General features: G+C 47.0%; 1 protein-coding gene across 1 annotated transcript; it reads right to left on the bottom strand.

Annotated features, from left to right (window-relative positions):
• Nucleotides 1–20,354: 20,354 nt before the first annotated feature.
• mmp2 (matrix metallopeptidase 2) lies at nucleotides 20,355–63,519 on the bottom strand. Its single transcript, XM_072518273.1, has 13 exons — nucleotides 63,165–63,519; nucleotides 61,718–61,944; nucleotides 61,026–61,174; nucleotides 57,508–57,636; nucleotides 56,523–56,696; nucleotides 48,866–49,039; nucleotides 45,790–45,963; nucleotides 38,900–39,055; nucleotides 37,779–37,905; nucleotides 29,407–29,543; nucleotides 22,489–22,648; nucleotides 22,159–22,268; nucleotides 20,355–21,223 (listed from the first exon to the last, which is right to left on the bottom strand). Exons 1-13 carry the CDS (start codon nucleotides 63,315–63,317, stop codon nucleotides 21,120–21,122), a joined length of 1,974 nt encoding a protein of 657 aa, XP_072374374.1. The 5' UTR covers nucleotides 63,318–63,519; the 3' UTR covers nucleotides 20,355–21,119.
• Between the last annotated feature and the right edge of the window lie 8,570 nt (nucleotides 63,520–72,089).

The raw sequence follows: 72,089 nt of genomic DNA, 5'->3' as shown, positions 1-72,089 counted from the left end.
AGTTTTAAAGTACTGGTGGACAAGGATAAAGGTGCTAAATTGGGGGAAGGCTAATTATAACAATATTAGGCGGGAACTGAAGAACATAGGTTGGGGGCGGATGTTTGAGGGCAAATCAACATCTGACATGTGGGAGGCTTTCAAGTGTCAGTTGAAAGGAATTCAGGACCGGCATGTTCCTGTAAGGAAGAAGGATAAATACGGCAATTTTCGGGAACCTTGGATAACGAGAGATATTGTAGGCCTCGTCAGGGCTAAAAGGCTGGGAACAGACGAAGCCTGTGTGGAATATAAGGAAAGTAGGAAGGAACTTAAGCAAGGAGTCAGGAGGGCTAGAAGGGGTCACGAAAAGTCATTGGCAAATAGGGTTAAGGAAAATCCCAAGGCTTTTTACACGTACATAAAAAGCAAGAGGGTAGCCAGGGAAAGGGTTGGCCCACTGAAGGATAGGCAAGGGAATCTATGTGTGGAGCCAGAGGAAATGGGTGAGGTACTAAATGAATACTTTGCATCAGTATTCACCAAAGAGAAGAAATTGGTAGATATTGAGTCTGGAGAAGGGTGTGTAGATAGCCTGGGTCACATTGAGATCCAAAAAGACGAGGTGTTGTGTGTCTTAAAAATATTAAGGTAGATAAGTCCCCAGGGCCTGATGGGATCTACCCCAGAATACTGAAGGAGGCTGGAGAGGAAATTGCTGAGGCCTTGGCAGAAATCTTTGGATCCTCACTGTCTTCAGGGGATGTCCCGGAGGACTGGAGAATAGCCAATGTTGTTCCTCTGTTTAAGAAGGGTAGCAAGGATAATCCAGGGAACTACAGGCCGGTGAGCCTTACTTCAGTGGTAGGAAATTACTGGAGAGAATTCATCAAGACAGGATCTACTCCCATTTGGAAGCAAATGGACGTATTAGTGAGAGGCAGCATGGTTTTGTGAAGGGGAGGTCGTGTCTCACTAACTTGATAGAGTTTTTCGAGGAGGTCACTAAGATGATTGATGCAGGTAGGGCAATGGATGTTGTCTATATGGACTTCAGTAAGGCCTTTGACAAGGTCCCTCATGGTAGACTAGTACAAAAGGTGAAGTCACACAGGATCAGGGGTGAGCTGGCAAGGTGGATACAGAACTGGCTAGGTCATAGAATTTTGAGAGTAGCAATGGAAGGATGCTTTTCCAATTGGAGGGCTGTGACCAGTGGTGTTCCACAGGGATCAGTGCTGGGACCTTTGCTGTTTGTAGTATATATAAATGATTTGGAGGAAAATGTAACTGGTCTGATTAGTAAGTTTGCAGACGACACAAAGGTTGGTGGAATTGCGGATAGTGATGAGGACTGTCAGAAGATACAGCAGGATTTAAATTGTTTGGAGACTTGGGCGGAGAGATGGCAGATGGAGTTTAATCCGGACAAATGTGAGGTAATGCATTTTGGAAGGCCTAATGCAGGTAGGGAATATACAGTGAATGGTAGAACCCTCAAGAGTATTGAAAGTCAAAGAGATCTAGGAGTACAGGTCCACAGGTCACTGAAAGGGGCAACACAGGTGGAGAAGGTAGTCAAGAAGGCATACGGCATGCTTGCCTTCATTGGCCGGGGCATTGAGTCTATGAATTTGCAAGTCATGTTGCAGCTGTATAGAACCTTAGTTAGGCCACACTTGGAGTATAGTGTTCAATTATGGTCGCCACACTACCAGAAGGATGTGGAGGCTTTAGAGAGGGTGCAGAGGAGATTTACAAGAATGTTGCCTGGTATGGAGGGCATTAGCTATGAGGAGCGGTTGAATAAACTCGGTTTGTTCTCACTGGAACGAAGGAGGTTGAGGGGCGACCTGATAGAGGTCTACAAAATTATGAGGGGCATAGACAGAGTGGATAGTCAGAGGCTTTTCCCCGGGATAGAGGGGTCAGTTACTAGAGGGCATAGGTTTAAGGTGAGAGGGGCAAGGTTTAGATTAGATGTACGAGGCAAATTTTTTACGCTGAGGGTAGTGGGTGCCTGGAACACGCTACCGGAGGAGGTGGTGGAAGCAGGGCCGATAGTGACATTTAAGGGGCATCTTGACAAATACATGAATAGGATGGGAATAGAGGGATACGGACCCAGGAAGTGTAGAAGATTGTAGTTTAGTCGGGCAGCATGGTCGGCACGGGCTTGGAGGGCCGAAGGGCCTGTTCCTGTGCTGTACATTTCTTTGTTCTTTGTTCTTTGTTCTTGAAATATTGAACATATAACTATACTAATTTTACTTCATTAAAATCAGTGGTAACTGTGAGTCTGCTGAACTAATGCTTTTTTGATTATTGTTGTCACTTAGACCCTTGGGCAGATGCGCTAGTGGGCTTTGAAACACAGGGATCATATACTGCATTGTGACCTGAGAGTGTATCATTATTGTGCTGGTAAGCTTGTTCTATATGATCAGAATAAAGCATAATGGCATTGCCAGGATCATCAGCTTTTTTATAACTTTCTTCCGAAAACAATTAAATAAGAGAGCACTAACAAGTTAGTCATACTAAACCTTTTGAATAATCAGATCAAAATCTCACATTTATTCCAATTAATAATTTCAGCACTTTTCTTGGATTAACTTGTTTCTTGTCTGAGCAGAAATATTGGAAAACACTTTCTGTTTTACGAAAATGACCACAGATCCTTTTGCAACTAGAATGACATTGGCTATGCTAACTGTTGCAGAGCCTTCTATTGGCCTGTTTCAAACAAGCCATTATTAAGCATGGTACTCGATTCTTCAGTTGGATTACATGTATGTCCCTTGTAAAGTCAAACTTAAATGCTTTGTGAACATGCTTTAGGAAATTTTAGATTGGCCCATTGAAGAGTTGTCTTTTAGCAAAGTGGCAATAAAGAGATCTGTAAGGTCATCACCATTCTACTGTCACTGACCCAGAATTGGCCACTGGCTACGCAGTTTCTGATTTACCACGATTTAGTTGTGGCAAATTCTCATCTATCTTCCAATAAATGTTTGGCACCAATTCACCACTGGAGAACCAAGGTACACACCGGCATAACTTACGGCATTCGTTACAAATATTCAATTGCAGGAAATTGCAGCCTTATGCAATTCAACTTTTAACTATAATGGATACTTAGTGTAGTAAAAGCAATTATTGGCGACCACCAGCTAGCTAACGAATAACAAAGGGTTTAGTAACAGACAAATTATACACAGAACACAATAATTGATGTGTTCATTCTTACTATTCGGATCACAACTGGCTGCAAAAGTCTGCGCTCTGCACCAAGATCCTCATGCTCTTTTCCCATTTGCTGATCGTGTCACATGACCCTTCAGATGTGTGCCCCCTTAAAGGGGCAAGCTACTGCATCTTTCCCCCTTTAAGATCCTTACTGCAGAATATATTTATAACTTATACAACTCTCAAAACATAAACTGTTCAAAATTGTTTATTAGTGTTAATTGGAAACTCAGTCTGTCGGGGACTATATCTTTCTCTGGGGTCAACGTAGTTCAACTGGTTGAGCTTCTGCTGTAAAAGTAGATTTGGTTGGACCTGCTTCACTGGACCTCTCTCTTGCTAGCAGCACCTCACTTTCCACTGTTTCCTCACTTCCATTGGTTGCAACACTGTGGCTTGCCATTGGCGGATCAATCGTTTTGCCCATTGGACCAACAACAACACTACTTGCTGGCAGTTGTATCAGGCAGTAGGACTGGACCCTGGCACCTGTTTCCTCAAATAATCCATGTGTTTCTTCAAAAGCTTGTCCTGCATTTTCACTTCGAAAGACAGTCGCTCCCTCTTGGCCACTACGACTCCTCGGACCCAACTTGGTCCACTTCCGGAATTTTTCACAAAAACTGGATCGCTCCTTTCACGTTTGCAGAAGCATGGTTCTTTTTCTTACAACTTTGCCTTGTCTCCACCCTCCCTGTCAAATTTGGAACTACCAGACGCAACCTGGTTCTCAGGCGACAACCCATCAGCAACTCAGCAGGAGCTACACCAGTAGTGGTTTGCGGGGTGGTTCTGTCGGCTAACAGGAACTGTGCTAACTTGGTTCCTAGTGATGCAGGGGATTGCTTCTTCAGACCAGCCTAGAAGATCTGAACTGTGCATTTAGCCAACCCATTCAATGAGGGGTGATATAACACAGTGTGAATATGTTTGTGACGAATATGTCCATTAAACATCATGAACTGCTGGAATTCCACACTTGTGAACCACATTCCATTGTCCGAGACAAGTACTTCAGGTACACCCTGGGTGGCAAAACATTGGCGCAGTTTCTCAAATGTGGCATATGATGGTAGCACAGTGGATAGCACGGTTGCTTCACAGCTCCAGGGTCCCAGGTTCGATTCCGGCTTGGGTCACTGTCTGTGTGGAGTCTGCATCTTCTCCCTGTGTTTGTGTGGGTTTCCTCCGGGTGCTCCCGTTTCCTCCCACAAGTCCCGAAAGGCATGCTGTTAGGTGAATTGGACATTCTGAATTCTCCCTCAGTGTACCTGAAAAGGCACCGGAATGTGGCGACTAGGGGGTTTTCACAGTAATTTCATTGCAGTGATAATGTAAGATTATTAAATTAAATGAAGTTGTTGACTTCATTTCAAATACCTCCATCCATTTTGAATGGGCGTCCAATAGCAAAAGGAATAAAACGCCCATGAGTGGGCCAACATAATCTAGATGAATTCTCACCCAAGGCCGGCCCTGCCATTCTCATGGGTGTGAGGGGGCCGCAATTGGCAACTTCTGATATAACTGACATTGCACACATTGTTTTGCAACATTTTCTATATCAACATCGATACCAAGCCACCCCATGTAGCTTCACGCGAGTATTTTCATCTTGGACATGCCTAAATGGGTGCAACTCTTCAAGAAGTGATCTCTTCCTGGTATGGGAACGGCCGGCCACTCTCATTCCTCAAAGGATGACACCAACCTCACAATCAAGCTCACCTTTCCTGAGCTGATGAGGCTTCATTTCCTCCAAAGGTTTCTCATTCCGCCATCCAAGGAGCATCATTTGTTTAATCTTTGATAATAATGTGTCTCTATTAATCCAGTACTTAACTTGCTGTGCTGTTACAGCTCAGGAGCCCAGAAGGTCTAAGACCATTAAATCTTGTCCGGTATGAGAGGAGGTGAAGTTCTTTCTGGTCGCTGGAGTCTACTTAAGGCATGTGCATTTGCTATCCTTGGTTGATGTTGGAAAGTATATTCCTAGGTTGATAACAACACCTAATGCTGTACCCTAGTAGAAGCAATTGGTAGAATTGCTTTGTCTTATGGTCTGTGATGATGCTGAAATGCCTTTCGTATTTGCACTGATGAAATTATCTTCTTAGAGGGGTTGAAATGTACTAATAAGCATGAAGACTGGAGTGCCTACATAACTTGTTTAAAAGCCTCTTCCTGCAGTGTTCTCCATACCATCCCTGGTGCTTCTTGAACAGCAAATGCAACGGTGCTTGCAATGTCGATATATTTGGGAGGAAACGCCCATAGTAATTGGTATATGTAAAACCCATGGCCAACTTGGCTTACAGATTGGGGATGGGGTACCTACCTCGTTTGGTAGTCTGGTTTACCGTTAGCGTGTACTCTCATAGATGCGGATGGTCTTGTCTATTTTAACTACTAACACAATGGGTGCTGCCAGTCTGCAAATTGTACAGGCCTGGTGATGCCCAAATCTTCCAATTGCTTTAATTCAGTTTCTACCTTCCCTACGAATGTGATGGGCATGGATCTTGCTCTAAAAACATCTCAGGGTGGCCTCTACGTCCACACAGATATTTGCCTGCAATCCATTGATCTTTTCCAATTCCTCTTAGAACAGGTCTTTGTGTTTTTTTATGTGTTTGTGCAGGCCCTCCTCCTTCAATTAAAACATTTCCAGCCAATTCTACTGGGAACCAGTCACAACCCGTTAAACTTGGTTCTTCACTCGAAACGACTATCAACGGTAGCGGTGCAGACTGCTGTCGAGAACACACTGAAGTCATGGTGTTATATTTTTATGGCTTCTCCGGTAGCCAGTTTAGCTGCAGTATTCTTTAACCACGGGGGTTGAATCCCCTCTTGGAGATACCGGTAGATCTGTTTACTTACGACAGTAACTGACGCCCCTGTGTCCACTTCAATCTTCAGTGGCTGGCCATTCACTAACAAAACCTCTGTGATGCAGCTATCTTGCCCACTTTCACATTATTCAGCGACAAAACATTCTGTTCACTGATGTGTTGGGTACTCTGCTACACAGACGAACCAACACGGTTGCGAATGGTACAACTCAGCTTTATTGCTAACATTTATTTACAGTGGTAAACTGGTTACTGAGGTTCGATCATAACCCTAGAATCTGTGGACCTATTCCTAATACTATCTTGGAGTGGCACACAGCACATGGTGGATGTCTGAGTGGCTTGCTATGAGCTCTGTGCCCTGAGCTGTCTCCTGCTGGAATGCTCAGGAAGTGTGGTGTTCCCTGTTTTGTACTGTGTATGCTCTTGCCTGTGATTGGCTGTGGTGTTGTGTGTGTTGATTGGTCCGTTGATCTGTCCATCAGTATGTATGTACTATGATGTTTACCTGAATATCATGACATCCCCCCTTTTGTACAAGAACATGTGCCTATGTAGTTATAAATAGAGATGTGTACTGAGTGCAGCTGAATGTGTGTGTGCAATATCTACAGCATGTACATGGGGCTAAACTATATACAAGGTGCGACATAACAACGAGGTTGTACCATAAACAAAGAATGGGGAAATGTTGAACGACAGAAACGAACTCCTGTAACGACAAGGAAGAACAGAAACATATTAACACAGTGGTATTATGAGTTCAATGTACAAACAGGCTCATAAGTCCAGTCTAGTAGGTGGGCGACGAATTCGGGTTGACCGCCTCAAGGGTGGGTCTGGATCCATCGGCTGAGGAATGGGCCTGGCCACGGGCGACGACGGAAGGGGCATGGTGGCAGGAAGCTCCACAAAGTCGATATCAGGAACAACAGGAGGACGCGGTGCCGGTGTAAGTTCCCGTAGCGAGCGTGGAAGTAGGCGAAGAGCCCGGCGATTGCACCTACGAATGGAGCCATCAGGCATGCGAACCAGGAACGAGCGGGGAGCCACGCGTCGGAGAACTTCGGCAGGTGCTGACCAGCCACCTTCTGGTAGGTGGATGCGAACGTCGTCTCCAGGCACCAGGGCGGGAAGATCAGTTGCCTGTGTGTCATATGCCATCTTCTGGCGACGCGCTGCTGTTGCATTCTGTGTAGTACCGGAGCATGGTTGGTTGTGGGTACCAGAATGGATGGCACAGTGGTCCTGAGGGCACGACCCATCAACAGCTGGGCTGGTGAGAGGCCAGTGGCTAGTGGGGCCGGGCGATAGGCCAGCAGGGCGAGGCAGAAATCCGATCCGGCAGCAGCAGCCTTGCAGAGGAGCCGCTTGACGATGTGAACGCCCTTTTCCGCCTTTCCATTGGACTGGGGTTGCAGAGGGCTGGACGTCACGTGTGTGAAGCCATATGAAGCAGTAAAGGATGACCATTCCTGGCTGGCGAAACAGGGCCCATTGTCCGACATGACAGTAATCGGAATGCCGTGGTGAGCGAAGGTGTCTTTGCAGGCCCTTATGACAGCGGACGATGTTAAATCATGCAGGCATATGACCTCTGGATAGTTGGAAAAGTAATCAATGATGATTACAAAGTCCCTGCAAAGCACGTGAAAAAGGTCCACACCCACCTTCGCCCAGGGGGACGTCACCAGCTCATGGGGCTGAAGCATTTCAGGAGGCTGCGCCGGTTGAAACCTTTGGCAGGTGGGGCAGTTGAGCACCATATTGGCAATGTCATCACTGATGCCCGGCCAGTATACCGCCTCTCGGGCCCTCCATCTGCACTTCTCGACCCCCAGATGACCTTCGTGTAGTTGGTCGAGGACCAGCTTGTGCATGCTGTGTGGGATCACAATCCAGTCCAGCTTTAGAAGGACACCATCAATGACGGCCAAGTCATCTCGGACATTGTAGAACTGCGGGCACTGTCCTTTGAGCCACCCACCCGTCATGTGGCGCATCACCCGTTGTAGAAGGGGGTCAGCCGCAGTTTCCCGGTGAATATGGGCCAGACTGGAGTCGTCAGCTGGCAGATTTGCCGATGTGAAGGCCACCTGCGCTTCGACCTGACAGACGAACCCCTCCGAATCGGGCGGTGTGCTCACTGCTCTAGATAGGGCGTCCGCAATGATAAGGTCCTTTCCCGGGGTGTAGACCAGTTGGAAGTTAAACCTCCTGAGTTTGAGCAGGATGCGCTGGAGGCGAGGGGTCATCTCGTTCAGGTCCTTATTTATGATGCTGTCTAGGGGGCGATGGTCAGTCTCAACGGTAAACTGGGGGAGACAATACACGTAGTCATGGAACTTGTCTATTCCGGTCAGCAAACCCAGGCACTCCTTTCCGATCTGCGTGTAGCGCTGTTCTGTGGGGGTCATGGCCCGCGAGGCATAGGCGACCGGGGCCCATGACGCAGTGTCATCCCACTGTAGGAGTACGCTCCAATGCCGGAATGGCTGGCATCAGTCAAAGTTTTAGTGTCACAAGATGTGTCGAAAAACGCCAATACCGGGGCTGTGGTGAGCTTAATTTTGAGCTCCTCCCATTCCTGCTGGTGTGTGGGCAGCCACTGGAACTCTGTGGACTTCTTGACGAGGTGGCGCAGAGCCGTCGTGTGGGAGGGAAGGTTGGGAATGAACTTCCCCAGGAAGTTGACCATGCCTAGGAAGCGTAGCACTGCTTTCTTGTCTGCCGGCTGCGGCATGGCTGTAATGGCGCTGACCTTGTCTGCATCCGGACAGACCCCTGACCGGGAAATGTGGTCCCCCAGGAACTTCAGCTCGGTTTGGCCGAAAGAACACTTGGCTCGGTTGAGGCGCAGGCCGTTTTCCCGTATGCGCGCAAAGACGCGCTGGAGACGATTGATGTGCTCCTGTGATGTGGTGGACCAGATGATGACGTCGTCCACGTAGACTCGCACCCCTTCGATGCCCTCCATCATCTGCTCCATGATCCTGTGAAAGACCTCGGATGCCGAGATGATGCCAAATGGCATTCTGTTATAGCAGAACCTGCCAAAAGGGGTGTTGAAGGTGCACAGCTTTCGGCTGGGCTGATCCAGTTGGATCTGCCAAAACCTCTTCGAGATATCCAGTTTTGTGAAGTTTTCGCTCGTGATCTCTTCCTGTTTGGGTATGGGGTAGTATTCCCTCATTATGTTGTTGAGGTCTTTTGGATCAATGCAGATCCGGAGCTCGCCGGAGGGCTTCTTAACACACACCATGGAGCTGACCCATTGCATGGGCTCTATGACCCGGGATAGCACCCCTTGGTCCTGGAGACCCTGCAGCTGCTGCTTGAGGCGGTCTTTGAGTGGCGCTGGGACCCTGCGAGGTGCGTGAATGACCGGGGTGGTGTCCGGTTTGAGCCAAATTCTGTAGGTGTAGGGCAGTGTTCCCATGCCCTCGAATGTCTCCTGGTTGTGGGCGAGGAGCGATTGGAGCTATGCCCTGAACTCTGCATCCGGGAAGTCAGATGTGCCTTCTGGAGACAGAGCGATGACTCGTTGCACGAGGTGGAGAAACTTGCATGCCTGTGCGCCTAGCAGGGAGTCCTTTGATGACCCGACTATCTTGAATGAGAGTGTGGCCGTGTGTGTGTTGTGTGTCACCTGGAGCTGGCAGGATCCCATAGCCGTGATAACGTTCCCATTGTAGTCGACCATCTTGCAATGGGATGGCCGAATTGGTGGTCTGACCTTCATGGCGTCGAAGGCTGACCATGCTATGAGATTGGCGGAGGCGCCAGTGTCCAGACGGAATGTTAGCGGTGATCGGTTGACCGTTAGGGTGGCACACCATTCATCACCCGGACAGTGTTCACTTGCAACGGCTGGTGGGTCCTGGCTGGAGCCACCAGGTTCCCATCAATGACCGCAACACGGAAGGCGTCCCGGTTGTCTGTGTCACTGGTCTGGGCATCGTCTGGGCATGACTCGTAGTAAGGAGGCTGAATGGTCCGCACGTCCCTGCGAGGTTGTCGGAATTGGGGAACCTTGGCAGGTTGAGCTGCTCGACAGCAGGCAGCGTAGTGGCCCATCTTGCCACAGCGGAGGCATTGTCGGTTTCTTGCGGGACATTGCCGATTTAAATGTGCGGCTCCACAGTTGCCGCACGTTGTGACATCATGGCGTTCGTTGCGCCACCGCGCATGCGCAGTTCGGTCTTGCTGCGAGCGCGCCTGTGCATCACGTCCCTTTGTGTCGACTTCGATTTTGGCGCGCACAAACGCGGGAGGCCTCGAAAAGCGCGCAAAATGGCCGCCCTCATCCGGGCCGCGGGCCAGGAGGAACTCGATCGCCTGGATCCGTTCAGCCTCGTTGGACGCCTGCCTCGCCGATCCGGCCGCGTAGGACCCCTGCGCGCCAATTTGGCCGCCTAAAATTGGGAGTAGCGGCTAGTCGCGTTTTCATGCAGGACACAGGCTTCGATTGCGGAGGCTAGGGTGAGGCCTTTTATTTTTAAGAGCTGCTGGCGTAGGGTGCCCGAGGTGACCCCAAAAACGATCTGGTCCCGAATCATGGAATCGGAGGTGGTGTCATAACCGCAGGGCTGCGCGAGGATACAGAGATGCGTAAGGAAGGATTGAAAGGGCTCATCCTTACTGTCGTGGAAAAAACTAGCCAAAACTTCGAGGTTTCGCAAAGGTCTTTTATTATAACATGAAGTTCGTGGAGGGAGTTAGGGTGACCACCGTCCTTCTAATTGTCCCCACCTTACAAGAGTATAACAGTACTTTATATGGTTTAATAAGCAATATTTAGAAAAAACGAGGCATTCCTTTGATAAGCCCAGACACAGAAAAGCGAGCAGACTTAAACAACAGGCCTTGAATTCCCAGCCTAAGAACAATAATAATTGTCTACTCTCAGCAAAATGTGCAGCTGTGCACTTGTTTACATAGTCTGACCTTCTGCCTATTACATGCAGAACTTCTTGACTGAAATAAAGCTAATATATCCATCATGCTTTGCCAAGTGCCTATTGTTATGAAATATAGTCAAGCAGCCAGTTAAGAAGGAATACAGGTATTAAGGCAACTAATCCGCCAACTAAAGTTCCTTCTACACTTACCCTGCAGGCGCTGCTGGAAGAGATACCTCTCGAAGCTCTCGTTGACCTCGACGTTGAAGTGTCGAGAAGGACCGTCTTGTACTTGGTCTTGTCCTCACCTTCCGCGAATACCAGGGAGTTGTAGACATGGATGGCGTGTTGACCTGCCGTGGAGAGGAGGATGGCGATCTTTCTGGTGTCCGAAGCGCTCTCCTTTTCATTGGCTTCCAGGAAGAGCTGGAAGCGCTGTTTGAACTGCTTCCAATTAACGCCGAGGTTTCCAGCGACTCGTAGCGGCTGCGGTGTGCTGACGGTGTCCATGGCGCAGGATGGCAGATTCCGGAGGATCCGTAGGTAGGTCCCACAGTTACTCCTGGTACTGTGATGTGTTGGGTACTCTGCTACACAGACGAACCAACACGGTTGCGAATGGTACAACTCAGTTTTATTGCTAACATTTATTTACAGTGGTAAACTGGTTACTGAGGTTCGATCAGAACCCTAGAATCTGTGGACCTATTCCTAATACTATCTTGTAGTGGCACTCAGCACATGGTGGATGTCGGAGTAGCTTGCTATGAGCTCTGTGCCCTGAGCTGTCTCATCGTAATCATAGATCATAGAATTTACAGTGCAGAAGGCGGCCATTCGGCCCATCGAGTCTGCACCAGCTCTTAGAAAGAGCACCCACACCCCCACCCTATCCCCATAACCCAGTAACCCCACCCAACACTAAGGGCAATTCTGGACACTAAGGTCAATTTAGCATGGCCAATCCACCTAACCCGCACATCTTTGGACTGTGGGAGGCAACCGGAGCACCGAAGGAAACCCACGCACACACGGGGAGAACGTGCAGACTCCGCACAGACAGTGACCCAAGCCGGGAATCGAACCTGGGACTCTGGAGCTGTGAAGTAATTGTGCTAACCACTATGCTACCGTGCTACCCTCTCCTGCTGGAATGCTCAGGAAGTGTGGTGTTCCCTGTTTTGTACTGTGTATGCTCTTGCCTGTGATTGGCTGTGGTGTTGTGTGTGTGTTGATTGGTCCGTTGATCTGTCCATCAGTATGTATGTGCTATGATGTTTACCTGAATATTATGACATTCACCTGCTGGGCAATCCTCCATACTATGCACTGAGGCTGGATTATTTACTTTGCTGGTACAGGGCAGCCCTACTTGTTTTAACACTTGTGCCTCAAATGAACTCCCACCTGCAAAGCACTTTGCTTCTCTAAATCTACACATTGCTGGGAGTGACTTTCTTCGCACCAATAGCACTCTATTATTTCTAGGCTGCCATTTAAATATTCTATACTTTGTGGCTCCTCCAGCTTCTGCATTATTGTCTCTACTTAAACCAGCACGTTCACTGCTAGCACCTCTGCTGCTTGCAGCTTCCTGCCCTAACTGGTGAACCGCATCGCTTATACACTTTCCCACTCCTGGGCACCCTTCTCAGTGCTCTCTATCCAGCACCCTTTTAAATGTTAACTCTGATTCAGCTAGGGCAGCATGGTGGCGCAGTGGTTAGCACGGCGCCGAGGTGGCAGGTTCGATCCCGGCTCTGGGTCACTGTCGGTGTGGAGTTTGCACATTCTCCCCGTGTTTGCATGGGTTTCGCCCCCACAACCCAAAGATGTGCAGTTTAGGTGGATTGGCCACACTAAATTGCCCCTTAATTGGAAAAAATGAATTGGGTACTCTAATTTTTTAAAAACTGATTCAGCTAATAGCTTTCTCTGTATAGCTGCATGGTTTATGCCACATATCAGTCGGTCCCTTAACATGTCAGTCAACAGGAGACTTCCGGGTGCGGCTATGCAGAGCTAGGTCGCATGTTCGGTAGCTCCCGCTTAAAACGGACTCTTTACAGGGCCCCCATGGAATTTTTCCGACATTTCCCGCTGTGGAAAGAAGACTGCAACATTCCCCTGACAGTGTCCCCCAGGAATGGTATGTCTCTTGGTTATCAGACCCGGCAGAAACAGTAAAAGATTTGGCTTGAACTGCAGGATAGATAAAGCCTCTTCCAGCATGCAGGCGGGGCAGGGCAAGCTTAAAGGCTGCAATCTGACTTGAGGGCCTTTATTAAAGGTGAATTCTAGCAGCAGAGGGAACAACTGTGAAAAGATCTACCAGATCTTGAAGAAGCGGGGACGAGGCTTCCGGTGGCGGCCATGGAGGAGTAGGTCGCGCATTCGGCAGCTCCCGTCTGGAACGGACTTTCAGACCTTTTTCAGGAGTTTCCACAGACCTTTTGGGGCAGATTGGTGAAGCGAACACTGCCAAAAGGATTCCCTCTCGAGACTTCCGGTTGCGGCTATGCGGAGCTAAGTCGCACATTCGGCGGCTCCCGCAAGAACGGACTTTTGGGCTCTTTTCAGGGCCTCCAAGGGCACTTTTCCGACATTTCCCGGTGTGGGAACGAGTTAATAATAGCTCCCCGTCAGTATATGGCTTTAACTAGGAGCGGGGCGACAAAAAAGCTGGTGGTGGACCCGAAGAAGGGAGGGAAGAAAGACAAAATGGCGGCGGGCGGAGACCAGGCAGCGTGGAGACAGTGGGTGGGGGAGGGTATCCAGCGCTGCCTCAGAGAGATTAAAACAAACCTGCTGGAGCCGATGAAGGCTTCTATTGATAAGCTGCTGGAGACACAGACGGCCCAGGGGGTGGCGATCCGAGAGGCTCGACAAAAGATCTCTGACAATGAGGATGTGATCTTAGGCCTGGCGGTAAAGGTGGAGGCGCACGAGGCGCTCCACAAGAAATGGCAGGAGCGGTACGAGGAGATGGAGAATTAGTCGAGGCGGAAGAATCTGCGGATTCTGGGCCTCCCGGAGGGGCTGGAGGGGCCGGACGTGGGGGCCTATGTGTCACCATGTTGAACTCGCTGATGGGAGCAGAGTCCTTCCAGGGGCCCCTGGAGCTGGAAGGGGCCCATAGAGTGTTGGTGAGGAGGCCCAAGGCTAACGAGCCTCCGCGGGCGGTGCTGGTGCGGTTCCATCGGTTCGTCGATCGGGTGTGTGTGCTCAGATGGGCCAAGAAGGAGAGGAGCAGCAGGTGGGAGAACGCGGAGGTTTGGGTATACCAGGACTGGCGTGCAGAGGTGGCGAGGAGGAGGGCCGGGTACAATCGAGCGAAGACGGTGCTGCACAGGAAGGGGGTGAAGTTTGGCATGTTGCAGCCGGCGCGACTGTGGGTTACCTACAAGGACTGGCACCATTAGTTTGAGTCTCTGGAGGAGGCGTGGGCCTTTGTTCAGGCCGAGATGCTGGACACAGACTGAGGGTCGGGATGGGCGATTGGGGACTGCGGTGGGTATGTTATGCCTATTTTTGTTGGGGGGGGGGCCTTTGCATTGTTTTGGGTTTCTTTTTCTCTGTGTTTTTCTCTTTTGGGTTGGGGAGGGTGGATGGGGTGGGTTGGCCACTGTTTTGGTTGGTGGCGGGGCCTCGTAGGTGGAGAGCGCGGGCTTTTTTCCCGTGCCGAAGACTGTGGGGGGGGGGGCGGGGAAGCGAGGATTGTTTCCCGCTCTTTGAAAGGAGGGGGGAGGGGGAGAGCCTGTGGATGGGGAGCGGGAGAGGAGGGTGTGCCACACAATGGGAGGAGTCGAAGGGGAGGCGGGAGTGGCCGGGGTCAGCAGGAGTCAGCTGACTTGCGGAACTGCAATGGGGGGAGTAAGCCAGCTAGGATGGGTCCTAGCTGGCGGGCGGGGGGGGAATCGAGTTGCTGCTGCTAAGGTCAAGGAGGAGCTGGAGCGAGTGGGGGGGTTGAGACGGGGGTATGCCGCTGTGGGGAACGGGCCGGGTGTGGGGTGCGGGCGCGTGGCTGGCCGAGGAGGGGTCATGGCTAGTCGGCATGGGAGGGGGGCGGGTAGCCCCCTGATCCGCCTGATAACCTGGAATGTAAGGGGATGAATGGGCCGGTTAAGCGGGCCCGTGTGTTCGCGCACCTGAAGGGGCTCAAGGCGGATGTGGTTATGCTCCAGGAGACACACCTGAAAGTGGCAGACCAGGTAAGACTGAGGAAAGGGTGGGTAGGTCAGGTGTTTCACTCGGGGCTAGATGCCAAAAATCGAGGGGTGGTGATCTTGGTGGGAAAGAAGGTGTCATTCGAGGCGTCGAGCATTGTGGCAGATAATGGCGGTAGGTACATAATGGTAAGTGGTAAGTTGCAGGGAGAGAGGGTGGTACTGGTCAATGTGTATGCTCCGAACTGGGACGATGCGGGTTTTATGCGGCGTATGTTGGGTCGGATCCCAGACTTGGAAGTGGGGGGCCTGATAATGGGGGGAGACTTTAACACCGTGTTGGATCCGGCTCTGGATCGCTCCAGGTCTAGGACGGGTAGGAAGCCGGCAGCGGCTAGAGTGTTGAGGGGATTTATGGTCCAAATGGGAGGGGTGGACCCTTGGAGGTTTACAAGGCCGGGGGCGAGGGAATTTTCATTCTTCTCACATGCCCATAAGGCTTATTCTCGAATCGACTTTTTCATTTTGAGTAGGGTGCTGATAGCGAGAGTAGAGGATACCGAGTATTCGGCAATAGCCATTTCGGACCACGCCCCACATTGGGTGGACTTGGAGATGGGGGAGGAGAGGGACCAGCGCCCGCTGTGGCGCTTGGAGGTGGGGCTGTTGGCGGACAAGGAGGTGAGCGAGCGGGTCCGAGGAAGTATAGAGAGGTACTTGGAGACCAATAACAACGGGGAGGTCCAACTGGGGATGGTATGGGAGGCACTGAAGGCGGTGGTGAGGGGAGAGGTGATCTCCATTCGGGCCCACAAGGAGCGGAGGGAGAGGGAGAGGCTGGTGGGGGAGATGGGGAGGGTAGACAGGAGGTATGCGGAAGAGCCTGAAGAAGGATTGTTGAGGAAGAGGCGCAGCCTCCAGGCCGAATTCGACCTGGTGACCACCAGGAAGGCGGAGGTGCAGTGGAGGAAGGCCCAGGGGACGGTCTACGAGTATGGGGAAAAGGCAAGCCGGATGCTGGTGCATCAGCTTCGGAAGCGGGATGAGTTAAGGACAGGGGAGGGAGCGTGGTGCGGGTGGGGTTGGCATCAATGGGGTCTTCAGTGACTTCTACGAGGAATTGTACCGATCCGAGCCCCCATGGGAGGAGGGAGGGATGGGCTGTTTCCTGGACCAATTGAGGTTTCCAAAGGTGGAAGAGGGACTGGTGGCGGGACTGGGGGCCCCGATTGGGCTGGAGGAGCTGATCAAAGGGATAGAAAGCATGCAGGCGGGGAGGGCACCGGGGCCGGACGGTTTCCCGGTCGAGTTCTACAAAAAAATATATGGACCTGTTGGGCCCACTGTTAGTTAGGACCTTTAATGAGGCAAGGGAGGGGGGCTTTACCCCCGACGATGTCCCGGGCACTTGTCTCCTTGATCCTGAAGCGGGACAAGGATCCCCTGCAATGTGGGTCTTACAGACCGCTTTCCTTGCTAAATGTAGATGCCAAGGTGCTGGCGAAGGTCTTAGCCACGAGGATTGAGTGCCGCAGATCATCCATGAAGACCAGACGGGGTTTGTGAAGGGGAGACAGTTGAACGCGAATGTGTGGAGGCTTTTGAACGTTATCATGATGCCGGTGAGGGAGGGGGAGGCGGAGATAGTGGTGGCGATGGACGCTGAGAAAGCCTTCGATAGGGTAGAGTGGGGGTACCTGTGGGAGGTGCTGAAGAGGTTCGGGTTTGGGGAGGGGTTTGTCAGGTGGGTTAGGGTGTTGCATGAGGTCCCGATGGCAAGTGTGGCCACAAATAGGAGGAGGTCCGAGTACTTTTGGTTGCACCGAGGGACGGGTCAGGGGTATCCCCTGTCCCCCCTGCTCTTCGCACTGGCGATTGAACCCCTGGCTATGGCACTGAGAGAGTCGAGGAACTGGAGAGGGTTGGTGCGGGGTGGGGAGGAGCATAGTGTATCGCTTTATGCGGACGACCTGCTGCTGTATGTGGCGGACCCGGTGGGAGGAATGCCAGAGGTAATGAGGATCCTTAGGGAATTCCGGGACTTTTCGGGGTACAAGCTCAATATGGGGAAGAGCGAGCTGTTCGTTGTTCAGCTAGGGGACCAGGAGAGGGGGATTGGCGAGCTCCCACTAAAAAGGGCAGAGAGGAGTTTCAGATATTTGGGGATCCAGGTGACCAGGAGCTGGGGGGCCCAGCATAGGCTTAACTTTACAAGGCTGGTGGAGCAAATGGAGGAGGAGTTCAAGAGGTGGGACGCGTTGCCGCAGTCCTTGGCGGGTAGGGTGCAGTCAATCAAAATGACGGTGCTCCCAAGGTTTTTATTCCTGTTCCAGTGCCTCCCCGTGTTTATCCCGAAGGCTTTTTTCAGGCGGGTGAACAGGAGTATAATGGGGTTTGTGTGGGCGCGAGGGACTCCGAGGGTGAGAAGGGTGTTCCTGGAGCGGAGTAGAGATAGAGGGGGGCTGGCGCTGCCCAACCTCTGTGGGTACTACTGGGCCGCCAATGCGACGATGGTGCGCAAGTGGGTGATGGAGGGGGAGGGGGCTGCATGGAAGAGGCTGGAGACGGCGTCCTGTGTGGGTACGAGTCTGGGGGCGCTGGCAATGGCGCCGCTGCCGCTCCCTCCAAGGAGGTATACCACGAGCCCGGTGGTGGTGGTGGTCCTCAAAATTTTGGGGCAGTGGAGGCGGCATAGGGGAGAAGTTGGGGCCTCGGCGTGGACCCCATTTTGGACCACTGGTTTGCCCCAGGAAGAACAGGTGGAGGGTTTTCGGGGTGGCACAGGGCAGGGATACGAAAGTTGGGGGACCTGTTTGTGGACGAGAAGTTCGCGAGCTTGGGTGAGCTGGAGGAGAAGTACGGGCTCCCCCCCAGGGAACACCTTCAAGTACTTACAGGTAAGGGCGTTTGCCAAACGGCAGGTGGTGGAATTCCCGCGGCTACTGCCACACACAGTACAGTACAGGGTGCTCTCGGCGGGGGGGGGGGGGGGGTGGGAGTGGGGAAGATCTCGGAAACGTCCCAGATGATGCAGGAGGAGGAGGAGGCCTCAGTGGTGGAGTTGAAAGGTAAGTGGGAGGAGGAGTTGGGAGAGGAGATCGAAGAGGGGACGTGGGCAGATGCCCTAGGGAGGGTGAACTCTTCCTCGTCATGCGCGAGGCTCAGCCTCATACAGTTTAAGGTGCTGCACAGGGCACACATGACCGGGACAAGGATGAGCCGGTTCTTTGGGGGTGAGGACAGGTGTGTTAGGTGCTCAGGGAGCCCAGCAAATCACACCCATATGTTCTGGGCATTCTCAGCGCTGGAGGAATTTTGGAAGGGCGTAGCGAGGACGGTGTCAAAGGTGGTAGGATCCAGGGTCAAACCGGGCTGGGGGCTCGCAATATTTGGGGTGGCAGAGGAGCCGGGAGTGCAGGAGGCGAAAGAGGCCGGAATTCTGGCCTTTGCGGCCCTGGTAGCCCGGCGAAGGATTCTCCTTCAGTGGAAAGATGCGAGGCCCCCAAGCGTGGAATCCTAGATCAGCGATATGGCAGGGTTCATTAAATTGGAGAGGGTGAAATTCGCCTTGAGAGGGTCGGTACAAGGGTTCTTTAGGCGGTGGCAACCGTTCTTAGACTTTCTGGCAGAACGATAGATATTGGTCAATGGTAGCAGCAGCACGGGGGGGGGGGGGGGGGGGGGGGGGGGAGGCGGGGGGGGGGGTTTACTTTATTTTTGTTTATGTTATTTACACTGGAGGGTCTGAGGGGGTGTATACACCTGTTGTGTTAAGTCGGGGTGTTAATGTTAATTTATTATTCATGTATGGGGGGGGAGGGGTTTGGGGGTTACTTTTTTAGATTGTGTTTTGTACTTAACCCTGTTGGGTTCTTTTTTATTTCTCATTTTGTTATTGATATTTTATGAAAACCTTTAATAAAAATTATTTTAAAAAAATATATCAGTCAACTTTGACCCAAAATAGCAATGAGCTGCAATTTGTCTTAATCTTGCTCCACAGTCTGCAATGGTCCGGCCTGGGCTTCTCCCTATGGAATTACATTTGTACCTTTGCAAGATTATCAAGGACGTAGGGGGGTAACATCACTTTGCTCGCTCAATGAGCTCTGCAAATGTCTTCATGTGGGAGCATCCAGGGACATTAAACCTTGTATCGAGTTACACCTCTGGGTCCCACATGCCTTCAGCAAAATATCTTTCTTCCCTATCCTCCTCCTCTATTTCGTTAGCATGTTGGCAGCTTCTAATTTTCCGAAGAGAGGCATGGCCATTTTTTCCGGCAGGACTCAATTGAAATTGACTCTTGCAACCGAACTTGCCTTCAAAATTCTTTTTCTTTGGTGCAACCTGAGTCGCCGTTGTTTTTCCTCGTCACCAATATAGTAAATGGAAAGAATGGCGACCACCAGTTGGCCAAGGGTTTATTAACAAACAAACTGTATACAGAGCACAATAAACTATGCTTTCATTCTCAGCAATGGGAGCACAACTGGCTGCAAAAATCTGCGCTCTGCACCCAGATCCCCACGCGCTCTTTTCCCATTTGCATGGCCCTTCAGATGTTCACCCCTCCACACTTAACGTTGAGTTTCGGATTTGATTTGTAAAGTTATGCAAGAGAAAGGTCACTGCACATCCTAATGTGCATGAAATAATTTATTTAATGTTTGCAAATTGGAACTTTTAGACGATACATTCCTAACATGAGGTTATCACATTTCCACATTGCTAACCTCTCGGTCTTCTGTTTTTCCATACATTAGTCATTCTACGTTATTAATGAGATAACTTTCATCAAAATGTCTAGCTTCGGGCTCAGATTTATTTAATTAATAATATATTTGTAATAACCAGCACGGGACATATGGTGTGGGGATGATTGTTTCCCCGTGCTCCTCGGGGATACAACCCCCCCTCTAGGGGCGGAGTAACTTATCCGTACCTGTATAAAAGGTTGACCAGTGTGGAACCAACTGACAAGATAGAGAATACCCGGTGAGGTTGACTGGGCCTCATGAATGAGCTGTAAAATAAATATCTTTATTTTTAAACTTGCTGTGGATTCCCTGCTCCTTATTAAAATATTAATAATGATTGAGTTGAGCGAGTTAAATAGTTTCTGGCTAAACTTAATTGTGAGATAACTTCATCCGTCTTCACTGTCCTTTCACTGCTAAATAATCACAAAAATTGGATTCGACCATCTTTAAGACAACTTTATTGAATATAAAATTTATGGGAAAAGACAAAATTAGTACAAGAATGCTTTAAAATGTCACAATGTCTTTGTAGCTTACTGCCTAATAAGAAATGGAAACACCAGTGTTTCTTGTGAGTTGTCAATTTTTAAAATCATATCTGGGCACTACAAAAGGTGCAACTAAATGGCATTGTTCAGAAAAAAAGCAGTTAACACAAATAGCCTGATTTTAGGTTATTTTCAGCTACCCACCGCATATTTGTTCTAAAAAGCAGTTATTGTGACTTGTTTTTGACAACTGATTATGACTGTGTCTTGGTTATTATGATGTTTCAATACCATTTAATAGAACTAGTTTTGATTTATTTAAAGCATTTCCTGTATTTTAAAAGAAAAATTCACGTTTATATGAATATGGCCTGTGTTAAAAAAATGTACCAGTCAAGTACAGAAAGCATTTTCAAATATTTAAATAATGGTTTTTCATTATAATTCCATCACACTACACAAACCAATACATTAGGCAACCTGTGCCTTCACCATTTGTTTTCTTTAGATCTCACAGAATAATGAAAATACTGACCTAAAAGTATTGTTGCAATAGCAAAGCCGTATATAATACTGTTGTACTTGGTCTCAGTGTAAAATTCCAAGCTTGACTTTACAACCATGAGACAATGTTACATTTATCATTTCAACAATAACTTACAGCTAAGACACATACTATGTGGAGGAGAACAAGATAAATGATAAAAATATGTTGATCCTAACAACCGAGCCAGTCAGTTTTCACATTTCCTACTTTGATAATCTTCAAGCTCTGGTCTTCCATTTTAAGGTAGTACCAATCCTTGAAAAAATAGGTGTATCCTGTGAAGAATTAAAGATAATGTAACAAATTCAATACACAATCATAAACAAGAATTTAGAAATGCTCTTCCGTTTTCATGGATTCTTGTCTCAAATTTCTGTTGGGCAAACAGCAAGGGTCGGGTGGGAGGAGGGGGTCTTTGTTTTGGGATCTGTTTCAGGTTCTTCGAATTAGGCAGTCAGAGGTAAAAGACTATGATTTAGGGAGACTGTCTAATTACTCTCCCCCTGGGAGGAGTTTAGGGTCGTGGGACTGGGGGTTTGGGGTGGGAGCGGTGGTGAGGAATGGTGGTTGAAAGATGCCTCATCTCTTCGCTGTATCAAAGGTTAAGTGTTTTTGCAGAAATTACTAGGCTACAAGATGAGTTCTACCATTTATTATTTGCATTAATTTGGAACACTGACTTTACGATTCATTTTTATAATTCTGAAACAAATGTTGACATATGTCATATCATACAATGGTTTAAGACTAATTTACATATCGAAAATGTTGGTATAGTAGTATTTTCACTGGACTGGTATTCCAGAGACCCAGGGTAATGCTGTAGGGGCTGGGTTTGAATCCTACCACGTCACATAGTGAAAGTTGGATTCAATAAAAGTCTGGAATTAAAAAGTCTAATGATGATTGCTGATTGTCATAAAAACCCATCTGGTACACGAATGTCCTTCAGGGAAGAAAATCTGCCGCACTTAACTTGTCTGGCTTACATGTGACTCCAGACCCATAGCAATGAGGCTGACTCTTAAACTGCACCAGTCAAGTACAAGAGCAATTAGGGATGGCAATAAATGCTGGCCAAGCCAGTAGTGCCAATGAATAATTCCAATTAATTAAAGAAAACTCAGAAATATGCTTATCAGATCACTAATTCGGCTTCCTGTTTTGTAATCAGTGACATTCTTTGCCCTCAGTCTAGCTCAAGGCTTACCATTTCTAACCGACTCAGCAGCACAATCCAAGTTATCTGGGATGCCATTCCAGGCATCTGCAATTAGCTTAGGGAATCCGGCATCCATTTTTTTCTTCGCTTCATTATATCTGTAAGTTTGAAATACAAACCCATTAATAAAATTAATTCTTCATCTTAAGAGAAATGTTCTTGTACTTTTTGTCAGTAACATGACATCGCCAATGTAAGAATATAAGCTTGGGAAATCTGAGGCTTCAGAATCTGCACATCAAAATACTAAAATTAATTATACCATTCAAACTATAAGCTGAAAATTCCTCTGATTAACAATTTGGAGTTTCAACTTACCTCCAAAACTTGTCACCTGCAAAGATGTAAGTCTTCTTGTTTTTCTTCCAGTTAAAAACGGCATCAATACGTGGCAAGTCATCTGGTAGCCCAAGTGTGGAGATTTTCTTGGGATATCCTTGCTCCAGGTCACTGGCACTATAAACCCAGTGTTGATCTCCTGAATAAAGAAAACCATTGTTTACTAGTAAAGTAAAGCGATTAAATATTCTTAGTTTTCACATACGGCAAAACAAATGATTTATCAGTCACAGTAAATCTGAATAAAGTTACATTTTCATCTTTTAACAGCAGGATTCAAGTTCTGATTAAGAGATTGAAAAGTAGACTTATCCAGTATTACTGAACTGGGGTGATTTACACTTTAGTCCCAAGCTATTGCTTTGTACGATACAAGTATGTTATTCTCTTTCATATTTAACATCATTCTTGGTTATTATTGCTTCCATGTGTAGCCTTGTGGCAATGACAGGTCAGATTGTAGAAATGGTTTGCTTCTGAAATTTCCTTTCGCCGACTCCAAAAATGTGCTTGGCTCAAAATTTCTTCAACAGTTTTACAAAAATAATGTTAAAATATTTGTTGTGTGCATGCGCCTATATTGTTTGCCTTTTGGATAATGAATTACGGGTTTTTTGGCAGCAACAAATAGTCTTGCAAGGTTTTGTCAGGGGCAATGGAAGACGTCCATACTGAGTTATCAAAGAAACAAAACTTATTTTATTTAACATGTTAATATACACAGCTCTACTGGGCCTTCTCTAATCGGTGCCTGACTTACCGACTCTATTTATACAAATGCACAGCACATTGTTAAGGGGCTCCCGCCTCTTTTTTAAAGAAAATATTTTTTTATTAAGGTTGTTTAACAACACAATTTTTCCCCTTACAAACAGTACCCCCCCCACCGTAACAAAATAACACAAAATCTCCCTGAGCAAGATATATACATGGCAAGATGGTATATTTACATAGCTTTATACACTGGCTCTTGGCCGCACGTACCGTTTCCCCCCACCCTCCATGCTATCTCCCGCTCATCCATCCCCTCGAACAATCTATCATCCCCCCCCCCCCCCCCACCCTAGGGTTGCTGCTGCTACTGATCGGCCTTCTTCTAACGCTCCGCGAGATATTCTAGGAACGGTTGCCACCGCCTGTAAAACCCCTGTGCAGACCCTCTCAAAGCAAACTTAATTCTCTCCAATTTTATGAACCCCGCCATGTCGTTAATCCAGGCCTCCAGGCTAGGGGGCTTCGCCTCCTTCCACAATAGCAAGACCCTTCGCCGGGCTACTAGGGACGCAAAGGCCAGAATTCCGGCCTCTTTCGCCTCCTGCACTCCTGGCTCATCCACTACTCCAAATATTGCTAGTCCCCAGCTTGGCTTGACCCGGACTTTCACCACCTGGGATATTACTACCGCCACACCTCTCCAGAACCCCTCCAATGCCGGGCATGACCAAAACATATATTGACATGGTTCGCCGGGCTCCCTGAACATCTTTCACATCTATCCTCTACCCCAAAGAACCTACTCAGCCTCGCCCTCGTCAAATGCGCTCTGTGAACCACCTTAAATTGTATCAGACTGAGCCTGGCACACGAGGAGGAGGTATTAACCCTACCCAGGGCATCTGCCCATAGCCCTTCCTCAATCTCCTCCCCCAGCTCCTCCTCCCATTTACCTTTCAATTCTTCTACTAGCGCTTCCCCCTCTTCTTTCATCTCTTGGTATATTTCCGACACCTTGCCCTCCCCGACCCATGCCCCCGAGATCACCCTATCTTGAACTTCTTGTGCCGGGAGCAACGGAAATTCCCTCACCTGTCGCCTCACAAAAGCCCTCACCTGCATATATCTAAATGCATTTCCCGGGGGCAACTCAAATTTCTCCTCCAGTGCCCCTAGGCTCGCAAATGTCCCGTCAATGAACAGGTCCCCCATTCTTCTCATCCCCGCCCGATGCCAGCCTAGGAACCCCCTGTCCATCTCCCGCGGGACAAACCGGTGGTTACCCCTGATTGGGGACCACACCGATGCTCCCATTGCACCCCTGTGCCTTCTCCACTGGCCCCAGATCCTTAGTGTTGCTGCCACCACTGTGCTTGTGGTGTATTTTGTCGGCGAGAGCGGCAGCGGTGCCGTTACCAACGCCCGCAGGCTTGTTCCTTTACAGGACGCCATCTCCATCCTCTTCCATGCCGCCCCCTCTCCCTCCATGACCCACTTGCGGATCATCGCCACGTTTGCTGCCCAGTAGTAACTCTCTAGGTTTGGCAAAGCCAACCCTCTTCGGTCCCTGTTGCGTTCCAAGAACCCTCTCCTAACCCTCGCGGTCTTATTTGCCCACACATACCCCATAATACTTCTACCTACTCTCTTGAAAAAGCCCTTGGTGATCACGATGGGGAGGCACTGAAACACGAACAAAAACCTCGGAAGGACCACCATTTTGACCGACTGCACCCTACCCACCAACGAGAGTGGGAGCATGTCCCATCTTTTAAAATCCTCCTCCATTTGCTCCACCACCCTCGTCAAATTCAGTTTATGTAGGGCCCCCCAACTTCTGGCTATCTGGATCCTCAGATACCGAAAGCTCCTCTCCGCCCTCCTCAGCGGCAGGTCCCCTATCCCTCTTTCCTGGTCCCCTGCCTGTAATACAAACAGCTCACTCTTCTCTACATTAAGCTTGTAGCCCGAGAACTCTCCAAACTCCTTCAGAGTCTGCATGACCTCCACCATCCCCTCCATTAGGTCCGCCACGTATAGCAGTAGGTCATCCGCATACAGCGATACCCGATGCTCCTCTCCCCCGCGGACTATCCCCCTCCATTTCTGAGACTCCCTAAGTGATATGGCCAAGGGTTCGATCGCCAATGCAAACAACAGGAGGGACAGGGGGCACCCCTGTCTCGTCCCTCGGTACAGCCGAAAGTACTCCGACCTCCGCCGGTTCGTCACTACGCTCGCCACCAGGGCGCTGTAAAGGAGCTTAACCCATCTAATAAACCCTCCCCCGAACCCAAACCTGCGCAATACCTCCCAGAGGTACTCCCACTCTACTCGGTCAAAGGCTTTTTCCGCATCCATAGCTGCCACTATCTCCGCCTCTCCCTCCTCCGATGTCATCGTTATCACGTTTAAGAGCCGCCGCACATTGGTATTTAACTGCCTGCCTTTTACGAATCCCGTTTGGTCCTCGTGAATCACCCCCGGGACACAGTCCTCAATCCTAGTGGCCAGTACCTTCGCCAATAGCTTAGCATCCACATTGAGGAGCGAAATCGACCTGTACAATCCACATTGCAGTGGATCCTTGTCTCGCTTTAGAATCAAGGAGATTGTCGCCTCCGACATTGTCTGAGGCAGGGTTCCCTCCTCTCTTGCCTCGTTGAAGGTCCTCACTAGTAGCGGGGCCAGCAGGTTCACATATTTTCTATAGAATTCCACCGGGAACCCATCCGGCCCCGGGGCCTTCCCCGCCTGCATGCTCCCCAAACCCTTACTCAACTCCTCCAACCCAATTGGTGCCCCCAAACCCACCACCTCCTGCTCCTCCACCCTCAGGGACCCCAGCTGGTCCAGGAATCGCCTCATCCCCCCTACCCCCCCTGGGGGCTGGGATCAGTACAGCTCTTCATAGAAGTCCTTGAATACCTTATTTATTTTCGTTGCACTTCGAACCGTGGCTCCCCTGTCATCTTTGATTCCCCCTATTTCCCTCGCTGCCACCCTCTTACAGAGCTGGTGCACCAGCATCCGACTAGCCTTTTCCCCGTACTCGTAAGTCGCCCCTTGCGCCTTCCTCCACTGTGCCTCCACCTTGCCCGTGGTCAGCAGGTCAAACTCCGCCTGGAGCCGTCGCCTTTCCCCAAGTAATCTTTCCTCTGGGGCCTCTGCGTATCTCCTGTCCACTCGCAAGATCTCCCCCACTAACCTCTCCCTTTCCATTCCCTCTATCTTCTCCCTGTGAGCCCTGATGGAGATCAGCTCTCCCCTGATCACCGCCTTCAACGCCTCCCATACCACCCCCACTCGCACCTCCCCGTTGTCGTTGGCCTCCAAGTACCTTTCAATACACCCCTCACCTTCCCACACACCACCTCATCGTCCAGCAGTCCCACATCCAGCCGCCACAGCGGGCGTTGGTCCCTCTCCTCTCCCAGCTCCAGTTCCACCCAGTGCGGGGCATGGTCTGAAACGGCTATGGCCGAATACTCCGTCCCCTCCACTCTCGGGATGAGCGCCCTGCCCAGAACATAGAAATCTATCCGGGAGTAAGCCTTATGCACGTGGGAGAAAAAAGAAAATTCCCTGGCCTGCGGTCTTGCAAACCTCCATGGGTCCACTCCCCCCATCTGATCCATAACCCCCCTAAATACCTTGGCCGCCGCCGGCCTCCTTCCCGTCCTTGATCTGGAGCGGTCCGGTGCTGAGTCCAGCACCGTATTGAAGACCCCTCCCATTATCAGTCCTCCTACCTTCAGGTCCGGAATGCGCCCCAACATGCGCTTCATAAATCCCGCATCATCCCAGTTCGGGGCGTATACATTTACCAACACCACCCACGTCCCTTGCAACCTACCACTCACCATCACATATCTTCCTCCTTTATCCGCTACGATAGTCTTGGCCTCAAATGACACCCGCTTTCCCACCAGAATTGCCACCCCTCTATTTTTTGCGTCCAATCCCGAGTGAAATACCTGTCCTACCCATCCCTTTCTTCACCTGACCTGGTCCGCCACCTTCAAGTGTGTCTCTTGGAGCATAGCCACGTCTGCCTTCAGTCCCTTCAAGTGCGCGAACACTCGAGCCCGCTTCACCGGCCCATTCAGGCCCCTCACGTTCCACGTTATCAGCCGGATTGGAGGGACTCTCACCCCCCCCCCCGCCACCCCCCGCCCCTCCCCCCCCCGCCCGACTAGCCATCTCCTTTTCTGGGCCAGTCCCTTGACCGCGTCTCCCTCACTCTCCAGTCCGCCAGCCGGGGAACCCCCGTCCCAGCCACCTCTTCTGTGTCCCGTTCTCTTTCGGCCAGTGCAGCAGCAACCCTTCCCCCCCCCCCCCCTTTCCCCCTCCCCCCTTTCCCCCTCCCTCCTCTCCCCCCCTTCCCCCCACCCCCTGCTAGATCCCCGTCTAGCTTTTTTGCTCCCCGCATATCCCTCCCGTAAGTCAGCTGACACCTGCTGACCCCGGATTCCCCCGCCATCCCTTTAACCCCCCCGTGTGGGAATCTCCCAATCAGTGTACATTTCTTTGTTCCCCTTCCTGCCTTTTTTGTCGCGCGCGGGAAAGACAACCCCGCGCTTCCCAAAGCCTGCCCCGCCCCCATGGCGCAGCTCCTGTCGTGGCCTTGTCCCTCTCCTCCAGCCCATGTAGCATTTCCTGCGCGTGGTTGACCCCCTATATACAACAACCATCATACTTCAACCCTCAAACACCCCCCTCCCACACAAACCCTCAATTAGAGTCCAATTTTTCAGCTAGTATAAAGGTCCACGCCTCTTCGGGCGTTTCGAAGTAGTGGTGTTGGCCGTTATATGTGACCCACAGTTGCGCTGGCTGCAACATTCCAAATTTCACTCCTTTCCGATGCAGCACCACTTTGGCCCGGTTGAAACCCGCTCTCCGCTTAGTGACTTCCGCGCTCCAGTCCGGGTATATTCTGATCTCCGCATTGTCCCACTTGCTGCTCCGTTCCTTCTTGGCCCATTTCAGGACCCTCTCTCTGTCCGTAAACCGGTGAAATCTCACCACCATCGCCCTTGGCGGCTCTTTTGCCTTGGGCTTCCTCGCTAGCACTCGGTGCGCCCCATCCAGCTCCAGCAATCCCAGGGGGGCCTCCACACCCATCAGCGCCCCGACCATTGTGCCTGCATATGCCGTGGCTTCAGCCCCCTCCACTCCTTCTGGGAGACCCAGGATCCTCAAGTTGTTTCTCCTTGATCTGTTCTCCAGGTCTTCGAGTCTTCCCGCCCACGTCTTGTGCAGCACCTCGTGCCGCTCCACTCTCTCCGCCAGGCCCACGAGCTCGTCGTCGTTCTCACTCACATTTTCGTGGATCTCCTGGATCTTCACCTCTTGGGCTTTCTGGGTTGCTCCAAGTTTTTCAACCATTGCCAGTATAGGCGCCACCATCTCCTTACGCAGCTCCTCGAAGCAGCACTTGATGAACTCTTTCATCTCCTCCCTGTCCGTGGGCGCCGCCATTTTGTTTTTTCCTTCTTTTTCTTCTTTCTTCTCCCGCTGCTCCAGGGCCGCTTTTTTCGCCGTTTCACTGCGGGTCCGATCCATGCAGGTCTGTAGGGGACTTTCTCCTTCCTTCCCCACGGGTTGTTTTTTTTAAAAAATGCCGTCGGCGCTCCGTTAGCGGGCCCAAAGGTCCGTTTTCGCGGGAGCTGCCGAATCGCGCGGCTTAGCTCCACATCGCCGCAACCCGGAAGTGCTGGCCCCCGCCTCTTATCGGGAGAGCCCGGATTCTTCAAGTTCCATCAGCCTGTGGGACCCTTGCGGGTGATAAGACAATGTAAATTGTGTGAAGCAACAATCAATTTAATTTAATAGGTTTGTATATTTGCAGAAATGTATCCAGAAATTTACCATGGTATGGATCTGTATTCACAAGTTCTTTTTGACAAAATAATATTTGCATTGCTTGACATTTACTTGGGCGGGGCTTTCTGACCTTCCCCCAGCCCACTCCACCCCCTATGGTGTGTTTTCCAGTGGCGGAGGAGACCCGCCATTGGTTCTTCCAGTCCTGCCGATGTCTGCTGCGTTTTGTGTGGCTCGCACCCTCTGCCGTCGGGGAACCTGGAAGTCACCATCGGCAAGACTGGAAGATCCTGCCGGTGGGAAGAGTCAGAAGATTCAGCCCTAAATCACAGTAATCAATATTGAAATCAATACCGGCAAAGAATACAGTCTTCTCATGTAAAGGCTCCTGATAGGCAGCATCAATTTTTTCAGGCAGTTCAGTCCAGTAAATAGCAATTAGGACCGGTCCCGTGGGTTTGGTCTGAGGATTTGTGGTTCTCCACAAGAATCTAAACAGCACAAAAGATTTTAGGGAATGTACAACAGACTTATTCCTCAGTACATCTGCTTCTAATCACTGCCAGCAAAGTGAATACCCACAGCAGAAGCTCATAATTCCCTATGTCTGTCAGGGGTTGCTCATTAAAAAAATGTTATTTTTTTGTAAAACATCTGAACAAGATGTTTCTGCACATTTAATAAAAAGATGTGCAAAAAAATCTGTTTGGCTTCTTTGGCAAAAAGGGGGAAAAGCTTTAAATTAGCAATTCTACCAAATTAATACAAATAAGCTAATTACATGCACATGACTATAAAACTGTAACCACAATTATCCAAAGCAGTGATAAGGAAAAATAAGGTTGAATTTATAATGAAAATGTCCTATAAAATAGAATAAACCGATGAGATCATTGGTAATGTTTTGTAAGACGAAGCAATGTTAATAAGGAAAATAACATACAAATATTTTATAACAACATTTATAAGTTCAATGGCAAGAGATTATATGTATTACAGTTATCCTCTCGGTTAGTTACATGAAAGTTTAACGCATTAATTCACTGAAGAATTAAAACATTTGCTGCTGATGGCGCTCTCTCTTCAGCTGTTGTCCCTCATTTAAATCTGCCGGCATTAACCCCTCCTCCCGTACCAGCCTCCCCGAACAGGCGCCGGAATGTGGCGACTAGGGGCTTTTCACAATAACTTCATTTGAAGCCTACTTGTGACAATAAGCGATTTTCATTTCATTTCCTCAAAAAACAAATTTTTCATCCTGCTACTCTTGCTATCCTATCTCCAACTTCCCTTTCCTTTCCAGGTTCCTTGAGCAGATTGTCATCTCACAAATCTGTTCGTCTGTTCTATTGCAGAGCTCCATGTTTGAATCCCTCCAATCATAACTGAAATAGCTCAAGGGCAGCATGGTGGCCTAGTGGTTAGCACAGCTGCCTCACGGCGCTGAGGTCCCAGGTTCGATCCCGGCTCTGGGTCACTGTCCGTATGGAGTTTGCACATTCTCCCCGTGTCTGCGTGGGTTTCGCCCCCACAACCCAAAGATGTGCAGAGTAGGTGGATTGGCCATGCTAAATTGCCCTTTAATTGGAAAAAAAAATTGGGTAATCTAAATTTATAAAAAAATAGCTGAAATAGCTCTTATGAAAGTCACAAACAAGATCCTGTGCAACTGTGACAAAGGTAAACTTTCCCTGCTCTTCCTTCTCAACCTGCCTGTCACGGTTGACTGCACCATCTTCCTCCAGTGTTATCCTGCTGCATGAGACACCTCTCGCCTGGTTCCATTCTTCTCTGTCTAATCATAGCCAGAGAATCATTTACAGTGGATTATCTTCCTGCTCACTCATCAACATCTCTGGTGCAACCCCCCCTCCCCCCGCCCCCTTAGGATCAATCTTTGGTCCCTTCTTATTTCTCATCTACATACTGCACCCCCAGAGACAACATCCAAAGGTAGTGTTAGTTTTCACATGTGCGCTGACGACACGCAGCTCAATCATGCCACCTTCTCTCTAGACTCTTCCACTGTTAATTATCAGATTTCTTATTCAATATCCAGTGCCGCATGAGCAGAAATATCCACTAATTATATATTGGGAAGACTGTCTCAGCTCATCTACTGTTGACACACCTTTCCGGAGTGGAGACAGACGGACCTGCGAGGGCCACCTCTACTGGAATAGCGGGCTGAGTTTGAGAGACAATCCAGGAGGGACGTCACAGGAAAATGGTAAATTCATTGGTTGGTGAGAAGCTGTTATTAGGAATTATGTTTAAATGACTTTTAACGAGAAAAACGCACCATTAATAAAGAAGTAGCCCCTTAGAGATCACGAGTAGCAGGGAAGCAAAGTTAAATCAAGTCAAAGTGAAATACCTAAATTTAATAAACAAAGTAAATGAGGTTAGAGGGCAGAACCGGGGAGATTTAAAAAAAGAGTGCGAGGCAGAGTGAGACTGAGAGTGGAATCGGGAGGATAAAGGAGCGCAAGAAAGAGCGAGACAGAGGACGGAGCTGGGGGGATAAAGGAGCATGAAAAAGAGCGGTACTGAGAGACAAGTGTTAACTTGCAGTTTGAAGTTCCTGAGGTGACGTCAGGATTCAAAAGTGACGCAATTGGAAGCAGCTGATTGGGTGAGTATGGTCAGGTAAGTATTTACTACTTTTATCGTTTATAGTTTGTAAGGTCTGTATTTTGAGATCTATAGTTTTTAAGAGTTATATTCTGTAGTAACGAAGACCAGAGAGAAAGAGTCTGAGCATAATTGATATTATTTGATTTTAAGTATCTTCCAAAATGTTTAATTTAAAGGGGTATGCCATGGCGAGAGAGCTCACAACTGTGGTGTACTCCTACTGCCCTCTGTGGGAAGCCGGGATTATTCCCAGCATCTGGGGCCAGCGTGTGACGAGGGACACTGTGGAGCTTCTGCGAGGTGGAGAATATTGTGGATAGCATGTATAGACAGGTGGGCACACTGCAGGCTCACACTTCACAGGCAGGAAGGGAATGGCTGACCACCAGGTAGAGCAAAAGGACGCGGCAGGCAGTGCAGGAACCTCCCGTGGCCATTCCCCTGCAAAACAGATGTATTGCCTTGGATACTGTTGGGGGTGGGGAGATAGCGTCTGACGGGAAAATAGCCAAGTTTGTTGCACCATGGTTGGCTCTTCTGCTTAGGGGAAAAGTAAAAAGTGTGGAAATGCAATAATTATAGGGTATTCAATTGTAAGGGGATAGTCAAGCTTTCCTGTGGCCGCAAACGGAACTCCAGGATAGTCAGTTGCCTCCTTGGTGCTAGGGTCAAGGATGTTTCAGATGACATTCTGGAGGGTGAGGATGAACAGCCAGTGGTCATGGTACACATTGTACAAATGACGTAGGTATAAAACCGAATTAAGTCCTAAAAGCAGAATATAGGGAGTTAGGAAGTAAGTTGAAAGTAGGACCTCAAAAGGTAGTGATCTCAGGATATCTACCAGTGCCACGTGCTAGTCAGTGCAGAAATAACAGGCTATATCAGATGAATACGTGCCTGAAGAGATGGTGCGAGGTGGGACCAGTACAAACTGGACAGGTTGCATCTGGGCAGGACCAGGACTGATGTACCAGGAGGAGTATTTTCTAGAGTGGTTGGGGAGGGTTTAAACTAAAATGGCACGGGGGAATGGGTACCTATGCAAGGAGTTAGAGGAGGGGAAAACATGTACAAGAAAAATGACAGAGAGGGGAACAAAAAAGGTGATATGCAGAGAAATCAATGGCCAGAATCAAACAGGGGCACAGTGAAAAATAATGGGCATAGGACAAGTAATGTTAAAAAGACAAGCCTTAAGACTTTATGCCTCAATGCTCGGAACATTGGCAATAATGTGGATAAATTAATAGCGCAAATAGATGGAAATGTTCATGATACAGTCGGGATTACGGAGACATGACTGCAGGGTGACCAGGGATGGGAATTGAACATCCAGCATTATTCAGTATTTAGGAACGGCAAACAAAAAGGTAAAGATTTCATTGATGGCTAAAGAGGAAATTGACACAATATTGAGAAAGGATATTAGCTCCGACGATGTGGATTCTGTATGGGTAGAGTTGAGAAACATTTGTGGGATGGTATATAGACCCCTAAACTGTAGTGTAATGTTGGGAATGGCATTAAACAGGAACTTAGAGATGAATGCAATAAAGGAACATCTGTAATTATGGGTGACTTTAAGCTGCATATAGATTGGACAAATCAAATTAGTAACAATATCATAGAGGAGAAATCCCTGGAGTGTCTACGGATAGTTTTCTGGACCAATACGTTGAGCAACCAACTAGAGAACAGTCCATCCTAGACTGGGCACTGTGTAATGAGAAATGGCAATCTAGCTGTGTGAGGCCCCTTGAGGATGAGCAACCATATTATGATAGAATTCTTCATCAAGATGGAGAGTGTCGTAGTTGATTCTGAGACTAGGGTATTGAATCTAAGTAAAGGAACCTACGATGGTATAAAGCCCGAGTTGGCTATGATGGATCGGGGAATGTTGGGGATTGGGGATGATGACGGATAGACAATGACAAACATTCAAACAGCGTATGGGTGAAATGCAACAATTAGTCATTCCTGTCTGGCGCAAAACTAAAATGGGAAAGGTGGACAAACCATGGATTACAAGGGAATTAGACATATTTTAGATCCAAGGAAGAGGCATACAAGTTGGCCAGAAAAAAACAACAGACCCGAGGGTTGGGAGCAATTTAGAATTCAGCAAAGGAGGATAAAGGGATTGATTAAGAAGGGGAAAATAGAGTACAAGAGTAAACTTGCTAGGAACATAAAAACTGACTTAAAAGCATCTGTAGGTCTGTGAAGAGAAAAAGATTGATGAAGACAAATGTAGATCCCTTACAGTAAGAAACAGGGGAATTTGTAATGAGGAACAAAGAAATGGCTGACCAACTAATACATACTTTGGTTCTGTCATCACAAAGGAGGACACAAATAACATACCAGAAATGTTGGGGGACACAGGATTTAGTGTGAGGGAGGAACTGAAGGAAATCAGAATTAGTCGAGAAATGGTGTTGGGGAAATTCACGGGATTGAAGACTGATAAATCCCCAGGACCTGATATTCTACATCCCATAGTACTTAAGGAAGTACTATTAGAAATAGTTGATACATTTGTGGTCACCTTCCAAGATTCTATAGACTCTGGAAAAGCTCCTACAGATTAGATGGTAGCTAATGTAACTCCACTATTTAAAAAGGGAGGTAGAGAGAAAACAAGGAATTATAGACCAGTAAACTTGACGTCGGTAGTGGGGAAAATGCTAGAGTCCATTATAAAAGATTTAATAGCAGAGCACTTGGAAAACAGTGGCAATATTGGATAGAGTCAGCATGAATTTCTGAAAAGTAAAGCATGCTTGACTCATCTACTGGAATTCTTCAGAGATGTAACTAGTAGAGTTGACGAGAGGGAGCCAGTGGATGTGGTTTATTTGGACTTTCATAAAGCTTTCGACAAAGTTGCACAGAAGAGATTAACATGTAAAATTCAAGAGCATGGGATTGGGGTTAGTGTATTGAGATAAAGAAAACCCACTGGCAGACAGGAAACAAAGAGTAGGAACAAATGGGTCTTCTTCCAAATGTCAGGCAGTGACTAGTTGGGTACTAACGGGCCAAATGGCATCCTCCTGCTTCTATTTTCTTTGCTTCTATGAAACCCTCATTGTACTTCTGATGTACTTCTGAGGCTGTATAAGGCTCTGGTCAGATCCCATTTGGAGTATTGTGAGCAGTTTTGGGCCCCGTATCTAAGGAAGGATGTGCTGGCCTTGGAAAGGGTCCAGAGGAGGTTCACAAGAATGATCCCTGGAATGAAGAACTTGTCGTATGAGGAACGTTTGAGGACTCTGGGTCTGTACTCGTTGGAGTTTAGAAGGGTGAGAGGGGATCTTGTTGAAACGTACAAGACACTGCGAGGCCTGGATAGAGTGGACGTGGAGAGGATATTTCCACTTGTAGGAAAAACTAGAACCAGAGGACACCATCTCAGATTAAAACAGAGATGAGGAGGAATTTCTTCAGCCAGAGGGTGGTGAATCTGTGGAACTCTTTGCCGCAGAAGGCTGTGGAGGCTAATTCACGGAGTGTCTTTAAGACAGAGATAGATAGGTTCTTGATTATTAAGGGGATCAGGGGTGATGGGGAGAAGGCAGGAGAATGGGGATGAGAAAATATCTGCCATGATTGAATGGCGGAGCAGACTCGATGGGTCAAGTGCCCTAATTCTGCTCCTATGTCTTATGGTCTTATGTCTTGCTTACCTCTAGACTCAATTATTCCAAAATACTTCTGAATGGTGTCCAACAATCCACCCTCTGTTAAATTGAGGTTACCAAAGCTCTGCTGGTGGTATTTTGATTTGCAGCAAACCCTGTTCCCCTACCACCCATGTTCACTGACCTACATTAAGTCCTGGCCCTGCAGTGCCTTGATTTTTAAACTTGCATCTTTGTTTTCAAATCCTCCCATGGCCTTACCCTTCCCTATCACTGTAATCTTCTCCAATCACAATCCTCTGAGATACCTCCTCTCTTTCTGGTGCATCTCTTGTGCATCCCCAATTATAATTGCTCCACCATTGGAGGCTGAGTCTTCGATTAACTAAGTCCCAAGCTCTGGAATGCAATCCCTCGCCTCTCCGCATCCCAACCTCATTTTCCTCCTTTAAAAACGCACCATTTAACTCTTTGGTCAAGCTTTTTGTCATCTGACTTACTATCTCCTTATGTGGCTCATGTTCTGTTTTATAATGCTCTTGCGAAGAATTTTACGATGCATTCCATTAAAGGTCCTATATACATATGTTATTGTTGTGATTCTGTAACTTCATGATTTAAAGTAAAATTGCTCCCTTAGAAAGAATTTGCCCTAAAGTTTTGCCTTCAGTGCAAATTGGGAACTGAGACATACATGGAGAGAAAAATGTCAGGATGCTAAGTGTCTGGATTCCGGAGATATGGGATCGGTCGTGATAAAAATTTGTTCTGATAACATTTCCAGCATGATTAGAGATCCTTTAAGAACCTATCCATGTCAGGCAATTTCCAATCTGTTCTTTTTCACAAACATACCTAACATATAAACATGCAATCGAATTTTTGACCCTGAATGTTGAAATCGGTCTGGGATTATAAAGCATTACCAAAATGTCAATCTTTCAATCTGCATTACAGTATGACTGTTAAAATTTCAACTACAAACTAACAAAATAGGCCTTTGGATTTGGGATTGTCATTAAGCTGTGGAGTGACCAGTAGTGCCCACACTGTTGCTGCAGGTTTGGTGTTTTCTCCTCACAGTATAGGATGCTGCATTCTGAGTCCTTCACAATCCCCCATGCACAATAATAAATCACATGGGCACTCATAGTGTTCAAATTCTTTGCATTTATTATGCTCCAGTATTATTGAGATCTCCAAGAACGTAAATAGGGATGAGGACTTTTGGAATGCCTGAGATGCACTCTTCAGACTAGCATTCCATGCAGACATATTGGGTTGGTACTGAAAGCTGTTACTCAGTTGCAACAACAACTTGCATTTATAGAGTGCCTTTAACTAATAACAATCACGTGGCACTTCATAAGAGCATTATCAAGCAAACTTTGACATCTAGCTACATAAGGAGATGGTAGAAAAGGAGATGGCCAAAAGCTTGGTCAAAAAGGCAGGTTTCGAGCAGCATCTTTAAGGAGGAAAGGGAGATAAACAGGCAATGGAGTGAGAGTTGGAAGAGAAGACAGTGCATATGATTCTCTGGCCAAAACTGGATAATTAAGAATGGAGATGGTAAATGCAGTCCTAGCCAGTTGGACTGGCTAGGTAGGACTGCATAAGGGCTGGTTTAGCACAGTGGGCTAAATAACTGGCTTGTAAAGCAGAACAAGACCAGCAGCACGGGTTCAATTCCCGTGCTGGCCTCCCCGAACAGGCGCGGAATGTGACGACTAGGGGCTATTCACAGTAACTTCATTGAAGCCTACTCGTGACTATAAGTGATTATTATTATTGGACAGTGATGGAGAGGCATTAGAGGAGGCAGATGTGATAAAGGCTGCAGGCAGGTCAAGAAGGACGAGGAGGGATGGTTTACCACAGTGATAAAGGATATAATTTATGATCGTGTTGAGAATATTCCTGTACTGTGGCATGGGCTACCATTATTTTGCTGCTACTGTAGTCACACATTTGCAAAAATGCTGACAGTTCAGCCACATTTCTTCAGTATTGGAAATGGTTCAATGCAGTGTGGAATCATTCGCCCCTCTGATCTGTTTGACTTTCAGCTGTGGTAAATCCCAGAGAAGTGAGGTTTCTCTGTTTATAAAGTTGTCAGGTTCTGAGGAGCTCAGGGTCCATCTAATTCCAAATGATTGTGTTGACCTCTCTAAGAATGAAGACAGCACGCCATACCTCAAACTTTCTATTATGGTGTGATCTGTCAGAAATGAAAGACAAATAACACTGACGCTCATCCAGTTGTAGTTTCTGAGTTCAGTTTAGTTTGAACTTTGAAAAACTGAAGGGAGGGAATTTGCCTTTGTCCGGTAGTGTAAAATAGTAACAGGGAGCAAAAAGCCCTTTTAACACCTTACCTGATTTTTATTTCCATTGATTAATTTAAAAATAAATACAAAATGGAAAAAAATCCCTTACCGATCTTTAAAGAAGAACATCTCTCCTCTGATTTGTGTAATTGCATCAAAGGCTATGTTCGCTGTGCATAGGTCCAGAGGAGTGACTGGACCCTGTGTCGGTGGCAAAGGTTTATCGGTTGGTACACCTGAAGTGAACCCAGAATATACAAGGTTTATTTTCAGTTGACAAGAGTAAAAAAAAGACAAAAGTTAGGTCAATAATAATGTTGCTGTTCGTGCAATTCCTTCAATGAGGCAATAATATCGCATCAGGAAGTTGACATGTTAATGAATCAATTGAATACCAGATCAATTTTTCAGACTCTATGGCAGCTACACTTGGCGAGATGGTGGCGAGGTAGATCTGCCTGTTGTTGGCATACGTGTGAAAAAAAACAGCTTTGGATCGATAACCAGGATGGCCCATGTGTACTGGTTCAATATTTATCACAGCTATCTCCTGTCAATGCTGCAACCTGCATTCTGTCATGATATCCACATCAGCATATCATGGTGCAATCACACACACTCTGATGGACAGGTAGTTGCACCAACCAACACACACACATCGCAGCCAATCACCGTGAGAGCACACGCACTATAAAAGAGGGAACACCACAGTTCCTGCTCATTCTACCAGGAGATAGCTCAGAGCACAGAGCTCACAGCGTGCCACTCAGACATAGACCATGTGCTGAGTGCCTCACCAAGATAGTGATAGGGCTGGGTTCACAGGTTAGCTGGTGAAGCACGAACCTCAACCAGCAGTTAGTTGTTGTTATTGTTTAAGACAATAAAACAGAGTTGTACCATCTGCAGCCGTGTTGGATCATTTGTGCATCGGAACACCCAACACGACACATTCTAGAATTTGTTTTCTGTAGGAGAGTTGGAACAAAATTGCAAGAAAGGAAATTTCTTGACACTACGCTTTTTGCATTATCGAAATGTTGGGGGAAGGGTGTCAAATCTATATTTAACTAGTCCTCTCACCATACATCGCCTTGAAGAAGCTAGCATTATACCTTGGGGTCAAGTGAGTAAATATTTCCCGAATAGGAGTTTAAGATCCATCGGAATTCCAAAATACGAAACAAACGTTAGCTTTCCTATTATTAATTTAGCCCGCTGTTTGTGTACCATAAAGCTTCTGAATGCCAAGAATATCGTCATTTGAGAGTCTGAAGTGTTTGCTGTAGGTGTAGATTGGGGCCATTAGTGCTCCAGGATCTTGGGAATGCTCCAAACCAAGTGCATGACCAAACTCATGAGCAGCAACGAGGAAAAGACTGTAACCTGCAAGAGTTAAAAAGAAAAATCAGCTTTCTGCAAAATTCTATCAAGGAAAGGTGCATTCTTTCTTCCCAAGTTCATATATTTAACTACAGTTAATTAACTGATAGTAAAGACTATCAATGCATTTTAGCTGCGGATCATCTGCTTGCTTGCCTGTCTGGTCCATTTCTGGAACACGTTTGTCCAGTGCGCAGGAGAATAGTTAGGATTTAGGCTGGGAACTGTGGGTTTCCAGAGAAGGCACAGGGGCACCACAGAATCTCTATTCGCCCTAAATGTGACCCATACAAACATTAGAAATAGGAGCAGGAGTAGGCCATTTGGTCAAGCTTGCTCTGCCATTCAGTCAGGTCACAGCTGATCTTATTGTGGCTTTAACTTCACTTTTCTGCCTACTTTCCCAAACCGTGGACTTCCTTGTAGATCTAAAATCTGTCCAACTCAGCCTTGGCTACATTTAAAGACCCAACCTCCTCTGCTCGCTGGGGAAGAGATGTGCAACAAATTAGCAACTCTCTAAGATACGAAATTCCTCCTCTTCTCTGTGTTAAACGAGAGATGCTTCATTCTGAAACTATACTGCCTAGTCTATGAGAGGAAGAGCATCATCTCAGCATCTACCCTGTCAAGCTCCCTTGGAATCTACACTTCAACTAGATCATTTCTCGTTCTTCTAAATTTCATATCTGGAATACTGTGAAACGTTTTGGTGCCCTTATCGAAGGAAAGATATACTGGCTTTGGTGGCAGTCCAGAGAATGGTTGCCATGTTGATCCCGGGTATGGAGGGATATTTTATGAGGAGAGGTTGGGCCTCTCCTCATAAAGAATGAGAGGCGACCCTATTGAAACTTACAGGATTCTCAAGGGGCTTGACAGGGTAGATGCTGGGAGGTTGTCTCCCCTTGTGGGAGTCGAGGACCAGAGGGAAGAATCTCAGAGTAAGCGGTCACCCATTTAAGACAGAGATGAGGGGGAGTTTCTTCTCTCTGAGTGCAGTGAATCTGGGGAATTCTTTACCACTGTGGAGGCTGGGTCTTTAAGTTTGCTTGAGGTTGAAATAGACATATAGTTAAACAGTAAAGGAATCAAGGGTTATGGGGATAAGGTGGGAAAGTGGAGTTGAGGATTATCATATCGGATCAGTCATGATCTCATTGAATGGCAAAGCAGGTTGGTGGGCCAAATGGCCTACTCCTGCTCCCACTTCTTTTGGTCTTATGGTCTATAGATCAAGTCTTCTCAACCATTACTCACTGGACAACCCCTTCATCACAGAAGTCAGCACTGTGAATCTTGACTGAATTCCTTAAACAAGGAGTTTAAAACTGTACACAGTATTCCAGGTGTGGTCAAACCAATGCCCTGTACAGTTGTAGCAAGACTTCCCTACCTTTCTACTCCATCCTCCTTGCAATGAAGGCCAACATTTCATTTGCCTTTTTAGTTACTTGTCGAGTTACTAGACTACTCATTTGTTCTTTATCTGCTTCGCCATTCAATGAGATCATGACTGATCACAGAATCACAGAAAAATGCAGTGCAGAAAAGACCCTTTGGCCCATCAAGCCTGCACCGCTGCCTGAAAGGCACGGATCTGCCAATCCTAATCCCCTTTGCCAGCACTTGGCCCATTGCCTCGAATGTTAAGGTGCGGCAAGTGCTCATCCAGGTACTTTTTAAAGGATTGAGGCAACCCGCCTCTACCACCCTCTCAGGAAATGTGTTGCAGACCGTCACCACCCTCTGGGTAAAAGGGTTTTTCCTCAAATCCCCCCTGAACCTCCTGTCTCTCACCTTGAACTTGTGTCCCCTCATAACCGACTCTTCAACTAAGGAGAACAGCTGTTCTTTATCTACCCTGTTCATGACCCTCATAATCTTGTACACCTCGATCAGGTCACCTCTCAGTCTTATCTGCTCCACAAAAACAACTCAAGCCTATCCAACCTCTCTTCATAACTTAAATGTTCCACCCCAGGCAACATTCTGGTGAAATGCATCTGCACCCACTCCTGTGCAATCACATTCTTCGTATCATGTGGCAACCAGAACTGCACACAGTACTTCAGCCGTAGCCTCACCAATGTTCTAAATAACTCCAACATGACAACCTTGCTTTTGTAATCTATGCTATGATTGATAAAGGCAAGTGTACCTTTTTCACTACCCTATTAACCTGCCCTTCTGCCTTCAGAGATCTATTTACAAACACGCCAAGGTCTCTTTGTTCCTCAAAACTTCCCAGTGTGGTGCCATTCATTGAATATTTCCTTGTCAAATTACTCCTTCCAAAGTGTAACACCTCACACTTTTCAGGATTAAATTCCATCTGCCACTTATCTGCCCATTTGGCCATCCCGTCTATATCTTCCTGCAACCCAAGACTCTCAGCCTCACTGTTAACCACCCGGCCAATCTTTGTGTCATCCGCAAACTTACTGATCCTACCCCCCACATAGTCATCCAAGTCATTTATATAAATGACGAATAATAGGGGACCCAGCAGAGATCCCTGTGGTATGCTACTGGACACTGGCTCCCAGTCACTAAAGTAGCCGTCTGTCATCATCCTCTGTTTCCTACAGCTCATCCAGCTTCAAATCCACCTTATCAAGTTCCCTGGTAACCCATGTGCATTCGCCTTCCTTACAAGTCTCCCATGTGGGACCTTGTCAAATTCTTTGCTGAAATCCATGTGAACTACATCAACTGCATTACCGTCATCTACACACTTAAGTCAGGTGCCCAAAAAGTTCAATCAAATCAGTTAGGAATGACGTCTCTCTGACAAAGCCATACTGACTAGTCCTGATCAAACCTTGCCTCTCCAAGTGGACATAGATTCTCTCCTTCAGAATTTTCTCCATTACTTTTCCCACCACTTACGTGAGACTCACAGGCCTGTCGTTCCCTGGCTTATCCCTACAATCTTTCATAAATAGTGGGACCACATTCACAGTTCTCCAGTCCTCTGGCACCTTTCCCATGACCAGAGAAGAATTAAAATTTGGATCAGGCCCCCTGCAATTTCCTCCCTTGCCTCCCACAGTGCGTATGTAGTTACATTGTATATGTTGTGTTGCCCTATTATGTATTTTCTTGTATTCACTTTTCTTCTCATGTACTTAATGATCTGCTGAGCTGCTCGCAGAAAAATACTTTTCACTGTACCTCGGTACACGTGACAATAAACAAATCCAATCCAATCCACAGCAACCTGAGACACAATTCGTCAGGACCTGGAGATTTCTCTACTTTTAAGCCTGCCAACATCTTCAATACCCTGTCCCTCCCTATGACAACTTGTTCAATAACCTCACAGTGTCTCTCCCCGAGTTCCATATCTGCCTCCTCATTCTCTTGGGTGAAGACAGATGTGAAATATTCATTTAACACCCTACCAAAGTCCACTGGCTCCACCCACAGATTGTCCCCTTGGTCCTAATGGGCCCTACTTTTTTCCTAGTTATCCTCTTCCCATTGATATACTGATAGAATATCTAGGGATTTTCCCTACTTTTACCAGCTAGAAATTTCTCATATCTCCTCTTTGCCCCGATTGCTTTCTTAAGCTCCATCCTGCACTTTCTGTACTCCACTAATGCTTTTGTTGATTTGTTCCCCTTGCACTTATTAAAAGCCTGTCTCTTCCTTCTCATTGTATCCTGAATATCTCTGGTCATCAGTCGTTCTCTGGGCTTGTTACTCCCACCTATTACCCAAGAGGAAACATGTTGGGCTTGTACCCTCCCTATTTCCTCTTTGAACACCCCCACTGCTCGTCTGTAGATCTCCCCACCAGTAACTTGTTCCAATCTACCTGGGCCAGATCCTGCCTTATTTTACTAAAGTCTGCTCTCCCCAAATCCAAGACCCTTTTTCTGCAATTTGTCCATTTCCTTGTCCATAACAAACTTAAATTGCACCATCTTGTGTTCACTATCACTAAGATGCTCTCCCACCTGTTCGACTTAATTCCCCAGAAATAGGTCCAGTACTGCACCATCCCTTGTTGGACCCTCCCACATGTTGAGCTAAAATGTTCTATTGTATGCATTTTACCAACTCTGCTCCATCTAAGCCCTTAACACAATGACTATCCCAGTTAATGTTGGGAAAGTTGAAATCACCCACTATAATTACCCTATTATTATTTTTATGCACTTCGGCAAATTATGCACATATCTGCTCCTTAAAATCCTGCTGACTATCTGGGGGTCTATAATAAACACCTAGTAACTCCGTGTGGAGTTTGTACATTCTCTCCGTATCTGCATGGGTTTCACCCCCACAACCCAAAGATGTGCAGGGTAGGTGGATTGGCCACGCTATATTGCGCCACAATTGGAAAAAATAATAATTGAGTACTCTAAATTTAAAAACTAAATAAAATAAACACCTAGTAACATGCTTGTCCCTTTTTTATTCCTAAGCTCTACCCACAAAGCTTCATTTAATGCCACCCCAAGATCTCGGGCGGGATTCTCCACTCCCGCACCGAAGTGCCCACGCCGTCGTGAACGCCGTCGAGGTTCACGATGGCGTGAAACGGCCCCTATCCTGACCGATTCAGGGCCCGATAATGGGCTAGGATCGGGGCCGCGTCATCTACACGCGCCAGGCCTTGTCGCCACGTAAAGGCGGCGACGCATACATGACGCGGCCGGCGCCGCATAACTGGCGTCACCCGCGCATGCGCAAGAAGATGGCGGACGGATCTTGTGGGGCCGCGGAAGGAAGGAGGTCCTCCTTCAGAGAGGACGGCCCGACAATCGGTGGGCACCGATCGCGGGCCATCCCACATTTGAGGTATCCCCCGGTGCAGGATCCCCCCCCCCCCACCGGCAGGCCGCCCCCCGCCAGCGTTCCCGCGCTGTTCCCGACGGCAGCGACCAGGTGTGGATGGCGCCGGGGGGAACCCACCGTTTTGGGCTTGCCGCTCGGCCCAGTATCCAAAACGGTATATCTGTTAGAAAGGGGAATGGCCACAGGGGACTCCTGCATTTATCCAATATGATAATCCTCAACTCCACTTTCCCGCCTTATCCCCATAACCCTTGATTCCCTTACTGTTTAAATATCTGTCTATCTCAATCTCGAGCAAACCTAATGACCCAGCCTCCACAGCCCTCTGTGGTAAAGAATGTACAGTAATCACCGAGCAGACAATAGCTTCTGCAGTGGAGAAATGGAACTCTCTAGCCCTCTGATGAATTTTGTCAGGGGGCAGTCTTCAATGACGTGAGTAATTTTATGGACTACATTAACTCTGTTGGCTAGGACAGTACAAATAATTTACCTCTGTGCACCAACTCCATGATGTACCCTCAGTGCCATAATTCCCACTCCTTTATCACCGACTTCTGTACATTTGTAAGACATTTCTATCTAACATCATTTGATGTTGCTCCATTGACTTGCAACTCATCATCTCAAAAATAGTTAAGATTATGCTCTCTCCATATAGTGAAGGGAACTTTAGAGCGGACCTCCTACATTCATTCAAAATTCAGGCGGTGCACCTTTAGAAAGGTGATCAGGAATTGAAATTCAAAATGACCCAGGGGTGAGGAGACCAAATGGCAGTACAGTTGCGATCAGCTAACTGGCAGCCCCTCTGAAACGGATTTGTGCATGTGTTGCAATGTCCCTGGTCTCAAGCCATTTCAAAGTCCTTTACAGGCACCAGGTTACTTTCTGAAGTGTGGTTGCAATTGGCATGCAGGGTTATGTAAAAGTCACCTCTCTGTCAAGCACCCTATCATGTACAATCTTTGAAGCATCTGGTGATTTCATGAAATGGACAGAGCAACATCAGACAGACCTCAAGCCAATGCTACATTAGTCACATGACCGATGTGTAGGCTATGCGGTTCCTCCTACCCTCTGGCTCATGAGTTGGGTAGTTTCATTTTTTCACAATAATTATGAATAAGTCAACATTTACCACTCGCTATTTCCATAAGTTTCTGGGCACTGTATTGTCAAATCAAATAAAGCCAACTATCTACTCATCTGCAAGTAGTTTCACCTTTTGTGTGGCAGGATACAAAACTTTTTTTTAAAGTTCAGCTCAACTTGTTATGCTTGGTCATTTCAATGAGGAAACTATTTACTGGGAATTACATCAGAACCATCCCTTCTATTGAGCTTTTTAATTATAGAAGTCCTAGCTATTGACCACAGACTATTCATTGCTGGACCAGACACCCAAGTCACCTAATTGGCACTCCTCCGGACAAAAAGTTCAGAGTGTGCCACTTCCTTTTCAAAAAGCATGAATTTCTTCTCTCAGATATAAAAGCAACTTTTAATGTTTCCCAACAATGTTTACAGCTGTGAGTGACAGTGGGTTACTGTGACTGAATCTGGGTCTGAGTTGCTGCGGCACTATGCACTTTAACATGCCTGTTGTAGCTGGAGCTATGGATGGTGATGGTAAAGGTTTCAACTTTCTTTCCATTACATGGCTAACCAGGAACCTCTCTCGCTCTTGCTGCCTGACATTGGCTTATGTTGGAAACATTCGCAGGTCACTCATCAACCTGGTTGGCAGAGTTATGCAGATACCTCCTTTGCCTTCAAGTCCTGGGATGGGACTCGAACTCGGAGCTTCTGATTAAGAAGGCGAAACGCCACCAACTGTATCCCCCAAAATTCCCATGTAATAGTGAGTACTAAAAGTGCTCCATTCCCTTCTGACTACTATTCAACTTCCATCTACAACTTACCACTGTCGGGGCAGAATCCCCACTTGCTGTCTGTGTCATAATTTCCAGTGGTCGCACACCACATCTGGCCATCATTTCGTCCGATCGTCGTGCAGGAATCGTACATTTTCGCAAGAAAAGTGAAAGGAAATACACAAGGTAGACCATCTGAGTTTCCTCCAGATGTTGACAAGGCTGAAATGAAGAAGTCAGACAGATGAGCACCATTAAAAAAAAATTACAGACCAACAAACTAGACAAAAGAAGTTTTCAAATAGAGGGGTGATGCCATTTCAAGTATTGATCTAAAAATTAAGTTTCCTAAGGGTTCATTTGTTGAATGTTGCCATACAATATAAAAATCTCATCTGCATTAACTATGACACTAAAAAGTGTGATGCGCTATAAATGCAGATAAAAATGTTAGCCTGCAGCTTGAACTATAGAGTTGATCCACTGTTGGAACAAGCAAATCAGATAGCCTTATTTAAAATTTACACAAGAACGTTTTACCTCACATTTTCTGCCATAAGATACTTTGGGCTGGATTTTTCAGTGGGTGTCAAGATGCAATGTCGGGCCTGTACGGGGACCCTGAGCCCGCCCATGTTGTTATGTGTTCACCAATTCAACCTCCCTGCAAATGGACCGCCTGATTACTGCCTCTGTGCTCACTGCTTGTTGAAGACTATGCGCAGGACCTGAGGCTGTTGGCCCAATCAGAGGGCCCACGGTGATGTGAGATTGGCAGTCCCAGCCAGAGAGGGAAGGGAGTGAAAATTGGTTGCCCAGAGTGAAGTCCTCAAACAAAGAGGCCCAAAGCTGATTGCTCCATATGGGTGAAAAGTAACCCTTCCTCTGCAGGAATAGTGATGGTCACAGTTGTGGCCTTTCATTCTGGTGCCCGGCATTGCAACATGCAGCTCCTGGTTCTAATGCCCACCAGGCCCGCTATCAAGAACCAAGAGCCGGCCTCGATAAAGCTGGCAGCTGCCACACTCAAGTGGGGGGGGGTTTCACTCTAACAGTTTGAAAATACCAGAACCATTGGAACGCCCTCTTTAGTTCTTCAATTGGCTCCCCCGCTTCTGTGGAGCAGGCAGCTTACCTAGTTTCTAGGAAGGCCCTGGAAAAGTCCCCTGGAGGTGGAAATGCATTGGCTAGCTGTCGTGACATGGCTTCTTTAGTTTCACTGCCTCCTTGTCCCCACCCTCGCCTGCATGGGATCATGAAAATTCCAATTTTCATATGAGTTGAAGAGCTTGCTCGATTCAGAATGATCCCAACACAATGCAGAAATGCTCATTGATGTTAACCATGTGAATGCAATTTTGTCATATAAAGTTTCCCCCATCCCATTCCAAAACATTACAGACAGCATGTTCCCTGATGGATGCTGATGCATTTTCACAAATGGTACAGAGGGATATGGACCCAGGAAGTGTAGAAGATTTTAGTTTAGACGGGCAGCATGGTCGGCACAGGCTTGGAGGGCCGAAGGGCCTGTTCTTGTGCTGTAATTTTCTTTGTTCTTTGCTTTCTTCTTTGGTGGACGGTCCTCTTCTGAATGTGATGCATATTCGGCTGTCTAACAGTCATATCAAAGTGTGGTGGCAGTAATTATCTGGAGTAGATAATGTTGCCTGAGTCTGTTTCTTTTTTTCAAACAAAGTGCGTTTTTGCCAATGGTAAATTCAGCAGAAAGATCAGAATTTGTTACGCTGCCTAACAGAAGTACGTTGAAAACAGATATAAACTGTCAGAGTGATGATCTGATTAGCCTCCATTAGTTTTATTCCCTATTTGCTATTGCACTTGGAAGGTAAAGTGGAATTTTGTGCTTGGTGGGTATAAACTGTCAACAGACCCAAGTTGAACCCATTCCCAAATGCGACTATCGACAATTCTGGCCTTACGCTTTCTCAAATATTTAACATCTCTGGTGCACAACATCTCAATGTGGGTGAACGTCAGGCCCAGAGGGCAGGTTACTTGATGATGGTAGATGTCAAAGGACCAGTGGTCATCCTTAAAATTGGCCTGCAATTGGGGTGAGGGGAAATGACTGGAAACCGACAAGGGCACAGAACTGCACCGTTCTCTAATACTCTTTGCCTGTCCAGTTGAAGTACATGTGGCAGAGCAGTGAAACTTTTTTTTAATGTTATGGGCACCCTATGTTAAAGAGCAATGCTGGAGTGGCATGGAAAGAAGTGACAGTTTGAACAAATGCTCTCTAGTTGTGGCCCAAACAAGGATGCAAAGTTATATTAACTATTGGCATTATTCGAAATCTTGGCAGAAGATACATCTTAATCATACTCCAGTCTAAACTTGGTGCATCATCACAATGGGAGCATGCACTGCAGTTTGCAAACTGTTAATCTTTCAAAATACTCCATTTATTCCTGGGCACTGTGGAATGTTGTTATACCATAACGTTAACTGCTCAGACCATTAAATGTACTAAATAAAAATAGCAAGTTGGATTTTAATACAATGAATTATGTTCTACGTTTACATATTTAAGTCTGGATACGTCATGCACATTCTGCAGTCAAACATATGCTAATTTTATATTTGCTCATAATTAGAGGTTGCGTAGGCAGATAGGAAGCTAATGTAAGAATCCTCAAGCTTTGCGCATTGGCTCCTCAGGCGGAAATATTCGCAGCGATTCTGAGCATTGGGGCATTACGGTGAAGAGGGATGGGTAGGATCATATACCTGCCCTAAGTTCCAGCACACTTTTCAAAAACTATTTTAAACATTTGCTTAGCCCATGAACTGTTCAGTTGTTGCTCTTGCATTATGGAAACATCCACCTGTTTGTCTGAGAATTGGGGTATTAATTCAACTAATACAAAACTGGCCACGAGGTTTTAAGTCCCCACGGTATTTCAAGTTACTCAGCCAATGCACGCATCAAGAGTTCCACAGACTTCAGATTTCAGCGTCCCTATAATGCAGTGAGTCAATGCCCAGTGCGTTGCCCATGTGTTTTCAAGGACTGACGTGGTTAAATAAAAGATGAAGACTATCATACAAATGGTGTAGCCCACATTTTAATCATGTATTATTCATGCATTGTTCATACCTGAGTCTGGGCAGAACCCATATTTTTTGTCCACGTCATAATTACTGGTTGTACTACACCACCGGTAGCCATCTGACCTTCCTTCTGCTGTGCAGCTATCATACTGCCTGCTTTCAAAGGTAAAAGGAAATGTGCATGGCTCTCCGTCACCATTTCCTCCCATAGTAAAGAGTGCTGGAAGAAGCAAAACATTTGTACATTATTAGATGCTCAGTCTTGAAAGAAACAACAGTATTGGGCTTTTATTTTTCTGCAATTTAGTTCCAAAATTGATCGTGCAGCAACGGAGAAGAATATGTTATTTATTTAAAATGGTCTATGGGTGACTTCCAGTGGCGAATATGGAGGAGTAGGTCGCGCATTCGGCAGCTCCCATCTGGAACGGACTCTCGGACCTTTTTTCAGGAGTTCTCACTGACTTTTTGGGGCAGATTGGTGAAGCGAACACTGCCAAAAGGATTCCCTCTCTGTTGCATGGATAGCTGGACCAGGAGTGGCCGGGTGAAGCATTTAAGTCCCAACAAACAGAAGCGAGCGCCGAGGCACGGCATGGCGGCCGGTATAGACCAGGGTGCATGGGCGCAATGGTCACAGGAGCAACAGGAGTTCCTCAGGGGCTGCTTTGCTGATCTTAAAAAGGACATGCTGGCCCCGATGAAGGCATCAATAGACCAAATGATCGCAACTCAGGCGACACAAGGGAAAGTGATTAAAGAGATGGAGAAAAAGCTATCCAACCATGAGGACGAGTTGGTCATATTGGTCCTTAAGGTGGAGGCGCAGGATGACCTCCACATCAAGTGGCAGGAAAGGCTGGAGAACCTAGAAAACAGGTCCAGGAGACAGAACTTGAGAATTGTGGGCCTCCCCGAAGGTGTGGAGGGGTCGGATGCGGGAGCATGTGTGTCGAAGATGCTGGACACGCTGATAGGGACGGGGGTATTCCCTCGACCCCTGGAGCTGGACGGGGCGCCCAGAGCCCTCGCAAGGAAGCCCAAGGTGAATGAACCTCTGAGGGCCATGGTGGCGAGATTTCATCGCTTCTCGGACAAAGAACTTGTCTTGCGCTGGGCAAAAAAAGAATGGAGCAGCAGGTGGGAGAGCAGCGTGATACGCATCTACCAGGACCTGGGTGCGGAGCTGGCCAAGAGGCGTGCTGGATTCAACCGGGTGAAGGCGACCCTCTTCAGCAAGGGGGTGAAATTTGTGATGCTACACCCAGCGAGGCTATGGGTCATGTACAAGGAACGGCATCACTATTTTGAGATGCCGGACGAGGCGTGGTCATTCGTCAAACAAGAAAAGCTGGACTCGAATTAAAGGACAGTTAAGATTTGGTGGAATGCGGCGGTGGGGCTGGGTAACACGGTACCGTTTCTAATATAAGATTGCATATAATGTTGGGTGCGTGTAAGGGCTGTGGTGGTGGCTGGAGGGTGCAGTGTTTTCGGCAAAGTTGAGATACGGAGGCGGGGGGGGCGGGGGGGGAGGCCCTGTACTTAGTTCATTTTTTCGGGAAGTTGGAGCCTAGGTTCAACAAGTGTCTCCTCACGGGGCAATGTTAATGTCTTCTGTTTATTTTTCGTTTCGTATTACTATTTACTCACTGGGGCTGGAGGGGTAGTTTAATTGGTTTAGTCATGTAGGGAGAGGGGTCCGGACAATGAGGCGACAGTCTGATCGGTGCCAGGTGCGGGAGCTGACGAGGTCAGCATGGGTCAGCTGATTCTCGGGAGCGTAGTGGGGGGTGAGCAAGTGCTCAGCTGGTGTTTGGTGGGGGCTTTTGGGTCGTGGGGCTGTTGGGGGGGGGGGGGGGGGATGCTGCTTTGCTGACAGAGGAGGTATCAATTCTGGGGTACCAATTGAGGGTCGGGGGCGGTGGCTTCCTGTGGGGGCGCTCGAGGAAGCGAAGGGCACGGGCTCGAGGTTGGCCGAAAAAGGGTGATGGCTAGTTGGCGGGCGGTGGGGGGTTACTCCCCCCCCCCCCCCCCCCCCCCCCCCCCGTCCAGGCTGATCACATGGAATGTGAGGGGTTTGAATGGGCCGGTCAAAACAGTCTTCGCGCATCTAAAGGGGTTAAAGCTGAATTGTAGCAATGCTTCAGGAGACACATTTAAAGCTCGCAGATCATACGAGATTGAGAAAGGGATGGGTAGGCCAGGTGTTCCATTCAGGGCTGGATTCGAAGACCAGGGGGGTAGCAATTCTGATCAGTAAGGGTGTGGCATTCGAGGCTGGGAGAATTGTGGCAGATAAGGGGGGCAGGTATATAATGGTGGTTGCAAAGTGGGAGGAGGTCCGGGTGGTGTTTGTGACGTCTACGCTCCGAATTGGGATGACGTGGAATTTATGAGACGCATGCTAGGCAAAATCCCGGACTTAGAGTCACACAACCTGATCATCGGGGGAGACTTTAACACAGTCATTGACCCCGAGCTGGCGGACAAAGAGGTTTGCGGACGGATTAGCAGGAAAATCCAGGGTTACCTGGAAACAAACGATACGGGTGAGGTAGCAGCGGCAAGGGCCTGGGAGGTTCCGAAGGCAGTGGTCACAGGGGGGCTCATCTCAATTCGATCACATAGGGAAAAGTGCGAAAGAGCGGAGAGGGAGAGACTGGTGGAGGAGATGGCCCCCGAGGCAGGGCGAGGGAGCGGCGGAGTCTGCAGGCGGAGTTTGAACTGTTGACCACAGGGAAAGCGGTAGCACAGCTGAGGAAGGCAAGGGGGGCAGTCTATGAGTACGGGGAGAAAGCGAGTAGAATGCTGGCACACCAACTGCGAAAGAGGGAGGCTGCCAGGGAAATCGAGGGAGTAAAGAATAAGGAGGGTAACATGGTCTTGGATCTGGGGCGGGGGGGGGGGGGGGGGGGGGGGGGGGGGGGGTGAACAGAGTCTTTAAGGACTTCCATAGTAAACTATACGAGTCGGAGGCCCCAACGGGAGCGGAAGGGATGAGGCAATTTTTGGACCAGTTGAGGTTTCCAAAGGTGTAAGAGGACCTGGTGGAGGGGCTGGGGGCCCCGATTGAATTGGAGGAGATTGTCAAGGGTATAGAGGGCATGCAATCGGGTAAAGCCCCGGGGCCGGACGGTTACCAGGTAGAATTCTATCAGATATTTTCAGAAATATTGAGCCCACTCCTGATGAGGACCTTCAATGTGGCTAGAGAGAAAGGAACCCTCCCCTCAACAATGTCACAGGCCTTGATCTCACTCATTCTTAAACGAGGGAAGGACCCGGAACATTGCGGGTCATACAGGCCAATTTCGCTTTTAAACGTGGATGCCAAATTGCTAGCTAAGATTCTGACCACAAGAATTGAGGATTGCGTCCCAGGTGTGATAGAGGTAGACCAGACTGGGTTTGTTAAAGGCAACCAACTCAATACCAATGTCCGGAGACTTTTGAATGTTATTATGTTGCCCTCAGAGGGAGGGGAGGCGGAGGTGGTAACAGCGATGGACGCAGAGAAAGCCTTTGACCGGGAGGAGTGGGAGTACCTGTGGGAAATGCTGGGGAGGTTCGGATTTGGTGAGGGTTTTATTGGCTGGGTGAAATTGCTGTACCAGGCGCCTGTAGCAAGTGTATGTACAAACCGGCTGAGGTTGGGGTACTTTGAGCTTCACCGGGGAACGAGGCAGGGGTGTCCCCTCTCCCCATTACTATTTGCCCTAGCTATAGAACCGCTAGCTATGGCGCTGAGAGCCTCGCGGAACTGGCGGGGACTGGTTTGGGGGGGTGTGGAACATCGGGTCTCGCTATACGCGGATGGTTTGCTCCTTACATTTTGGACCCTGTGGCGGGGATGGGAGAGGTTCTGCGGATCCAGAGGGATTTTGGTAGTTTTTCAGGGTACAAACTGAATATGGGAAAGAGCGAGTTGTTTGTGATCCAGGCCAAGGGGCAGGAGGAGAGACTGAAAGAGCTGCCGCTCAGGATGGTAAAGAAAAGTTTTTGTTACCTGGGTAGACAGGTGGCCTGGAAATGGGATGCCCTGCACAGGCTCAACCTGACCTGGTTGGTGGAGCAAATGGAAGGGAACTTTAAAAGGTGGGCCATGCTCCCGCTGTCACTGGCAGGGAGGGTGCAGACCGTGAAAATGACTGTCCTCCCCAGATTTTTGTTTGTCTTTCAGTGCCTCCCCATCTTCATCCCTAAGACCTTTTTTAAGCGGGTGAGTAGGATCATTTCGGGCTTTGTGTGGGCGAATAAGACCCCGCAAATAAGGAGATCGCTGTTGGAGCGCAGTCGGGGGATGGGGGGGGGGGGGGGGGGGGGTTTGGCGCTGCCGAACTTTTGCAACTATTACTGGGCGGCCAATATAGCTATGATTAGGAAGTGGGCGATGGGGGGGGTGCGGCGTGGGAGCAGCTGGAGGCGGCGTCATGTAAAGGTACTAGCCTGGGAGCTTTGATAACGGCTCCTTTGCTGTTCTCGCCGACCCGTTACTCCACTAGTCCACATGTCCGGTGGTGGTGGCGACACTGCGGATCTGGGGACAGTGGACGAGGCACAAGAAGGTGGAGGGAGCGTCGGTCTGGACCCCGATATGTAACAACCACAGGTTTGTCCCGGGTAGGATGGATGGTGGGTTCCAGAGCTGGCAGAGGGCAAGCACCAGAAGGATGGGAGAACTGTTCATAGACAGAAGCTTTCCCAGTTTGAAGGAGCTCGAGGACAAATTTAATCTGCCGCCAGGAAACGCCTTTAAATATCTGCAAGTACGAGCCTTCCAGAAAAAACAGGTAGTGGCCTTTCCGACGCTGCCGCCACTGAGGATACAGGACAGGGTGGTCTCCGGCACCTGGGTGGGGGTGGGAGGTGTCGGGTATCTACCAGGAACTACAGGAGGCGGAGGAAACCCCGGTGGAGGAGCTCAAGGGCAAGTGGGAGGAGGGGCTCGGTGAGGAGTTGGAAGCGGGTCTGTGGGCAGAGGTCCTGGGCAGGTTAATTCCTTCTCATCATGTGCCAGGCTCAGTCTAATTCAATTTAAGGTGGTCCACCGGGCTCACATGACGGCAGCGAGAATGAGCAAGTTTTTTGGGGTAGAAGACAGTTGTATGAGGTGCAAGGGTAGCCCTGCAAACCATGTCCACATGTTTTGGGCATGCCCAGAGCTTAGAGAGTTCTGGCAAGGGTTCGCGAGGGCAATGTCCAAGGTGCTTAACACACGGGTGGTGCCGAGTCCAGAGATAGCGATCTTTGGAGTGTCAGAAGACCCGGGAGTTCAGGGGGCGAAAGAGGCCGACGCCTTGGCCTTTGCCTCCCTAGTAGCCCGGAGACGGATTTTATTAATGTGGAGAGACTCGAAGCCCCCGAGTGTAGAGACTGGGGTTAACGACATGGCTGGGTTTCTCAGCCTCGAGAAAATAAAGTTTGCCTTAAGATGGTCTACGCTAGGGTTCTCTTGGAGATGGCAGCCGTTCGTCGACTTTCTCGGGGAAAATTAAAATGTCAGCAGCAGCAATCCGTAGAGGGGTGGGGGTGAGTGCTTCATTGGGATGGTGTGGGAAGACTGAGTCGCGTGGGGTAATGATAATTTAATTGTGATTGTATATTCTCTTTTTGCACTATGTTAATGTTCACTCTGGTTTGTTTTGTTATTATTATTACTCCTGTTTTATTATGAAAAATTCTGCAAAACCTTAATAAAAATACTTATTTAAAAAAAAACTAAAATGGTCTATGAATTTTTAAAAAAATGTTGTTGCTGTTGAACAAGATGAACATCTGTTTCAATGACTCATTTTGAACATCATCCTGCTCCAGCTGCAGGAAATTGATAGAACCATAGGTTATTATGGATGCTGCCTGCTGGTTACAAATGGAGCTTAATATCAATTATGGCTATAATGGATTTCAGCATGCTGCTGACTCATATGAATACGCAGCAGCAAGAAGTACAAACACACTTCTTTTTGGCCCCGAGTGATACCACGTGTCTACAGGGCTAGACAAAAGCATAAAAACAACAGCAGAATAATAGCACCATAAATGGAAATGTTCAGGTCAATAAAAGTGCTGTTCTCAGCTAAAAACAAGTTGCAGCACTTTTTTTTCTTCCCAGTACAGTCGTGAGAGTGTCAGTACAACACATTAAACATTGGTAGACTTCCCAAAAATATTTATATGATAGTCCACAGAGTACTATTTTGGTAGCAATTACAGCGGTGATATTCAAGACCATGCAGTATGCTTCACTAAATTCACTGATCCACAACTGGCAGGAACTGTGGGCTGGATTTTATGAAGGGTACACTGGTCCTGCCACCGGGGCCGAAGCGGAGGAGGTTGGGGGGTGAACCCAGCAGTCACTGGCACCTGAGGCTCCATCTTGTCCATGGCATCTATCACTGCCACAGGGCCTGTGTGCCAAAGAGGGCCCAAAAATGTGGGCCAGCCCAGACGTCTATTGGGAGACACAAGGGTATTGCTAATGGGATTTCCATGTGACATTGGTCCGTCCCCCCGTGTCCCCCTACCCACCTCCCAAAGTACTGGTAGAATCCAATAAAGGCACAAAGAGGCCATCAACTGGCCAATTTGGGCTCTGGGTGGGCAGGCCAGTTGCATATTTCTCAACTGGCAAAAAGGAAAAGCGCCAGACGATGACAGGCACATCACCCCTCGCCTTCCTGCACCATTTTGCCAGCCGACTTGCCTATCAGCCCATCCCCAAAGAGGTAGCAAAGTCCAATCTTATGAAACAGAACTTGGTACTTCAGTGGGTAAACGCACTACCCAGTTTGGTAATGAGCTACAATTATCAGGAAGGTTCTAGATTCAGTCAAGAGACTGAGTTCCAGAAAAATACATTTAGATCCGGAACGGTAACTCTGGGTTCCCTCTCCGCAGATGCCAGACCTACTGAGTTTGTCCAGCATTTTCTGTTTTTATATAGGAGGCAGAGTTCGATGATCTCAGTAGGCTGCCAGTCGGGTTGTTACAACGTGCCTCAATAATTATGGACTAAATTATGAATAAAGTCAGCCAATTTGCATTATTGACTAGACTACAATGATACAGGTGTGTGGAACTGTACTCCAGCGCAAGTTCCTGATTTTAGAGAAGGAGCTGGCACATGTTCACACCGTTTCTCCCTCCACACAACAGATGCTGCCTGACCTCTTGAGCACTTCCAGAATTTTCTGCTGTCCTCTGCCTTGCTCATCCATCAATCATGCCCTTGTGGGCCAAAATTGATCCCCAGTTCTGCAAATTCTCCAATTTCAAATGTTTACTCTACTGCATAAATTCCATCATGGCCTTTACCCATCCTAACCCTATAATTTCTTCCAGCCTGGCAACTCCTCTGCCCAATTCTCTGTACTTCCAATTTAGTCTTTTTATGCATCTATTCATTCCTTGCACCCCATCATTGGTTGCCATAACTCCTGCTCTCTGGGCCCCAGGCTCTGGAGCCACTTCCAGAACTTCTCTGTCTCTCTATCTCAATTAAAGTCTTTCATAAAAGCAATCTCCTTGACCAAGCCTTTGATCACCCTTCGTAATATCTCCTCCTTTAGGTCAGCATCTATTTTTATTCAACTATGCCTCTATGTTGTATTATCACTCATTTTTCTACATTAAAAGCCCTATATAAATGAAAGTTGGCATTAATGAATGGAAAATGCTGGTTAAAACTGCAAACTTACATTCATGAGGACAGAATCCATATTTTGACTCTTCATCGAAATTATAAGTTGTGGAACACCAGGGAAAGCCGTCACTACGGCCTTCAGTAGTGCAGCTATTGTATTCCTGCCCATTAAACAGGAAAGGAAACTTGCAAAATTCACCATCTGCATTCCCATATCTTGCCTTAACAACTGTAAAATACAAATGTATTTCAAATCAACAATTGTGTAACCGTTGTCGTAAAAAATGTTATTCTAAAATGGTGATTATAAAATGTAATAATTTTAGTATCTTGTGATTAAAATTAGCCAATGCTCTATTAGTCAAATAGTGGATATAACATTAGCTGTGGTAATAATTTTTGTGTGGATTAAATGCACAGAAAGATGATCGAAACCTTTCAGATCCTGAGGGGTCTTGACAGGGTGGATGGAGAGGATGCTTCCTCTTGTCAGAGAATTGAGATCAAGGGGTTACTTTTTAAAACTATGGGGTTGCTCATTTAATACAGAGATGAGGAGAATTTTTTTCTCTCTGAGGGTCGTGAGTCTCTGGAACTCTCTTCCTCAAAAAGGCAGTGGAAGCAAAATCTTTAATATTTTTAAGGCAGATCTAGAGAGGTCCTTGATCGACAAGTGGGTGAAAGGGTATCTGGGTGGGCAGGAAAGTGGGGCTAAGGTTACAGTCAAATCAGCCATGATCTTACTGAATGGCGGAGCAGGCTCGAGGGGCCGAGTGGCCTATTCCTGCTGCTAATTTGTATAAATATGGAATTTGAGGGCAGACGGAGATCATGAAACAATGCTTGACAACTGAGCAACATTAAAAATAATCTCCAGTAAGTGGTTGTGTTATAGCCAGTAAGTTTAGTGTAAATAGAGACAATTTGCAAAACACTGTTTATTGAAAAGTTTAACATTTCGTGACTGGATTAAAGTCAAACATGAACAATAAACGTGAGGCTAAAATCAATGCGCGGCAATTAAAAAGATGTCAGCATACCTCGCCCTTCACCTAATGTCCAGAACTCATCATCATCGAAATGAGAATCCCCACCAATGCCTTTCGCTGGGGCAAAGGCGTGTGCCAGCAGCCCATCCTTCCCATCGAATGGGTATCCATCACCATGTTCTTGACAAAGTTAAAATTATACTACATGGTTATGCTCCACATACATCACTATTTTCAGTTAAAATAACAACTTTTACTTTTGACTATCTTAAAAACATTTTACTATGTACCCGTACCAGCCTCCCCGAACAGGCACCGGAATGTGGCGACTAGGGGCTTTTCACAGTAACTTCATTTTTGAAGCCTACTTGTGACAATAAGCGATTTTCATTTCATTTTCATTTCATATGTTGGTGACTGTAAAAGTGTCTAATCAGAACACATTAAATCTTCATTGTTGGCTTGTTGCACAAGCTACATTGGTAGCAGATTAATTTTTTTATTTTTCTGTGCGATTGTAACATAGAAATGAATAGAATAAATAAAACATGTATGAAATGACAATGGCAGCATTTGAACAAGATGTAGATACAGTGTAATATAAGTCATGGTCAATATAACCTCCTGTCCTATGTTTGGTTGACAAAAGGGGCAGAGAAGAATTTTCAAGGCTTTTCTCCTAATTTGCTTGGGCTTTGATCAAGGCTTTTTTTGCTTCTCCTAGGAAGTTACATAACTCCAGGTGGGTAAGAAGTATCTCTATCAGGATCCATATGGCAGCAGAACTACAGGGAACAAGTGGAATGGACTTTTTCTGCCTGCCGTTTTCATACATGGTTTTACTTTTTTTGTAAAAATGACATTATCTTTTGATATTGAAGCCCTCCTCCAAAAATATCCATACTAGAAAAAGAAAAAATACTATAAAATATCTGAACACAAAAGATTTCCAATGGAGTTATGACAATGGAATCAAGAATCAACTAGTGCTGATGGACTGGCAGTAAAGCTGTTGATACTAAAACTAGTCACAAGCCTATGGGAGAGGCGTTCAACACAGTTTAGGTGCTTCCTCACAAAAAATAAAATTTAAAAGTGGGGAATCTAAAATATGGGGCACAGTTTCTGGATATGTAGCTGACCACTTAGAACTGAGATGAGGAGAAATTTCTTCACTCAAAGTGTTGTGAATCTTTGGAATTCTCTACTCCAGGGGGTTCCATCATTGAATACATTTAAGTCTGGGATAGACCGATTTTTGGTCTCTCAGGGAATCATAAGATCTGGGAATCTGGTGGGAAAGTGGAGTTAAAGTCTGAGATAAGCCTTGATGATATTGAATGGTGGAGCAGGCTCGGTGGGCATGTGGTCTACTGCTGCGCCCATTTCTAATGTTCTTATGAACAAGTCAGCTCCTAATGGGCAGGTTCTCAGTGTCACTTGTTCCACCTGATTTGAGACTGCTGCATGGCACCAAGGGAACCAAATCGTCAGGGAAGAAGTAAAAGTAAAATGAGCAGCCCAGGCAAATGCAATAAACTGAATGAAAAATATTCAGAAAATTATTAATTCGATAGCAGGGGAACCATTCTGAATCTGGCGAGGTGAGGGAAGCGCAATTGTCTATTCTCGGAGGTGGAAAATACAGGAACCACTCAGTTGAGCCATTTCTTGCATAACACTTTAAAGAGATCACATTTTTATGCTTTGAGAAGAGAACACTAACAGAGTTGTCTTCCCCTAAATTATGCTATTACACATGCGATGACATGCATGGTAGTACAGTGGTTAGCACTGTTGCTTCACAGCGGCAGCAACAGTGCCCAGTTTCGATTCCCAGTTTGGGCCACTGTCTATGCGAAGTCTGCACCTTCTCCCTGTGTCTGTGTGAGTTTCCGCCGGGTGCTCCGGTTTCCTCCCACAAGTCCCGAAAGACGTGCTTGTTAGGTGAATTGGACATTCCGAATTCTCCCTCAGTGTACCCGAACAGGCGCCGGAATGTGGCAACTAGGGGATTTTCACAGTAAGTTCATTGCAGTATTAATGTAAGCCTACTTGTGACAATAATAAATATTATTATTATGACAATCTGTTACAGAATTGCTGTATTCATTTTTATTTTTAAAATAAATTTAGAGTACCCAATTATTATTTTTTTATTTTCCAATTAAAGGGCAATTTAGCGTGGCCAATCCACCTAACCTGCACATCTTTGGATTGTGGGGGTGAAATCCACGCAGACATCATAGATTATCATAGAATTTACAGTGCAGTAGGAGGCCATTCGGCCCATCGAGTCTGCACCGGCTCTTGGAAAGAGCACCCTACCCAAGGTCAACACCGCCACCCTATCCCCATAACCCAGTAACCCCACCCAATACTAAGGGCAATTTTGGACACTAAGGCCAATTTAGCATGGCCAATCCACCTAACCTGCACATCTTTGGACTGTGGGAGGAAACCGGAGCACCCGGAGGAAACCCACGCACACACGGGGAGGATGTACAGACTCCACACGGACAGAGACCCAGGGCCGGGATTCAAACCCGGGTCCTCAGCGCCGCAGTCCCAGTGCAATCCACTGCGCCACAAATTGATGTATTTGAGTGCCCGTGAAATTCCTACTAGGCTCCCATGGTCTCCCACTGTAATTCTAGATAGCAACTGAGTGAAATGACAGGGACACTGGTGCAGCCAATTCTGGGAGTTCCTTAGTGGTGCCATAGGAAATATCTCTATCTGGCCAATATGAAGGAAATAGTAGTCATAAAAAACTGGGAAGTCTCTTTGCAGCCAGTGACTTCTCCTGAGAGGAGACTGCTACTCAGCCTATCCATAGTGGCCCTATATACCGAGGGAGACATATTGGCCTCCATCAAGCATGCTCCACTCTAAGCCCCTGCCACTCACTCCGCCTCCCTCCATGGAGAGTGCAAATCTGAGAAACGATCTACCGCCTTCTCTTGTGGGCCAAAGAAAGTTTGTCTGGAGAAACAGACTTAACATTTCATATCAAGGTCCTTTCAAGCAAAGGCCATCAACTCAATAAGTCAACTCTTTTCTCTCTCCACAGGTACTGCCAGACCTGAGGTGTATTCCGAGAATTTTCCCAGTTTTTATTTTGGTTTTCAGCAGCCACAGCATTTTAATTTCGAATTTGCCTGGAGATGAGTCTGTGCTTCCACTCCCAAATAGCAAATTGAAACTAAAGGCTTCCAAACGCATGTGGTAGATCGATGGTGTTTACACCCATTCTTTTGAGATCTCCTCCTGTTGATCCTGCAAACTGCACTGCTGATGGAGGCAAGCAGGCGCAATTCCAGCACCCACAGCAGAATTTTGCACTGAGAAGTTTGGGTTCAAAAATATCACAAAAGTGTTTGGCACAGGCCTCATTCAAACTGCACCCATTGTAAGTGTCCTTGTGAGGAAGCATTGGTTAAACCTCGCTTCTAGGCATCACCCACCAATGACCATCCTGAATATTAATAATCCAGCTGGGGTTTATCGCCCATGTTCCAGGAGGACTTCAGGTTTCAAGAGAGAGAAAAAAGAACAGCAATGATTACCCCAGCGGCCGAAGTTAATCATGATGTCTGCCTCTCCATCGAAGATCCTTGTGAAATTCAGTGGCGTGACTGTAGCCCACACATTAAAGGCCCGGGCAAAAGCGTCATCCACCGTCTCTGAGTCGAGGTCGTAAGTGTATCCCATAATCCTGGAAGCAAAAAGAGGCAGGAGCTCAACTTGACATGGAAGAGTTTGAAATGCAGGCACAGCAATGGCAGGAACTCATCCCACAACTACAATAATAACCCCATGCTTACAGAACAACCTATTTTAAGAAACAATGCGAACACTCCACGACACCACAGTGGACAGCAACTCAATCACTGAGCTGCCAAACAGTAGACTTCTAGAAGTTAGTTCATTCAATGGTACCTTATCCTTATAATCAGGCAATAGCTTCCAGGAATATATCAGGAACTATGTTTCTCTGTGTCATACTGAGAGATCAGAGCAAACTCGGAATAATTAATATGAAAGCAAATTACTGCGGGTGCTGGAATCTGAAACAAAAACAGAAAATACTGGACAATCTCAGCAGGTTTGACAGCATCTGTGGCGAGAGAAGGGAGCTAATGTTTTGAGTCTGGATGACTGTTTGTCAAAGCAGAATAATCAATCCCATTTCAAAGGCTTTACCAATCAGAAACATTAAAAACATAACCTTTGTGTGTATGTGTGAACACACGCCTACCTGTAAGTGACATGTTTATTCTCCCATTTGAGCATTTGTGGGAAGAAGTTGTAATTGGCCAGGTCGGGAACACCACATCGCGGCTTTTTCATCACGTCTACTGTCTCGCTGTCCAGTTCCCCAGTCTGCGGCAAGCCAAAGAATTTCTGCATCTTCTTCAGTGTGTCGGCCAGCACCACAAGGTCGCACCTTTCCTTCGGGCAGCCATAGAACTTGTTCAAGTATAACTGGTCCAAAACAGAAGTGAAACAGGCTTAGTGTGTGTTTTTGGGAAGGTTCAATGCAATCTGAGACAAAGCGTCACTGAGTTAGTTGCAAACACTATGCTTCGGTGCGCGGTTGTAAACTTGGCCCGAATGTAAAGAATTTCAGGGTAACTTTTTGGAAAGATTGGGATTGACCATTTTAAATGGGTTCCAATTTGATTTAACTTATTGTCACATGTACCGAGGTACAATTAAAGGTATTGTTCTGCGCACAGTCCAGACAGATCGTTCCATACATGAAAAAACCTAGGACATACGATGAATACACAATGTAAATTCATAGACTCAGGCATAGGGTGAAGCCTATAGAGTGTAGTACTTCTCAGTAGAGAAGATGTGTGGAGAGATCAGTTCAGTCCACAAGAGGGTCAGTCAGCAACCTGGCAAAAGCGGTGAAGAAGCTGTTTTTCAATCTGTTAGTGCGTGTTGTCAGACTTCAAATCTCAAACAGGCTGCAGATTTCGCTTCAATGGTGAATTGTGTGTAAAAAGCCTTGGGGCCGTTCAGACTAATATCTTAACTTCAACATTTCAAAGTAATTTGCTACTTCCCATTGACCAAAAAGCTGCAACAAAAAAGTAATCATCTCGCGGTATATTCTCTCAGCACTCATAAAGTGAGTCAACTTGGACTTTTGCCGTCTTTCCAACAGAAAGTACAATACCTATCTGCAAACTGGAATGGATGTTTATTTATGGGGGGGGTGGGGGGGGGGCGCACTCGGCGGGTATTCAAATTGTTAAGTTGACCGGTATTACTGTTTTGACATGTCCGCCTTGGACACACTGGACAGATTGAGATTTCATTTGTTCCACTTCTTCCTTTAAGGTGTCAAACTGTACGAAAATGATTTGTTTTGACCGCACATTTGTTGAAATAAAAATATTTAAGGTATGAGCCAGCTCCCTGTGTAAGTTTTGCCTGCTTATCTCGAAGTCTTGTTTTCTCTGCTAGCAAGGACGGTGCAATTGCCAACACGAACAGATGTTATCAAGGCCCGTTTGTGCTTTCACTGCTGGATCTTGAAGAAACTTTTGATCCCTGGGGACGCGGGGCGGGAGGAATATTCTATTCCTTCAGTTTGGCAGCTAGTGGAAGCTACAGAAAATGATCAGCCCAGAAACATAAAACGCCATTTGCAAGGCACCCGGGTGTTAGAAAGTTAACGAAAGTTAACTTACAGTAGCTATTTCCTGGTCTGTTTTCGTGCTGTTATCCCCTGGAAACTTGACTATGCCAGTCGGTGCCTCCAGAGTCTGCTGGACCCCGATAATGTGGAGCAAGGCTACTTTTAAGGCTAAGGAATAAAAGTTGCCGGCTGTTGTGAGAGTCATTTTCTTCCAGTGGGAAGGCACCTATTTATCAAAAGAAAAAAAAAATCACTGCAGTGCTGTCTCTTTGATGTCCTTCACTGCACAGGCATACTGCTGTTTTTATCCCCTCGCTCTCTCTGGGTCGCTGCTACAGGTAACAATGTGTCCTTGTTAAACTTGCTCCTGTCGACTCGAATCCTTTGTACTTCCCAAATGCGCAGTCGCGCGATGAAGCAGAGTTACTGGCGGAAGTTGAGAAAAAACCCACCGAAGGAAATGCATAGTCTGGCACCAGGGGTACAGGCATCCGCAAATTTGGATTTGGAAATGAGAACTATTATGAGAGATGAAAGCGTTTTTGAGAATAAGGGTTACTTGGTAAATGTACCAAAGCCAGTGATACAGTTTCGAACGGATTCGGTGTACATGAAAATTTAAACAGGACTGCAATGTGGCTGGAATTTCATGTGGCAATTCAAAAGTTAGATTTTTATGGGATGCAAAAGGACACAGAGTTTGACACCCCCACCCTTGATATGTTTCTGCTCTTTAGGCATTTCCTGTGCTTCATTGGCGCTATACAAATGCAATTTCCTTTAATAAAGATCCTGTGGTTATGAAAGGCGCTATATAAATTAATTTTCCTTTAACGAAAGATCATGTGGTTACGAAAGGCACTGTACAAATGCATTTTCCTTTCAGTACAAACAAAGAATGCGAGGCAACAGCGGAAATTCAAGCCACATGTGGCGGGTATTACAGTCCACTTTAGGTCCTCAAAACTTAAGGGTTAATTATAAAAATATTTCTAAAGCGATGATGTGCACTTTTGAAGACACGCTCTTTGAGAATCTCAAATACTTAAAAAAAGACTTGTCAACTTTTAATTTGAAGGGCGTGCTGTGAACTTGCGGCATGACTGGAACAATCACAAGCCTGGAGGCGCCAAATAGTCCTTCGGGGTTTGTATTGTGCCAGAGTCTTCTGCGGCCAGATGTTACAGCAGTGAATGGTTCACTCTGGCCAACGCCCTCCAACTCGTGCTGTGGGAGGGAAGGGTTTGAAGGTGCCCTCAGTGCAGCTTCGGGGCCACAATTCTAATCACTATCGATTGCCGTTCATCGAAAGCGCGTTATTTAGGTTATACATTCAAAAACATTCAGTCAGAGGGCCTGAAAGAAGGAGTCACTGAGGAGACTTCTCTGCGGCGCTTCTTTGGTGCTGCAAACTTCGTTTTCCGTTGTTGTTGCATGCTTTCCCCAGGAGAAGTGGCAGGGCCCGGAGCTGCTACCTGCACGTTTCAAACTTTCACTGGTCAGCACTTAATTGAAAAACATCTTTCCACCGTGGACGTCGAGACACACACATAAGCACCATTTGACTAAAGTGCCACGACTTTAAATCAAAGGGGAGCTGTATCCCAACTTAAACAAGTGTCTCTCCCGTTACATACTGGGAGGTATCTGTGAAGAGAGACAGGCCTTTTATTAGCCAGAAAACCATTAGGAGCAGAAGTTGGCTATTCGGCCCATCGAGTCTGCTCCACCGTTCAATGAGATCATGACTTATCTGATGTGATAATCCTCAACTCTGCTTTCCCACCTTACCCCTATAACCTTTCATTCACTTACTGATGAAAACCTATCTCCGCCTTCAATGTACTTAAGTGACCCAACCTCAACAGCCCTCTTCAATTGCTTCTCATAAACAACCATCAATGGTACAATGATACAGCACATTTATCCTCACAATGTGCTGTTAAGGCTACTTTATTAATCTCACTCCCCTGTTTTATTCCTGAATCTCTGTAATTATTTTCCCCTTTAACGTGTTTACCCAGTTCCTTTTGGAATGGCACGGGTGAATTTGCTTCCATCAGTTCATACATCAGAACTTGCAATGTGAAAGGAAAATGGTTTCTCACGTCATTTATTCTTTTGCCAAACACCTCAAATCTTTGTCTTTGAGTTGCCAACCCTTCTATCACTGGATACTATTTCTCCACTTGAAATCTTTACAAAACGCTGGTTCCCCCTCAGTTGGAGTACTGTGTTCAAATCCGGACACCATGTTTTCAGAAGGATGTGAAGATATTGGAGAGTTTGCAGAAAAGATTCATGAGAATTGTTGTCGGAATGACGGGCTTTAGATACGAGAATAAAATGGTGAACTTCGGGCTGTTCAACTTAGAGAAGGTTGAGAGGAGGTTTGGTCGAGGTGTTCAAAATCATGAGAATAACTAAGGAGCAACTGTTCCCATTGAAGGAACTGTCAAGAAACAGAGGACACCAATTGAAAGTGATTGGAAGTAGAACCTGAAGCAACGTGAGGAAACGAGTTTATCTTTTACACAGCAAGCATTTAGGACCTGGGATCCACTGCATGAGAGTTTGTTGGAGGCAGATAAAATCATGGTTTCAAAAGGGAATTGGGTATTTAGCTGAGGAGAGATGATTTTCAGGCCTACGGGGGGAAAGCAGGGGAGTACGATGAGCCAAATTGCTCCTGCAAAGAGTTGGAACAAAAACAATGAGGGAGATTTTATGATATTGTATGTATTTGTAGCAGTAAGGGTTAAAAGCCTGAGTTAGTGTGTGTCATAACTGCTGTCATGTTCTTAAAAGTCATATGGTTTTTAGGGCAACTTTGGTTGCGAGAGGTGCAATTAAAGTATTGTAAAAGCTCAGGTTAATGGATTTTTGTTTGAATTAAGAAGGGGTCCCTGTGAAATAGTTAATTAGATACATTGTGTTCAGTTGGTAAGGGGTGGAGCTAGAGTGCAACACGGTAGCACAGTGGTTAGCACTGTTGCTTCACAGCGCCAGGGACCCAGGTTTGATTCCTGGCTTGGGTCATTGTCCGTAGAGTCTGCATGTTCTCCCTGTATCCGCGTGGATTTCCTCAGGAGTCCTCCAGTTTCCTCCCACAAGTCCCGAAAGATCTGCCGTTGGGGGAATTGGACATTCTGAATTTTTCCTCAGTGTACCCAAACAGGACCCTTAGTATGATGACTGGGGGATTTTTGCAGTAACTTCATCGCAGTGTTAATGTAAACCTACTTGTGACAATAAAGATTGTTCCTATCATTATTTTGCAGAAAAAACTTTTAGCTTTAGATTGTGATGTGAGCAGAAGTCAAGCACCTATTCTCAATGCAGTTCAGTTAAACATTTGACCAGGGACAGACCAGAAGCAGCTGATCTCAAGACATTGAGTTCAAGATTTGCCTGTGAACAGGAATGGCTGTTTCAACACTAAGTTTAGAAACAGGAGTTTGCAGGTTAATTATTGGAAGTCAAACCATGAAGACAGTTTCTGAAGATTCAGCTAGAGATCCCGCATTATTCTGGCAGAATTCAGGTTTGTCTCTTAGAACAATCTCAAAGAACTCTCTTAAGCAAGTATGCCTCGGTCTGCTAACAGCATTTAAAAATGGATTGAGAGCAGAGATGGTTTTGTTTGAATGGGAATGAAGATAGCAGTTAAGGGTTATTGTGTTATTGTACTGATTAGCACTGTTTAAAGGGTAATTGTAAGCTACTGTCTTGTATGATGTCAAAGATATTTTAATACTGTGTTAGTAATCCAGTTTGTTTTAAAAACTATATCCCTATTTTGTGCAAAATCACTCTTGGATCGAGGTATCCTTTCCTCACAGTCTTTCAAAACTAAAACTAAATATTGGGGTTTCTGTCCAGTATCCAAGCCACTGTTGGGGTATGGTCTGGGATCATAATAAAGTATTGGTCCCTGTGAGAAAAACTGGGGAGAATCCCACTGGCGCAGTTGGTGGGAAAGGTCGCCATATATTCAGCCTCTTAAACAATAATATTTTTTCCATGTGTTTGACGCCATTCTTGTGGCAATTTTCCTCTGATTTGCTCGGCCCGAGAAATGTTAATCTCGGTAATTAGTAGGGTTCTCCTTCTAAACATCTCCCCAGCATTTGTTCCAAATCCAATTGGGGAGATGGCTGCCAGGAAGACAGCACCATGATTCATGGAGGGAGCCCTCACCAAACGTCTGGATGGTGTCGAGCAGAGGCATAACATCCACTGCCCACCATCGCGCTGACGTCCAGCAAGCAAGGTCACCAACCCTGCCTGGGAGTTTATGACCTTGATAGTGAGTGCTAGCTCGCTCCATAAGAGGACAGCACTAGTGTTCCAACCAAAGATGAATGACCTTCTTAGTGCAGCCAGGGGAAGTCTGCCTCCTCATATCTCCCGCTGCATCCCTTAATACACCCATTATACCGTCATGATGATCTCTCTCTCAGCCACCTCACGGCGTCTCAACATTTGTTTTCTTTTGTGCTGCCGACTGAGAGGTGCCGCACATGTCATCTGTGCAGGCCTGAAACAAGCCACTGGTATAGAAGTAGAGAGCGGTAGTGACTTTCAGAGCAATGGGTGACCTCCCTGTCCATGTGATGCCAACTCTTGCATCACCTGGCATAGATGGTTCATCATCCCCGGGACAGACACAGTCTTCTCCGACACTGGACCTCTGACATTTGGAGGTAGGAAATTTTACGGTAGTAGTGTCTCCTCCGAGGCTCCGCCATCTGTGGCCCTGCTCCCGGGAGATCAGCGGGCCCTGCCTCCCCCTCCTCTGCATGGCGCTGGTCCTGCGGCACATCAATGTCGCTGCTGCTGCTCTATGGCAATCGAAAGAATTGCCAGCCCGTGTAACTCCTTGATTCTCTTGAAACAAAACTGAAAGGAAGAGAACATCAACGTGAGTGATGAAGAGTGCTGACACTGCCCTGACCAACAACTCGCTCAGGGACATGCACCCATGTGCATCCCCCTAGGTGAGCCCTTTCCTCTGAGCCTCACTCCTTCCCTGTCACACAATTGCCAATTCCCACAGTTGCCCCTGTCAGCTCCACCTGAACAAAGTGCTTCGACCCTTGAGAGCCTCAGCAGGCTGCGTGACTCCCCCAAGTGTGAGGAATGAGGGCAGTTAAGTGCATTCAATGGACTTGCGTTCTAATCTCATGCAGGAATGAGACACTGTAACCCATCCTGTCCTGAATAGAGTGACTGAAAAATGCATCCACAATAACATCTGTGTCATCTCTCTGTCATGGAGACCTGAGTATTAGCCTTGGAGATCAATGCTTGGGGCTAAGCTCCCAAAGGATTAACTAATGGGCACCAATCAGTGGAACACTTACGCATTGCAATGCTGACTAAATTGACACAATTGACTCATCAAGGAAGGGTCAGGAAGCTAATTAGGAAACTGGCTTCCTCTTGTGGCAGGTGAGGCACACTTGATAATGATAATAATAATAATCTTTATTGTCACAAGTAGGCTTACATTAACACTGCAATGAAGTTGCAGTGAAAAGCCCCTAGTCACCACATTCCGGCACCTGTTCAGGTACACAGAGGGAGAACGGTAGCACAGCGGGCAGCACTGTAGCACAGTGGTTAGTAGCACAGTTGCTTCACAGCTCCAGGGTCCCAGGTTCGATTCCCGGCTTGGGTCACCGTCTGTGCGGAGTCTGCACGTTTTCCCCATGCCCGCGTGGGTTTCCTTCGGGTGCTCCGGTTTCCTCCCAAAGTCCAAAGATGTGCAGCTTAAGTGGATTGACCATGCTAAATTGCCCTTAGTGTCCGAAAAAGTTAAGTGGGGTTACGGGGATAGGGTGGAGGCGTGGACCTAAGTGGGGTGCTCTTTCCAAGGGCTGGTGCAGACTCGATGGGCTGAATGGCCTCCTTCTGCACTGTAAATTCTATGATCCATGAGAATTCAGAATGTCCAAATTGCCTAACAAGTTTGGGACTTGTGGGAGGAAACCGGAGCACCTGGAGGAAACCCATGCAGACACTGCATGTGAAGACTGCATTTTGCTATCAGTTTCATCCTTAAATGACACCCTAATACCCTCAGCTCTCATGAGCTGCAGATTAAATCAACCTTCCAACTTGAACAGCCAACCACCATACACTAATCCTTGACAGCCTGGCCTCCGTAACCAGTGGCCTTACATTTCCAGACAGCTCATGCCCTCAGGAAAAAGTGCAGCTTGAGTGGAGGTTCATTCTGACTGCACCCGTCCTCCCCACTGTGTGAGGGTCCACGCAGCCTGGAAACTCACAAGACCCCACGGAGGTACCTCTCAGTCAGCCCCTGTGCTTTTTAAAAAAGATTTAGAGTACCCAATTCATTTTTTCCAATTAAGGGGCAATTTAGCGTGTTCAATCCACCTACCCTGCACATCTTTTTGGGTTGTGGGGGCGAAACCCACGCAAACACGGGGAGAATGTGCAAACTCCACACGGCCAGTGACCCTGAGCCGGGATCGAACCTGGGACCTCGGCACCGTGAGGCAACAGGGCTAACCCACTGTGCCACCGTGCTGCCCAGCCCCTGTGCTGACATTGTGGATTTATCCACACCCACACATTTTCCAGCTGCCACTCTAGATGGACAATCCCCCAGCGGTGATATTGCCAGAAGCCCAGCAAGGAGGACACGGGAGGCGCTGTCTGTACACCAGCCACCAGGCCCCTTTAAACCTAGAGATTCACAGCCATGAAAGCCCGCTAAGGCCAGCGGGCAACTCCCCACCCCAAGATGCCATGACTGAACTCCTCCCTCCCGCTGCCCCCGGCCCCGAGTTGCACCTATTTTAATTCTAAATTATATTTCTTGTTATATTTTCTGGTTCAGCTTCTATGTGACTTCGTGAAAATTCTTCAAATTGATTGGTTGAAGGGCCTCACTGTTTCTTGCCTTGCTTACAGATGCCGTGAATGCCCAATGGAAGGAACCGTGCTGAGGTGCTAGATTAGCGGAAGCCTGTGTTCTAATGTCAGTCATACTGTGTGGGCAGTTGGTAGGAAAGTGAATGTTAAGTGCCATGCCTTTGCCACTAACCCTAAAATTTGGACCACTTGCATTGCTCTCGGCATTTTTGACTCTTGGTCTCATAAAGGCAAATAGTTGCTAAACTTTTGTTTGCCAAAAGTCCGACTATATGACATAATTGACATCTGATAATCTCATTGTATTACAATTGTATCATCAGCAAAGATGACATTGTAAAATGATGCATTAACACTCTGTTACTTACTGTCTGGCATTGTTGTGCAGCCATTCATTATCCTCAGTCAAGAAACCTATTCTCTGTAAAGAAACCTTATTTTCCATTGGATTATTTTGTGCATTTTTATTTTATTGGTACTGTTCCTAACATATTTATCAAAGTAACGTGTCTCACACTAGTATTTCTAAACATATTTAATCGGCATTCATGCTAATCATATTTCAAAAGACTGAACATAATGTGTGCTTTACAGATATTGCCTTCAGTGGACAAATGTTGGGCTCAGATGTTGCTGACTAAATGATGGTGAGATTAATATGCGCACTGTGATAAATGTATGAAGTGTGCATCGGGTTCTGATGAGAAAAAGATACCATGTGAATTGAGAATCAACACAACTAGTTGGTTGATATGCTCCCCTCCATGGTTAGTGCCGCATAAACCACAGCTCGGCATCGACCTCTCTGTGAGTTTAATGAAATTGCTCTATTTGCACAGTAATTGCCAACTAAACTTACTTTAAAATGTTAGGGCTGGGACTTAACTGCATAAGTACTTTTTTTAATGATGATATTTATGTTCCTGCAATACCAATTAAACTTTCCAGCCCAATGAGGAAACAAAATAACTGTGGAGTCTCAGTCCTACCAGTAGAAAATTGTTGTTTTGAATTGTTAAAAGTGAAAGTTTAGGGGGTGGCACGGTGGCGCAATGGTTAGCACCGCGGCCTCAGAGCGCCCAGGACCCGGGTTCGATCCCAGCCCTGGGTCACCGTCTGTGTGGTATTTGTGCATTCTCCCTGTGTTCTGCGTGGGTCTAGCCCCCACAACCCAAAAATGAGCAGGGTAGGTGAATTAGCCATGCTAAATTGCCCCTTAATTGGAAAAAATGAATTGGGTACTCTAAACTTTTTTTTTTAAAGTGAAAGTTTCAAGTTTCTTTCTTATTTTTCTTTCTGTCTCTTTTCCTCTTTTTAAAACAGTCTTTCTTTACTTCTGTTTCACTTTCTGTATTCAACTGGTCTGGAAATAATCAACTGACACTGTGCTGGAAGTATTATAATTGAGCCAAAGGTGACATTTCAAGAATTTCCTTTTTGCTTACTTCGGAATAACATGTTAAACCATCAGGATCAATATTAATTTGCTCTGGTTTGTGTAGAAGGACTATTAATGGCTCAGAAAATATTATTAGGTCACTTAACACTCTGTTACTTACTGTCTGGTTACCCTGGTGTTCCAGCTGCAAGCATCTTGCGTATAGTCATCAGTTAAGTGTCTAGAGTGTCCAGCTGTTTTAAACAGGGTGCCATTTATAATCTGCAGATTGGGATTGTACAACCCCCGGTCTCCAGTTGTAATTTGGAGGTGTAAATGGATGCTGTGTATCTCCACTCATTGGGATTGGGCTATGAACAATCTAACCAACGGTCTTTAAAGGGCTTGTAGGAGGCTGCTTACAGAATTTCCAAAGATTTGTTTTTTATGTCGCAGTTGAATAACGTGCCCACATTTGTTGTCTAAGTTGACATATGAAGAATGATCCCATGGGTGGGGAAATGAGAGTTGGCAATGTCCATTGAAACATATTTCAATTAGACTCCAGGGTTTTCAGGAAGGAAGGGAGAAAACAGGCAAAAGAAAGTTTAAAAAAAATCTAAGATAGCAGATAGTAAGATAAATAACATTATAAACAATCCTGGCTGTTACTTTCAAGTAAAACTTTCCGAA

The sequence above is a fragment of the Scyliorhinus torazame genome, chromosome 10 (assembly GCF_047496885.1).
Source record: "Scyliorhinus torazame isolate Kashiwa2021f chromosome 10, sScyTor2.1, whole genome shotgun sequence".
NCBI lineage: Eukaryota > Metazoa > Chordata > Chondrichthyes > Carcharhiniformes > Scyliorhinidae > Scyliorhinus > Scyliorhinus torazame.
Note: the sequence above shows the minus strand (reverse complement) of the source record. Positions and strands in the feature narration are given on the sequence as shown.

Excerpts from the sequence above, each read along its gene's own strand:
- mmp2 (XM_072518273.1), bottom strand. The coding sequence starts at position 63,317 with ATGACTCTCACAACAGCCGGCAACTTTTATTCCTTAGCCTTAAAAGTA. Across the intron at positions 29,544-37,778 it reads ATGTTCTTCTTTAAAGATCG|ATTCTTGTGGAGAACCACAA; the intron begins GTAAGGGATTTT and ends TGTGCTGTTTAG. Across the intron at positions 22,649-29,406 it reads GAAGACTGTATTCTTTGCCG|GAGATCAACACTGGGTTTAT; the intron begins GTATTGATTTCA and ends TTCTTTATTCAG.